Source organism: Pristis pectinata, chromosome 2 (genome assembly GCF_009764475.1).
Source record: "Pristis pectinata isolate sPriPec2 chromosome 2, sPriPec2.1.pri, whole genome shotgun sequence".
Taxonomy (NCBI): domain Eukaryota; kingdom Metazoa; phylum Chordata; class Chondrichthyes; order Rhinopristiformes; family Pristidae; genus Pristis; species Pristis pectinata.
Window position 1 is genome coordinate 16460629 of NC_067406.1, and position 72089 is coordinate 16532717.

The window sequence follows — 72089 nt, forward strand, 5'->3', positions numbered from 1 at the left end:
TCCTCTCCACTTGAGAGATGAGTACACTACTATTGGCATTTCTGTTATACCAGGTAACAGGACAGTAGGGATATGAATGCATTGTAGTTTTATTACAAGACTATAAGCAGAGGTTTGGACCGTTAAACTGGAATTATGAGCTGGAAGTTGGAGAACTGAAATCCAAAGTAATTAAATCGACTGGAATATAAAGCTGGTCTCAGGAAATGGGAACACCACTGAGCAGCAGTGAAAAAAGACAATCAGCTCACCAGTGTCCTGCTGTGAGGAAACCTGCCATCCTTATTTGGCCTGGTTTATATGTGACTCCAGACTTAGCAAGGTGGCTGATACTTTACTGCTCTCTGTGTTGGCATGGCAAACCCAGTGGCTTGGCTTGGGATACACAATAACTGATTCTTCTACCCCAGAGGTAAATAAAATCTGGGACGCGGTGATTATGACAATGTCCAGGTATTATCTGACTTATTTATCAGCCAATCATTTCAACCATCTCCTCCTCTACCCCAAACCCTTCATCAACAATACTGAGGAGTGGGTAACGTTGTGGGTATGTTGATGGATAAGTATTCCAGAGGGCTGGAGAAATGATCTGCTGCCATAAGCCCAAAGCCCATGGTGCCTGGGAGCTTAAATACACTTAACTCCATAATGTTGAAATTAAAAAGAAGTTGTGTAAAGAATGATGAATAAAACCTGCCTCATTGACATCCTCTAACAAAGGAAATCAACTGTCCTTGCAGGCTTCAGTCTATAGGTGGCTCCAGACCCACATCAATGTGATTGACATGGATCAAGAATCCAAGAACCCTGTTGCCTCCCTCAGTTGATAAATCAGAATGAAATCACACTATGCACCATTGGAAGAATCAATAAGGGAACTGGGCATGCAGTGCACAGGGTCGGGAACCTTGATCACTGTTGCTAAGGGTACTTTGGCAGGTAGAAATAGATAGTATTGGTATTGGTTTATTATTGTCACTTGTACTGAGGTACAGTGAAAAACTTGTCTTGCATACCGTTCGTACAGGTCAATTCATAACACAGTGCATTGAGGTAGTACAAGGTAAAGACAATAACAGAATACAGAGTAGAGTGTCACAGCTACAGGGAAGTGCATTGCAGGTAGTCAAGTTTTTCACTGTACGTCAGTACAATTTACAATAATAAACCAATACCAATACCAATATATATTTGGATATCAAGAGAATCAAGGGATATAGGGTTAGTGCAAGAAAGTCGAGCTGAGATATAAGCTCAGCCATGATCTTACTGAGTGGGAGAGTAGGCACAAGAGGCTGAATGGCCTCATCCTGCTTCTACTTCTCATGTTCTTCTGTTCCTTCAGCTTGCCTGAATACATGCAGCTAATGTCAAAGTCCAACATCCAACAGGACAGACCCATTTTAAACATTCACTTGAGTGAGTGAGTTCCACCTACAGGATGTACAGTAGCAACTCACCAAGGTTTCTGTGGAAGCACCTCCCAAACACACACCTTTAACATCAAAGAATGTATGTGGGAACCCTGTCTCCAACTGGTTCCCTTCCAAGGGGCACGCCATTGTGACTTGGAAATATGTTCCTGTTCCTTCATCATTGCTGCTTCCATGCTCGATTTCCTTCTCCAGTGTCGTGGTGGGGTACAATCACCAAGTAGCATGCAGCAGTTCATAAGTATGATTCAACACCACTTCCTCAAGTGCAGTTATGGACTGGCTTTAAATGGTGCCTTTTCCAGTAGTATGTTGAATAAAGAAGTTACAAATGCCCTGAGCCTGGACTGGATTGATCACCTCTTACTCTGAACTAACAGGATAGATGGAATGTTCTCCCTCTACCCCTCCCCTTTCCAAGGGTCAGGGATTTGATCCCATTAAAGATTGAGATGGGATTAGTTTAAATTAGCATCATGGTTGGCACAGACGTCGTGGGCTGAAGGGCCTGTTCCTTTACTCTACTGTTCTAAGTTCTATATTGGGCTCCTTCCTACCCCTTGGACTGAGATCACTCAACATTGAATATCAGCCCATGGTCAGTGATTGGATCTATCCCAACAACCTGCTTCTGAACTTTCCCTGCATGACTGCAAGCCCTTTGGGATGAATTTTAAACTAGGAATCTGTCAAAGCCAAAAGAATGCAGAGCCTGCATGGACTTACAGTTCTTTACATTTCCCATTTGAAACTTTTGCCCCTGGCCATTGTAAGCTGCCTTGTATGGCTTGACAGTAGCGGTTAGTGTAATGCTTCACAGTGCCAGCGACCCGGGTTCAATTCCAGCTGCTGTCTGTAAGGAGTTTGTACATTCTCCCTGTGTCTGCGTGGGTTTCCTCCAGGTGCTCGAGTCTCCTCTCACATTCCAAAAAAGACGTACGGGTTAGGAAATTGTGGGCATGCTATGTTGGTGCCGGAAGCATGGTGACACTTGCGGGCTGCTCCCAGAACACTCTGCGCAAAAGATGCATTTCACTGTGTGTTTCGATGTACATGTGACTAATAAAGAAATCTTAATCTTAACAAGTTAGAAAAAATACCACACATTTGTCCACCCCATGAAATTAGAATAAGGGATTGTTCTGGTATAACTCCATCATTTCCATGCACCTGGATAATTATGGGATGTAATGATTAAATTCATAATTTAATGTAAAATTAATAAGCACAGAAATTAAACAGCACAGACCCCCTTGGCCCATCATGTCCATGCTGACCGTCAAGTATCATTAATCCGATTTAGCAGCGCTTAGTCCATAGCCTTCCAGGCCTTGGCAATTAAAGTGCTCATCCAAATGCTCATTGTGAGACAATCTGCCTCCATCACCTTCTCAGACAGTGCCTTCCAGATTGCAAATGCCCTCTGGGTGAAAAAATATTTTCCAAGATCCCTTTTTACTCCACACCTTAAACCTCTTCCCTCTGGCTTTAGATGTCTCCATTATGGGGAAAAGTTTCTCACAATCCGCCCTGTCTGTGCCTCTTTAAAAATAATCCATTCCAATCAGCATGAAGTTGTTCATCTTCTGACTCTGTTTGATAAGGGTTGAAGAAGTGAGCAGTTGGATAAGAAAAAGGAATTAAATGGATGTGACAGTGATGGATTTTCAGAATGTAGCTCAAGAGTTTTCCCATAAGATGTCTGAAGCTTGTTGGTATAATTAGCCATGTGGTATTAAAAAATTGTCACTGTTGAAAATAAAACTGGTTGACATACAGGAACAAGCAGTGCATAAACGGGTGTTACTCTGGAGTAGGGTCAGAAGTGACAACAAGTCAGGGCTGGAAACACTTGCTTGTTGTTACATACAGAGCATAAGCTCAGGATCCCAGAGCAGGGGGTTTATTATAGAATCAGAGAGTCTGTGTGCAGACCTCAGTATTGAAGGAGGATATCCTGGAAGTCTTCTCAAACAGGGCCATGTGGGTAGAGATTAGAAAGAAAAAGGGTGTTGTCACTTTGCTGGGGTGTATTATAGACCTCCCAACAGTCAATAGGAGATAGAGGAACAGATATGTAGGCAGATATCAGAAAGATGCAATAAAAATAGGGATATTGTACTGGAGGATTTCAATTTCCCAAATATTAACTGGGATTTCCTCAATGTTTAAAGCTCAGAGGAGGTGGAATTTTTGAGGTGCGTTCAGGAGAGATTTTTGGTGCAGCATGAAGGTACATAGATCAATAAGGGAAGGAGCATTACTGGACTTTATCTTGGGGAAAGCTGTGGTCGAGCAGAGGGAGTGTCAGTGGGGGAACATTTTGGAGAAAGTGATCATCTCCACATTGGAGTCGTGGGCATGCTATGTTGGCACCGGAAGCGTGGCAATACTTGCAGGCTGCCCCCAGAACACTCTACGCAAAAGATGCATTTCATCGTGTGTTTCGATGTACATGTGACTAATAAAGATATCTTATCTTATCTTCTCTGTAAATGTTAAAGTGGTTATAGAAAAGGATAGGGATGGACCAGTAATTGAGGTCTCTGGGGGAAGGCCAATTTCATTAACATAAGGGAGGGTCTGGCAAAGGTAGATTGCAAGCATCTACTTGCAGTAAGTCTACATCTGCACAAAGGAGAAATAGCAAGAGTTCAAGGCCAACAAGTTTCTATTATGGTAAAAGCCAAGGGTAATAAGTATAAGGAACTCTGGATGTCAAGGGATGTCAAGGCTTAGATAAAGAGAAAGAAGAAAAAATATGACAGGTATAGGGAACTAATGATGGGGAAGGCCTGTTAAAAGTTTTAAAATGTAGGAAGACTCTTGAAAAGCAAATTAGGAAGGCAAAGAGGGGTTATGAGAAATCACTGGTAGACAGGATTAAGGTAAATCAGAAAGCATTCTATAAGTATATAAAGGGGAAATAACTAACCAGGGCAAAAGTAGGGCCCAAAACAGGGGCAATCTGCACCTGGAGAAAGAAGATCTAGGTGAGGGTCTGAATGAATACTTTTCATCGGTATTCACAAAGGAAGCAGACTTTGCAGAATTAGTGGTAAAGGTAGGTGAAAGTCTAGTGCAGGTCTCCATAAATAAAGGAGAAAAACGTACTGCTTTGTCAGGCTTAAAAATGAGTGAATCTCCAGGATCAGATGGGATTTATCCCAGGCTGCTGTAGGAAGCAAGGGAAAAGATTGCAGGGGACTGAGATTTTTGAATCCTTGCTGGACACAAGTGAGGTACCAGATAATTGGAGCAAACATGGTCACCCTTTTCAAGAAGGGCAGCAGGGAAACCCCAGCTGTAGACCTGTGGCTAACATCAGTGGTAGGGAAGGTACTGGAAAATATACACGAGTGGCATTGGTGCTCTGTTTTTTTATTTATAAAAAGATAACTCTATTGATGGATCCATACACGAATGTAAAGGTTTGCACTGTTTTATCGTTGTACATAGTTTGTTTTTTATGATGAATAAAGTTTATTTTGGTAAAAAAAATTAATGATCTCTAGGAAAGGCAGGGACTACTCAGAGACAGCCAACATGGTTTGGGCACATGGGATCCAGAGCAAGTTGGCAAATTGGATCCAAAATTGGCTTGGCAATAAGAGATGGAGGGTGATGGTAGAGGGTTGTTTTTGCGATTGGATGGCTGTGACTGGTGGTGTCCCACTAGGATTGGCACTGATACCCTTGTTGATTAACTTGGACGTGGATGTGGATGTGGGAGGCAAGATCAGTCAGTTCACAGATGACACAAAGATTCTTGGAGTTGTTGATAGTGTGGAATTTGGTCTTAGGCTGAAGAGAGATATTGATGTGTTGGTGAAACAGGCTGAAAAATGGCAGATGGAATTTAATCCTGACAAGTTGCATGGTGATGCATTTCAGGAGCACTAATGAGACTAGGGAATACATCATGAATGGTAGGGTCTTAGGGAGAATTGAGGAATAGGAGAACCTCAGAGTAAAAGTCCATATATCATTGAAGGTGGCAATGCAAGTGGACATTGTGGTTAGGAAGGCATGTGGTGTACTGGCCTTCTTTAGTTGGGGCACTGAATACCGAAATAAGGAGTTTAGGCTTCAATCTTGGTCAGACCTCAGCTGGAGTACTGCTTGCATTTTTGGTCACCAAAGCATAGGAAGTTTGTGATAGCATTGGAGAGGGGATTCACCAGGCTGTTGCCTGGGATGCAGCAGTTCAGTTATGAGGAGAGACTGGAGAAGCTGGATCTGTTCTTTCTGGAGCAGAGGAGACTAAGAGGGGACATGATTGAGGTATGTAAAATTATGAGGGGTATAGTTAGGGTAGGCTGCAGGAAACTTTTCCCATCTTAACAACACCAACAATAGGTCAACAGCAGATGTGATATAGATATAGAGGCAGGTTCAAGAACAGCTACTTCCCTTCGGTTCTTGAATCAACCCCTACAACCCTAATCACTACAGTTTAGCAACACTATGACCACATTGATCATTTTGAACGAAAATGGACTTTTTTTGTTCTGATTGTGTTCTTTCTCATAAAAATTGTGTATAATTTATGTTTAATTTATGTTTTTCTTGTGAATGCTGCTTATCTGATGCTATGTGCCTGTGATGCTGCTGCAAGTAAGCTTTTCATTGCACCTGTGCATTCATGTGCTTGATGTACATGTGACTGATAAATAAACATCTTAAACTCAACTTTGACATATCAGGGATAGATAAAACTGGAAGACATAGATTTAAGGTAAAGAGGATGAGATTCAGATATGACGGGGACCTTCTTCACTCAGAGAAATGAGTACCTGGAATGCACTGCCTGAGAGAGTGGTTGAAGGTAGGTCACTGACAGCATTAAAAAAGTGTCAAGATGAACACTTGAATTATTTAGGAATAGAGGGCTATGGACCATGTTGGGTAATGGGATTAATAGGAAAGGGTGCCCACAGTCGGCATGGATGAGTTGGGTTTAACAGCCCTTTCCATACTGTACAATTCTATTAAGAAGGAGGACCTTGGCCCATTGAGTCCGTGTTGAGTTTTCCTCAGTCCCATTTCCTGCTTTTTCACTGTCGCTCTGAAAATGATTTTCCCTACAGTGTCTGTCCAATTTCTGCTTGCAAGCCCAGATTTCTTGTTTCTAACATCTGTATAGGCAGTGAGTTCTAGATCTTAATTCCCTCTCTGCATAAAATGTTTTTTTTCGCACAACCTCCTGTATCATTATCCCATCACTTTAAATCTGTCATTGAACCATTCACTGATGGGAATATCATATTTCTACTTATCCTATGTAAAACAGTCATGACCTTTTTTCCAACCTTCTTTGCTCCAAGGAGAATAATCCCAATTCAGTCATGCAGCTGGAATCCCATCTCTGGAATGAGTGGAAATATGAGAGCTCATACACTTTAGGGGACAAAATGATATGAATTTGAATATAAACTCAAAGGCAAGACTTTGAAGAATATGTATGAAGAAATAGATCTGAGAGTTCAAACAGAAGAGTGAGCAGAGAGCTACATGTACTTTGAGTTATTTAAGTAGGTTCTTGGGAGTACAAGTGTAAGGTATTTGATGACAATTTATACCTAGACCCTGTTTATCCTTTCATGCAGAGGTAAAAGAACCTAGAGGAGAGAAGGGGAGTGAGAACTGAAGTCCTGGCCAGCATTGCCAAATAAAGGCATTATCAAATTACTGTTTGTGACAACACATAGGCAAATTGGTGAGCATGTTTCTTACATTACATTATAAAGTGATTTCATTGTCTGTGAAGCTCTTTGGAATAATCTTGGGGCATAAATCATGTGAATACAAAGCATTCTTTCTTTGGTGATGATTTCATACATAAGGATGGCTGGGTCAAAAGAGGAGGATGATCTGGAGTTTTGATGGAAGAGTGATGAAAGACAAAGGGTGTATATAGTGTTGATTCATCAGGAAAGTGTCAGGGATAGGAAACTTTAATTAGCTCTAAAGCACCAGACTATGTCCACTTGAGTGGAAATAGCTACAAGGATATTTTATGGAAGCTTTTGACAGAGCAAGACTCATTGGGGAATCAGTATTGGTATTGGTATTGGTTTATTATTGTCACTTGTACCGAGGTACAGTGAAAAACTCGTCTTACAAACCGATCTTACATGTCAATTCATTACACAGTGCAGTTACATCAAGTTAGTACAGAGTGCATTGATCTAGTACAGGTAAAAAAGAAACAATAACAGTACAGAGTAAAGTGTCACAGCTACAGAGAAAGTGCAGTGCAATAAGGTGCAAGGTAACAACAAAGTAGATCGTGAGGATGGATTTTAAGGTGAGGAAGAAAGTGGGAAGAAACTATTTTTGTGCCGTGAGTTTATAGAGGACAAGAAAGCTTTTAAGAGGAAAAAAATGGAAGAAATTGTGGTGTGATGGGTGATGGGCAGAGAGTGGGGTAGTGACTTTAATTTCAGGTTGCTCAGCTATTGAGCTGGAGCAGATGCAGTCTGGGTAGTTTTAATCTACACTCCAGACAGAAACCCTAATGAGAAGCTGGTATAACATCATGTCCAATATTACAGTCTGCTGACTTCAATTGAAAGTTTAACCAACATTGTCTAGAGGCAACACTACATTTGATTTTGTCCATTTCCATAGAGACCGTTAAGTTAAAATTGCATTAAGTTGCCCAAAGGCTACCTATGATTCTATGAGCTTCCATAGTTCTATGGTTCAAGTTGATGGTAAATTTGAACAAAATATTAATGACGCTAGAAATAAAACAAGCGAAGACTGGAAACACTTAGCAGGTCACATGACACTTGTGAAGAGAGAAATGAGTATGTTTTAAGTTGATGAATTTCCATCCAAATTGTTGAAAGGTTCTGATGAAAGGTCATCAGCCTGAAACATTAAGTCTGTCTCTCTCTCTCCATAGAGTTTGCCAGCCAACTGAGTACTTCCATAGTTCACTGTTTTATTTCAGATTTCAAGCTTCTGCAGTTTTTGGTTTTTCAGTTGATGAGACCAGACCCGAGTTTTGCATCTACTCTTTCGTGTCAGTTGCTTCCTTTTTGATCAGTGTCCCATGGACTAATTGAATTGTTTCCTGATAATACCATGCTGCCTTCAAGCTGGTTGTGCCGTGAGAATGGGACACTATTGAATGAGGTATATCATGCAATTCTTGGTTGCCTATAGCACAGCAAGACCCAGCACGGATGCCCCTCAATTCTCTCCTTTTGGTTTGTCTTCCCAACCTCTGAAGGGCCTATCTTTCTGAAACAACCTAACTTCCAGGAAGACCTGATAGTATGAATTGGATAGAACTGCCCTTGATGCTGTTCTGAATGCAATTGACAATTTGCGCTGAGTTACTGCCATTTTATTAAGCTGTGATCTATTGCACTTTTGCAGCTCATGATGGCTAGAAACTGCGATGTGACTTCACATCGGAGTCTTAAAGAGGACAGAAGGAGGAAGCATTTCCATTTGAGTTTCGGTCAGAATTTAAGCTGGATTCCACCAATGAAAAGGCAGATGATTCCAACCAAGTGCTTTGACTGACTGCTTGTCAAATCATATTCGGTTCACTGTCAGATGTTCTGAGATTCTACCCTGAGAATGTCAAGTCCTTGTTGGGACTGACAATTAGTCAAGATTGATTTCAGACGTTAAAGTTGTTTCCATGGTGATGTGGAAACAAATGTATAGTGTGGATCGACAGTGTCAGTGCCAACTCATACATTGGGAACAAAGTTGAAGAAGCAATCAAAAGACTCACAGTTTTAATAATAAGGAAGCAGCCTTCCCTGCACATTCCTGGCTCAGCTCCTTGTGCTAATTGTTTCAATACAGCATTCCATTTGGAAAGAAAACTGACTCGGAGAGTTTCTAAGATGTTGAGAGTTTCATGCATTCCAGGCTCACTTATGTCCAAAAATTAGTTCACCCACTAATTGGAACCAGTTTACAGAAGATTTATTGGAAAAAATATGTGAAATGGGCAGATTGAGACCTTCAGCATTGAGGTTTGTATGTGCTGGAAGTTAGAAGAGAGAGTGGGACAATTGAAGCATACAAATCCCAAGGAGTCCTGATAGGATGAAAGATCTTTGGAGTGTTTTTTGACTATACTATGTCTCCTTGATGCCAAATGATATCAAGGGCTGCCAGCTCTGAAATTCAGCTCTTTTGTCCATCTTTGAACCAAATCTACTAATAACATCCAGAGACATTTGGCCCTAGTGGATGCCAAATGAACTTAAAAAGCAGATAATTGATGAGTAAGTGAAGCTTGTTAACACTGTCGATGACACCTTCTGTTGTGTTGCTGACGAATGATGGCAGACTGAGCAGTGATTGGCTGGGCTGGAAGTTTACTCCTTTTGTGGATAGGACATACCTGAGTGATTGTCCAAAATGTCTGTACCTGGCACATGAGCACAGGATCTGGTGCACCTTTCTGGGGATGTCACAGGAGACCTGGCAAGATCTTCTTAAAATTATAAGAATTTTGAAAAAAAAAACAAAAGACTGACCAATGATGTTCTGCAAGGATCAGTGCCGGGATCTCTGTTGTTTGTGATATATATAAATTATTTGGATGAAAATGAAGATAAGATAAGATATCTTTATTAGTCACATTTACATCGAAACATACAGTGAAATGCATCTTTTGTGTGAAGTGTTCTGGGGGCAGCCCACAAGTGTCACTACTCTTCTGGCACCAACATAGCATGACCATGACTTCCTAACCCGTATGTCTTTGGAATGTGGGAGGAAACCGGAGCACCTGGAGGAAACCCATGCAGTCATGGGGAGAATGTACAAACTCCTTACAGACAGCGGCAGGAATTGAACCCAGGTCGCTGGCGCTGTAATAGTGTTACACTAACTGCTACACTATCATGCCTGCCCTGAAGGTGGGTTTATTAGTAAGTCTCCAGACAACACAAAAATTGGTGGAGTTGTGGATTATGAGGAAGGTTGTCCAAGAATTCAACCGGATATGGACCAGTTGGTAATGTGGGCAGAGAAATGGTAGATGGAGTTTAATACAGACAAGTGTGAGGTGTTGCACTTTGGGAGGTCAAAAGCAAAGGTAAGTATGTAGTTAATGGCAGGACCTTTAGGAATATTGATGTACGGAGGAATCTTGGGGTGCAAGTTCATAGCTCCCTGAAAGTGGCCACACAAGTAGATAGGCTGGTAAAGAAGGCATGTGGCAAACTTACCTTCATCAGTTGGAGCATTGAGGATAAAGGTTAGGAAGCCATGTTGCAGTTGTATCAAAACTTTGGTTGGGTGACATCGTGTTCATTCTGGTTACTTCATTACAGGAAGGATGTGGAGGCTTTGGAGAAGGTGCAGAAGCGGTTCAGCAGGATGTTGCTTGGATTATACGGTATAAGTTACAAGGAGAGGTTGGGCAAACTTGGATTGATTTCCCTAGAGCGTCAGAGGCTGAAGGGCAACCCTTCAAAGGCTGAAGTATATAAAATTATGAGAGGCATGGATAGGGTAGATAGTCAAAGTCTATTTCCCAGTGTTGAAATATCAAATACTATTGAGCATAGCTTTAAGGTGAGAGGGGGAAAGTTTTTTTTAAGAGATGTACGAGACAAGCTTTTTTGATTACACAGAGAGTGGTGGATGCCTGGGATGTGCTGCCAGGGGTAGTGATGGAATCAGATACAATAGCAACGTTTTAGAGGCATTTAGTCAGGCACATAAACAGGTTGGGATTGGAGGGATATAGACCATGTACAGGCAGATGGGATTAGTTAAAATTGGCATCATGGTCGGCGCCGACATCGTGGGCTGAAGGGCCTGCTTCCGTGATGTACTGTTCTATGTTCTGTGTAACAAAGTATTTTCTTGTCTGGGGAGCTTGTTACAGTTAGTCAGCAATGTCACATTATGACCAAAGATGAGTATGAGGGAGATTAAGACAAACAATATAATAGCAATGGATTTCCTCTGTGTTGTAAACTTCTTTGTTTCATCGCAGACTTTTGACCAAGATGGGATTAATGCAGCATTTGGTAGGTACAGGAGAAAAAAATGGTCTCATTAGTCTAGAAAGTATGAAAACACGTGCAAGCAACATATTAGTACATATTGTTCCTTTGTTCCTGGCCAGAGGTTTCCAGCTGTCTGACACTGCACTCTACCTGCTGGCCAACTGTCACTTCCCTTACTGAAAATCTCCTGCTGAAGACCCACCACTCCAAGTCTCTCACGCCCCGCACTTGCCCATCTGATTCCCACTTAAATTATTGGCACTTCATGTTCAGCATTAGACATTTGGTGCAGAGTAAAGCCCTTTTTACAAGTTTCTAAGAAAGCCCCTCAACTCAAGCTTCACAAAAGGACCCCTTGTCTCACAATAATAACACTTGGCCATTTCTCACATGAGTGCCTGCTGTGGTCTGAGGGTCCACATGGGCAAGATAGTGCTATTAGGTGTCCACCAGGGACTAGACTACACATGAACACTCTATATAGCAATAACAGAGAGAAGAGGCTTGATCTTGAGACTGACATAGTGAGGAAATTAGGTTTTGCCTATTCACTCATCTTGTCCATATCCCCTTTACATTCTCCTCCCTACTCACTATCCCACCCAGTTTTTTTTAAGTTTAAATTTTAAACTTTATTTACAGCGTGGTAACAGGCCCTTCCGGCCCAACGAGTCCGCGCCGCCCATTTTAAACCCAAATTAACCTACCTGTACGTCTTTTGCAATGCGGGAGGAAACCGGAGCATCCAGAGGAAGCCCACACAGACATGGGAGAACATACAAACTCCTTACAGACAACGACGGGAATCAAACCCCAATCGCTGGTGCTGTAATAGCATCGCGCTAACCGCTACGCTACCGTGCCACCAAATTTTATCATTGGGAAATTAGGAAACATGGTATGTGGTCATCTCATTTAAATTATTGATATAAATTGTGGATAGCTTTGACCCAAGCATTGAACCCTGTGTTACCCCATTAGTCATAGCCTGCCATACAATCCACTCTTTGCTTCCTGTACATTAACTAATTCGCAATCCATGCTAGTACAGTATCCTTAATACAATGTGCTCCAAACTTGTTGACCAACATCCTTATTCAAAGCCTTCTGAATATCTAAATACACCACATCACTGGTTCTCCCTTATCTAATTCTACTAGTGTCACCCTCAAGCGACTCCAACAGATTAGTCAAACCTGACCTCTCTTCATGCTGAATCTGCTCAGTCGTATTATTTTGTTCCAGTTTTTCTATTTTTATATTCCTCATTATAAAATCCAGCATTTTCTTTTATATTGATGCTGGATTAATGAGTCAAATGTAGCTACCTCCCCTCTCCTTTCTTTCTTTAGTAGAGTTACATTTGCCACCTTCCAATTTGAAGGAACCTATTCAGAATCCATGGAATTTTGAAAAATGATGATTCATCCATAACCTCCTTTGCCAAATCTTTCAAAATTTCTGGAATGTAGATCCTTGAGATTTATCAGCTTTCATTCTCACCAACATCTTGCAGACTTTTTTTTCCATTAATACTAATTTACTTTAGTTCCTCATTCTCCCATGTGTCTCTCGAACTCCTGGCAGATTTTTTGCAGCTTCTTCTGCACACACCATTTGTTTAATTTATCAGCCACTTCATTATTCCCCCATCTGTCTGTACGGAACCTATATTTTCCTTCACTAGTCTTTTCTTTTAGATGTATCTTTTGAAGTTGTTACAGCCCATCTTTTATGCTTTTTACTCTCATAAGCTATTTTACCTTTCTTTATCAAGATCTTGGTTCTTCTTTGCTGAGCTCTAAAAGGCTCCCAATCCTCAGGCCTGCTGCTAGAATGGTCAAGATTGTAAGATTCCACCAAAGTTGGAGAAAGTTATATTTTCTTATATTTTCATGTTCTGCTCCTAGGGATGATTATAACTGGAGTCGTTAGCCTATCATCCTTCTGCCAATAATCAAAGCAGATTTTAAAGGCATTTGTTTGATGGTTTGTCAAAAACTCTCCTTGCTGATAATAATTATATGAATTATTTATTTTCTTCTGCAATAAGGAGACCTCCTGAACTATTCAATGTCAGTCAAATGATACTGATGCAGGATGAATAAAGATCAGATCGAGTCTCTCCTGCAGCTGTTTCCCCTCACTGCTCTCATGCCCTTGTGACATTTACAGAAATTGGATTTGAAACAAAAGAAAAAAAGCTATTCTCACAACAGTGATCAACAAAATTACTCAAAGGACAACCTCTCTTGTTTGGATAATTACAGTAGCTTCGAATCATCTGGGATCTTTGCCCAGTGTTGTAGCATGCAACAGCAGTGACCCTGAGTATTTATAAAAATAACAAATCCACCACAATAACAAATCTACCATTAAGATAATGTGCTTCTATGTTGTATTTTGTAAGTTACTTCAGAGCCAAACATTTGTGCTTCTGACAGGACAGAGGCGACATTTATTAAAACTGTGTTAATGATGACGGTAAGGTCCTAAGATAGACCTCAGCTTGGATTTACCTTTAGTTTTATTTGTGATTCTCACTCATGGTCATGGGTGATCTATACTTCTGGTGCTCATATTTCATACTTCAGTATAACAACCAAAAGGATACACAGTTGAACTTGAGCTTATTCTTAATTACATGCTGCAACCCACTGCTACCAACTAACCAATGCAGCCCTCACTCCTCTCATCAATGTAATGTTATGTTAAAGATGGATGGAGACAGTTCACCTGAAGTCATACATAAAACTGACATTGGCTTCTTTGGAACCCTATAAATAACCTTAAGAATAAAAGCATTCCTGCACATAACTGCTGGTGCTGCCCACCCTCCTATCTCGTTCCTTCTTCCAAAGCCAGTCTATACGATAAAAGCACAATGAACTTTTAACATGTAATTCATTTATGCTGCTGCAAGGTGGCACAAGTGGACTTTCACAAATAGGAACATTTTCTACAATTCTCAAGATCAACCCAACTCTTTAAATTCAAAGAGTATTGAATGTCAACAAAGCAATGTGTTTCTGAGAAACTGCATGCTAAGACTGCATTGAATGTTTGCCCCTATTTTAGAAAACATTTTTACAACAATGTTCTGTGAAATGAACATTTTCAGACCTGTTTCCACTGATGAATGCATCAATATGAAAATCCTCATTGCTTGCTCAACATAACTCACTGCTTTGATTTCCATTTTCTAAGCACAGATATTTCCAGGGAAGCTTTGCATTGTTAACCTTATCTTTAGAACTGTAATGAATTTCTTCTGACACACTTTTGCTGAATTTTCAATGTATTTTTGTATTACCAGAAGGACTACATCATTTTCAGCACTCACGCACTGAGTTCAATTTCTGTCATTTTGCGATGAACATAGGGCATTCCTTACCCAAGTGGGGTAAAAAGATGGAACCCTCATCCAAATCCAAATCTCAGCAAGTGGGTGAGGTGACCACTATTGAATGACCGCTTGTATGATAAGGTAGGTTCTTGACCTCACAGTCGACCTCATTATGGCCTTGCACCTTATTGCCTGCCTGCACTGCATTATCTCTGTAACTGTAACACTATATCCTGCTTTCTGTTGTGGCTTTTCCCTTGTACTGCCTCGATGTACTGATGTGATGTGATGAAATTACCTGTATGGATGGCATGCAAAACAAAGTTTTTCACTGTACCTGTGACAATAATAAACCAATTTACCAATTTAGCACAAATCTCAGGGAAGGCAAATGAACAAGTCAGATAAGAATAGAGGTTACTGCCATGGAAAAGCTAAATGCAAATTAGAACAACACCTCATATTCTGCTTAGGTAGTCCACAGCCCAATAGTATGAACATTAAATTTTCCAGTTTCAGGTAACCCAGACCCCTTGTGTTCCTTTCCCGCTCCTACTGGTCCACCGAGGTCACCGAGGTCCTCTCTCCCTTTGTTTACATTTCCATCACCTCCCCCTGCCCCCTGTTACTTTGATCCATGATCCTCCCCCACCTGGTTCCATCTGCCCGTCACCCACACACCCATCCACCTGTTTTTTTTTCCCTTGGCCTCCCTTTCCTATCCCCTCCCTCATCTGGTCCATCATCCCTCCCTTATCTGGTTCCACTTATCACCTTCCATCCTCTAGCTCTATCTTCCCTGTCTTTCCCCCCTACCCAGCTCCATCTGCCCACTTTTTTTTGCCTTATCTGCTTCCACCTATCACCCACCAGCCTCTGTCCCTAAATTCCATCCCACCCTAGCCATCTGCCTATCCTTCGCCTCCTCACCTGGTTCCAACATTCATCTACCAGTCTCTGCCTGACCCTTATCCATCTTACCTCTTTATACTGGCTACCTTGCCTCTGCACGCTCAGTCCTGATGCAGGGTCTCAACCCAAAACATCAACTATCCCTTTGCTTCGACAGATGCTGCTCGGTCGGCTGAGTTCCTCCAGTATTTTGTTGTTTGCTCTAGATTCCAGTATCTGCAGTGCCGTGTGTCTCCACAGTAGAAGTTCCTTTTTGTGGGGTTGGATGAAAGAGGGAACAGTGGAAGCTGCCGTTGTGTATGAACTCTGGCAAGAATCAGGTGGCCTGAATGGCGTATTTCTGTGCTGTGAATACTGTCATACTACAAAATTCTGTAACATCCTTTCCTGCCTTTCTTCACAGTATCAGTCATATTTGGTCATTGATCATCTTCTTATGTATCCTCGGGCACCAGACATAACATCCTGCTCGATCTTTCTCCTCTGTGTTCACTTTCTGGTGATCCATTGAGTCTAAATTAAAATAGAAAAAGACTGGAGATGCTGGAAAACTGAAATATAAACAGAAAATGCCAGAAACACTCAGCAGCTCAAGCAATATCATTGGAAAGAGAAAGAGAGTTTAATGTTTCAGGTCTGAGACCTTTCATTAGAGCAAAAAATAATGCATGCTTGGCATTTTCCAGAATGTTTTTCTGACTGGCTGCTGTAGCTTTCATGAAGGATTGATATGGGAATCCAGCACTGATGCATTTGCATTTTCTTACAGTCTCCTTTTTCTTTGCTATGAGCAGTTCTACAAAGGTGCTGTCCCAATATATATTCCTTCTTTTCCCTTTTCCAGCAGCCCTTCTTTCCTGATTGTCTCTTGAATTTTGTTTTTCTTTGTATTTGAGCTGCTCTTGTAGTCATACCCTTTAGATAACCAGTCCAATTAAGGTTCTGGCCAGTGATGACCCCTAGGATGTTGGTGGGGAAAATTTAATGAGAATAATGCCATTAAATATCAAAGGTAGATGCTTCTACCTTTTGGAGATAGTCATTGTCAGGCAGTCACATGGTGCAAGTGCTACTTGTCACTTACTAGCCCAAAAATGAATGTTTTCAGGTCTTTCAAAAGGCAGCCATAGCCCGTCTCAATAGTTAAGGACTTACAAATGGCACTGAACCCTGTGCAAGTATTAACATTCACATCATTTTGATTCTAGAGTTGTTGGACAGGACAAGGCTTGCTCTGGAGCAAGGATCTTGAGCACAATATCCTGGAAATTGCTTCAAGAAATTCTTATTATTTGCTTTTATATACTATATTAATTTGTTCTCATTGTTTTCTTTATGTTTTTTGTTCTCTTTTGCTGGATTTATTCTTTAGGTCTTTCATCACCTTTTACCTCCTAATGCATTTCTTATTTTACCTTACCTTAATCCCCCCCTCCTTCACTTCCTTGGTTAGCCATTGATTCATCTCTCCCTTCGTCTCCCTCCACCTCATTGGGATATATTTTTGCTGATTATGTTCATAGAGTCATAGAGCATGGAAACAGGCCTTTCAGCCCAGCTTGTCCATGCCAACCAAGATGTCTATCTGACCTTGTCCCATTTGCCTGCATTTGGCTCATATCCCTCTGAACCTTTCCTATTCATGTGTCCGTCTAAATGCCCGTTAAACGTTGTAATTGTACCTGCTTCCTCAGCTTCCTCTGGCAACTTGTACCATATACTCACCACCCTCTGTGTGAAAAATGGTCCCTTTTTAACCTTTCCTCTCTCACCTTAAACCTATGTCCTCTAGTTTTTGACTCTCCTGCCTTGGGACCTTGGGAAAAATGCTGGCCATCTACCTTATCTACACCTTTCATGATTTTATGTACTTCTAAAAGGTCACCCCTTAAGCCTCCTATGCTCAGGGAAAGAAGTCCCAACCTATCAAGCTTCTCCTTATAACTCAAGCCTCACCAGTCTCGGCGATATCCTTAGGAAACTTTCCTGCACCCTTTCCGGCGACCAGAACTACACATAACACTAAGTGTGTTCTCACCAACAACATGACATCTCAATTCCTGTACTCAATACCCTGATTGATGAAGACAAGCAAGTCAAACACCTTCTTCACCATCCTGTCTACCTGTGTCCCCACTTTCAGGGAATTATGTACCAGTACTCCTCGGTTTATCTGTTCTACAACAATTTTCAGGGCCCTACCATTTACTGTGTAAGTCCTGGCCTGGATTATTTGACAAAAATGCAACAACTCACACTTGTTTAAGTTAAAATCCATTTTCATTCCTTGGCCCACTTCCGCAGTTCATCGAGATCCTGTTGTAATCTTAGATAATCTTCACTGTCCACCACACCACCAATTTTGGTGTCATCCGCAAACTTACTAACCATATTAACAACATTGTCATCCAAATCATTAATATAGATGACAAACAACAGTGGACCCAGCACCGATCCTCATGGCACATCATTGGTCACAGATCTCTAATATGAATAACAACCCTCCACCGCCACCCTGTCTCCTCCCACCAGGCCAATTTTGTATCCAATTGGCTAGTCACCCTGGATACCATGTGATATAACCTTCCGGACCAGCCTACCGTGTGGGACTTTGTCAAGGGCCTTGCTAAAGTTGATGCAGACAATGTCTTGGATAACATCTTCTGCTCTGCTTCTTCTCCTTGTTAATCCTCTTGGTTACTTCTTCAAAAAAAAATCAAATTTATGAGGCACTATTTCCCATGCACATGCTGACTATCCCTTATCAGTCCTTTATTATCATGAATTGTCTCCACAAACACCTGTCACTGCTTGTCTACTATCTAATCCTCTATTCTCATTCCATTGTGGTTCCCCTTATTGAAGTTAAACAGTTTTTTCTTATGCAAGTTTCTCGCCCTCACATTGAATACAGAATTCTATTATATGATCATTACTTTCTAAGGTGTTTTTTTACTCTGAGATCAATTATTAAACCTACTACATTCTTCATTACCAGATGCAAGATAGCCTGTTCCCTGGATGGCTCCATCACTTACTGCTCTAGGAAACAATCCTAAATGTACTCTATGAATTAATTCTCAGGACTTTCCAACTTGATCTACATGAAGATTAAATCCTCCCATAATATTGTATTGTTCTTTATTCATGCCCCGATTGTTAACTGATTTATACCCTTTCCTACAATGTGACTACTGTAATCATCAATTAATTATAATCCTGTTAGAATGTTGGGACATGCTTCAAAATATTATGAACCATAAAATTGGATCTAATTATCTTATTTTAAAAGGGCAAGCAGTTGAAATCCCTGAAACACATTCCATTCCTTAACTCGGCATTTTGGAGAAAGCCAATTGTGAAAAGATGATTTTTCATACATTTTCTGTGGAAAATTAATTTTAAAATTAAAGTTGTTCCAGGAAGTTGGTCCAGAGAGTCCTGATCATTTCATAAGGAATGTAGACCTCTAGTGACCATTCCTGAAATCAATGTCTTTGAAACAAGCATAAAGACATAAGAATTTGCATGTATTTCCTTTCATGACATACCTGCTAGTAGGACTTTAGCTCACAACCTCCTGATGGAGAGGTGAAAGTGAGCCAAATGTTGGCAGATGGACAGAGCTCCTGACTTGCAATACTTAGAATTAAGATCTAGATTGGCTCAATGTACCTGGTTCTCTACTGTCATGAGATACCTGATCCACTGTGAGATGAATCAGAAAATGCAGAGGAGCATCTCAGCGGTTTTCTTGATGCCCACTCATAGTAGCATCCTGGTGGAGGAGGACAGAAGATTAAACTAGAGTTTTCAAGTGAATCTGAGCTTTTCCAGAATGTCACTAAGCTGAAATCACAGGAGAACATGGGAGAGGAATTGAAGTGTAACATGTTCCGGTCCAATTCTTCAATTATTCCACTCAATCCTGCAGTCTAATTTATATACAATTACACACAACAAGAGTCAACAGATGACACAGAACTCAATCACAAACAATGTTTTCGCTTGTCTTCTATGTACTTACATATCAAAAAGATCTTAGTTAATTTGTGGGCTGGCCACAATAATGTTAATGACTTGCTTCTGATGACCACTTTATTCACACTCCTCCGTGAAAATTCTAAGCTACTTTGTTTTATTTTATACCAATTTATAGTGGCACTTCTTTATAGGGGTATCATGCTAGAACACCATTTGAGTAATCAAATTTGCATCCAACAAATTAGCTCACTGAATTGAGTGTTAGCCAGCTGCACTGGCAGCTTGTTATTCACTGAAACTAGCCAATCTGACTTTGTGCTGCATGTTGTATGATAATTGCAATTTCCTGTCCTAGATTTTGTTTGCAATTGGGAGAAAAACAAAGGAGTGGAGAAAGGGTAACATTTCAAACATTCCCCATTTTTAATCATCTTGAAGTATAATAGTGGCAAAAATCACTGTTGGCAATAACAGAAGATGAATTCTCATTGCATTCTCCTGTCTCAAATCCTAACAGGAGGCGATGACCTACCTTAAATAAATAGATCAATATTTTGAATGAAGGAAATACGTTATTGCATTAAGCAAGCAACCACCAGCAAGTAACAAATTTTAACTTAATTTGCTCTATTGATCCCTTCAAAATGGTATATTTTCTTGTAGTGTAAAAAGGCACGATTGCATGCTTCAGTCATACATAAAAGAAAACATAGAAGTGTGTGAAACATGATTTGATTTAACAGTTTCAGAGAACTGACAATTGGATACTCAGGTGGAACTGACTGATTCTCTGCACTCTGTCATACTCTGCTTATTATGTTCATTCCTTAGAACTGGAATACCCTCACTTGGATACTGCTTCACAGCTATTTTGGTTATTGCAAAGGCAGTAGAGGGACATAAAAATGTGAAAATGGTTTTGAAAGTTGCAGAACACAACTGTGTTCTGGTTCCTCAGTGAGGGGATTCAGTTGTCCAAACCTCAGGTAAAAAGGAGAGGATTGAAATAAAGTGTATTTCACCATGACCTGAAGTGATTAGAGCCAATGGGGTACATTTAAGGCAACACAGCAGCCAACTTGCAATATACAAGCTTACAGAAACATGACTGTGATGGTGGCCAAATTGTGTGTTGATTAAGATACAAATATCTGTAAGGATACTGGAGATAGCTATCCTGTTTTATTTCAAAGCAACATCAAGGAGTCTTTAATGACTACCTCAGAGAGCAGATGGGGCTGGTGTTAGTATCTCATTCAAGACACAGCAGCTCTGATAGAACAACATCCTTTCTGCATTGCACACTCCAGTCTCTGGTGGGATTGGAAAGCCCATCTTCTAACACAGTGACAGGAGTTTAACTGAACTAGAGCTGACACATTGACTGGCTAAAATTTTGAGCATCCAGCATGTAATATTCAGAGCAGTGAAACTCATCTGGGCTGTATTTTGTTTTCATATTTTGAATTTGCTGTATCTGGATCATGTACGTGCAGTAAAACTATAAGGTGAATGGTAACAGTCTTTTCCCCTCCCTAGGGGAGTCCAAAACTAGGGAGCATAGGTTCAGGGTGAGAAGGGAAAAGTTTAAAAGGGACCTGAAGGGAAACTTTATCATGCAGAGGGTGGTAAGTACATGGAATGAGCTGCCAGAGGAAGTGGTTGAGGCAGGTACAATAGCATAATCTAAGAAGCACTTGGATAGGTACATGGTGGGGTGGGGCCTGGAGGGATATGGGCCAGAAGCAGGAATTGGGACTAGCTGGGTGGGCACCGTGGTTGGCATGGACCGGTTGGGCTGAAGAGCCTGTATCCACGCTGTATTGCTCTATGACACTATGACTCTGAAAGTCTAGTTATCCTTCACATGCCAAATTTAACACTTGCTGGTTAATCATATATTTTGGTTATTCAGGAATGGGTCTGGAAGCTCCCTTGGTGCTCCCTCTCCATGGCCCAGCAACTCCCTTTGGTTGTCCACTGTCACCTCAGCCATCCCCTTGGTGCTGCCCCAGCCGCTCCCACTGAAGTCCCTATAGCATACCATTTTGCAGGGATCAATGAAGAAAATTAAGTTAAAATATAAAGTTGCTGGCTGGCGGTTGGTTGATAATGCATTCTTAAAATATTTCCTTTGTTCAAAATATTGACCTATTTATTTTTAGTGGATCATCACATGCCGTTAAGTTACTAGACAGGAGAATGCATTAAAAATTCATCTTCTATGGCACACAGGATTGTAAAACGCCATGTAACAAAGCAATTACACTACCAGGAATGACCATCTCCAACAACAGGGGGACAATCTGCAAACGTTTGGCAAGCTCCTGACCTCAATATCCTGGGGGCCTGTACTGGCAATTACACTACCAGGAATGACCATCTCCAACAACAGGGGGACAATCTGCAAACGTTTGGCAAGCTCCTGACCTCAATATCCTGGGGGCCTGTACTGGCAATTACACTACCAGGAATGACCATCTCCAACAACAGGGGGACAATCTGCAAACGTTTGGCAAGCTTCTGACCTCAGTATCCTGGGGGCCTGTACTGAGCAGAAGCTTAAATGAACAATGACACAAATATCGAGGCTGGGTATACTGTGGCAAGTAGATCACTCTGTGTAAAAGGCACAAATCAGGAATATGCTGGACATGGCTGAGTGCAGCTCCAGTAACACTCAAAAATCTCAACACCATCCAGGAGAAAGGAACCTTCAGCTTTCACTCCATTTATCACGAGAGCACCATGGCTACAAAGAGTCCCATCTACCAAACAACTTGCCAAGGATCGTTCATCTCCCAAGCCAACCATCTCTACCACCTAAGTGGGCACATGGAAATACCACTCCCTGGGCGGTCATCCAAGTCACATATCACCCTGACTTGGAAAGAAATTGCTGCTCCTTCATCGTCACTGGGTTTAAACCTTGCAGCTCCCTATCCATCAACTTTGTGGGAGTATCTTCACCAGATAGACTGTAGTAGTTCCAGAAGATGATCCACTATATCCTTCTCTCGTGCTTTAAAGAACAGGCAATAAATTTTAACATCACTATAGAACATAAAGTTTAGAACAATCTTGCAGAGGAAAAGGACCTTCAGCCCATCATGTCTGCACTGACTGTGATGCCAATTTAAACTAATTCCATCTGCCTGCACATGGTCTGTATCGCTCTATTCCCTGCTTAAATGCCTCTTAAATATTGCTATAATACCTGCTACCATCATCTCTCCTGGTAATGCGCTCCAGGTACCTACCACTTTCCGTGTGAAAAAACTTGCCTTGAAAATCTCTTTCAAACTTTCCTCCTCTCACTTTAAACCAATGCCCTCTAATATATGACAGGGTCACAGTGGGAAAAAAGCTCTGATTATCTCCCCTACCTAGGCTGATCATAATTTTATATTCCTCTATTGGATTTCCCCCTCAACCTCCGATACTCCGGAGAAAATTATCCAAGTTTGTCTAACCTCTTCTTATAGCTAATACACTCCAATCCTGGCAGCATCCTGGTAATCCTCTTTTGCACCCTCTCCACATCCTTCCCGTAACATGGCGACCAGAACTGCACACAGTACTCCAGATGTGGCCCAACCAAAGTGTTATATCATGGCTTCCCAGCTTTTATACTCAATGCCCCAACCAAGCATACCATACACCTTCTTTACCACCCTATTCACTTCTGTTACCACTTCCAGGGTGCCATGGATTTGCACCCAAGATCCCTCTGCACATTAATGCTTCGAAGGGTTCTGCCATTACTGTATGTTTTTCTCTTGTATTTGACTTCCCAAATTCAGTTTATCACACTTATCCAGATTAAACCCCATCTGCCATTTCTCTGTCCAAATTTCCAACTGATCTGTATCCTGTTGTATCCTTTGACAACCGTCCATGCTGTCCACCGCTCCACCAATGTTTGTGTTATCTGCAAACTTACTTATCAGACCACCAATTAATTGATAACGAAAGGGGAAATGGAAAAACGCAAGTATCTACTGTGAACTAAAAATATAGAGCCCTGTAAATTAATCATAGAAAAGTCTCGTCAATAGAATTGTAAAAGGCACAAGTTAGGAATGTGTTGGATGTGGTTGAGTGCAACTTAACAACACTCAAAAATCTCATCACCATCCAGGAGAAAGGAACCTTAAACATGTGAACCTGAAAACAGTTCATGAAAATAAACTTTCACCATACACAAAAGCTGCCCATAATTCAGAAAGTGCCTTTTCAAAAGTTAAATTTCGTGCTATCAAGCAACTTGAAAAAATGTTTTAAAAAAAGCAATAGTAAGTTAATTGCAGTTTTAATTCCACTGTTAAACAATAGAAGACTAAGGTTTCTTCTGTTAGAGAAAACAGAACACCTCTCACTTTCTCTCTTCTCTCCCTCTCATTTTCCCTTCCTCACTTTTTTCTCCAAAGTTCTTGCCTAGTAACCATCAGCAAAGGTTAATGTGAGTCCCGTGCAGACTCAGAAAGATAGAAATTATATTGACAAAAAGGAGATGGCAAAGAAATTAAGCAAATTTTCACAGAAGAAGACACAGAAAACCTTCTGGGATTAGTGGAGAACAATAAGTCCAGAGTGAATAGAAACTGACAGAAATTAGTATGGGGGGAAAAGTATTAAAATTCTTATTGGAATTGAAAGGTAATAAATCCCTGGGACCTGATGACCTGCAGCTCTTCAACCTCCACTCAGCTCAACGGACTTGCAAATCCTATACCAAGTCTACCTGACACAGGAATTAAGAGCAGATTCTTCACTAGTGTCTGTGGGGGGAAATCTGTTCTATCACTGAACTCAACATCAAACAACCTGCTGGAGGATCTCAATGGGTTGAGCAGCATCTGTGGGAGGGAAAGGAATTGTTGATGTTTTGGGTCGAAACCCTGCATCAGGACTGAGAGTGGAGAGGTGAAATGGCCAGTATAAAGAGGCGAAGGGGAGTGGTGAGAAAGGAGTCCGAAGTGATTGATTGCCCACCAGCATTTAAAAAGCATTCGGACAGGCACATGGATATGAAGGGAATAGAAGGATATGGGCCAAATGCAGGAAAATGGGATTCATGTACATGAGCACTTTGGATGGGGTAAAGGGCCTGTTTCTATGTTGTGTGATTCTATAGAAAGAGAAACAAAGGACTGCAGATGCTGGAATCTAGATGAAAAACACTATGTTGCTGGAGGAACTCAGCAAGCCAGGCAGCATCTGTGGAGAAAGATGAAAAACACAGGATTCTGTGACCCTAACCAATTAGAATGATATGGCACGTAGGATCCAACAGCATGGAAAGAGTACATTTGGCCCTCCTACTTAACTGGCTCTTTGACCCAGTTTGATCTCTCATTTCAGCATTCTCTACATAATTCTGAAAATTACCACCTTGGTGTCAAATGCACCTCTGCAGGAACCCAAGGAAACTGATTCCACTGTACTGGAGAGTGACAGATGTGGAACACTGCATGACATAGGGTATTTTTTCCTATATATATATTTCTGAAGCAGTTAGAAGTTTATGTCCTGACAACCCGATTCCTGGTAATTTTGCACTGATTTCAACTTCTAGATTTGTTAAACCTGAATTTAAATTCTTAGACTGCATGGTTGGAATTGGAATTGACAAGGCTGGCTGAAAACCTAGTCTGAAATACTGTTGGTATCGGCTTGTGACAACATTCAGTGAGAGTAAACAAGAAGCTGTTGTGATTAATCACCCAGGAAAACTCATTAAACTCTCATTTAATTTGCTGCTGAAGATAAATTTGAGACATTCACAACTTTCTTTTTTATCAGAAACAAATCAGTTGTTCAGAAAATTAACAAGAATTGAAGCAGCCTGGAATCTGATGGATTTAAGACAACAAATACATTTATAGTAACAATATAACTCCAGTCCAAAGACTTTAATTTTCAGTGTGGATGCTTCTTGCTAAAATCTTTCAGGCGTCTAAACAAGGTGTGCCAGACATTCATGGAAAATGATGACAAATAATTTTAACTGGAATTGGGGAAGTCAGAAAATTGTAAGGAAATGAGGTGATGTGAGGGGACAAGGTGTTACATTCTAGTCTAGATGTTGTGGTGCCTCAAGGTCACTGGTGTTAATATGACAGGGAGAGGGGAAATTTGCCTATTTCCTTGCCTGCATAAGGCACTCCAATGATTATGGATATTTCTCAGCCATCCTTGATTGCTGATTGCGCCTTTGGCAGTCTTAGACCAAAATGTGAGAATTCTTACCAAGCCCTTGAGCTCCCTTTCTCTCCTTTAAAATTCATAGAAAATATCTAAGCCAAGATTTTTCTTCTATCTCCTCATCATGGACTCATTTGACTCTCACCAACTTTTATGGATGCACCATAGAAGGCATCCTATCTGGATGTATCATGGCTTGGTACGGCAACTGCTCTGCCCAGGACCGTGAGAAACTGCAGAGAGTTGTGGACACAGCCCAGTGCATCATGGACACCAGCCTCCCCTCCTTGGACTCTGTCTTTACCTCTCATTGTCTTGGTGAAGCAGCCAGCATAATCAAAGACCCCACCTGTCCGGGACATTCTCTCTTCTCTCCTCTTCCATCGGGTAGAAGATACAGGAGCCTGAGGGCATGTACCACCAGACTTAAGGACAGCTTCTACCCCACTGTGATAAGACTATTGCATTGTTCCCTTATACGATGAGATGGACTATGACCTCACAATCTACCTTGTTGTGACCTTGCACCTTATTGCACTGCACTTTCTCTGTAGCTGTGTCACTTTACTCTGTACTGTTATTGTTTTTACCTGTACTACCTCAATGCACTCTGTACTAACTCAATGTAACCACACTGTATAATGAATTGACGTGTATGATTGATTTGTAAGACAAGCTTTTCACTGTACCTCGGTGCAAGTGGCAATAATAAATCAATACCAATACCAATACCAATACCACAGAATCATAGAATAGTTACAACACAAAAGGAGGCCGTTTGGCTTGTCATCTCTACGGCTGGTAGAGCAGCCCCATCAGTCCCATTCTCCCTTTCTTTCCCCATTGCTCTGCAAGTTATTTTACTCCAAATGTTCATATAATTTCCCTTTGAAAATCCCTGATCGATTCTGCTTCCATCATCCTGAGGGAAGTGAGTTCCAGTTGATAACCACTCTGTAAGTGAAAAAGCTTCTTCTCATATCCCCTTTGTATCTCCTGCACCATAATTTAAATCTGTGCTTGTGGTTCTTGAACCATCTGCTAATACTGATTCCCTCTATTTACCCTATCCAAAGGAAATTAAAACAGAATATGCAGGAACACTCAGCAGGTCAGGCAACATCAGTGGAAAGAGAAACAGTTAACATTGTAGGTTGAAGACACTTCAACAGAACTCAGACCTTTCAACCTTCCCTCCCCCAAACAAGATCACACGATCACAAGACAAAGGAGCAGATGTAGGCTATTTGGCCCATCGAGTCTGCTCTGCTACCTCACCATGAGCTAAACTTTTCCCATCGAGCCCCAATTCCCGGCCTTTTCCCCATATCCCTTGATACCTTGACTAATTAGATACCTATCAATCTCCTCCTTAAACACCTCCAATGATTGGGCCTCCACAGCTGTATGTGGCAATAAATTTCATAAATCCACAACCCTCTGGCTAAAGAAATTTCTCCTCATTCCTGTCCTAAATGGGTACCCTCTAATTCTAAGACTGTGCCCTCTAGTCCTGGGCTCACCCACCAAGGGAAACAGCTTAGCCACATCTACTCTGTCCAGTCCTTTCAACATTCGAAATGTTTCTATGGGGTCCCCTCTCATTCTTCTGTACTCCAGTGAGTACAGTCCAAGAGCCAACAAACGCTCATCGTATGTAAGCCCTTTCATTCTGGGAAACATCCTTGTAAATCTTCTTTGAACCCTTTCCAACATCAGTACATCCTTCCTAAAGTAAGGGGCCCAAAACTGCACAAGGTATTCCAAATGAGGTCTCACTAGTGCCCCGCAGAGCCTCATCAACACTTCCTTACTTTTATATGTTATACTTCTCGAAATGAATGCCAACATAGCATTCGCTTTTCTTAACGCCAATCCAACCTGATGGTTAACCTTTAGGGTATCCTGCACGAGGACCCCCCCCCCCAAGTCCCTTTGCAGTTCTGTACTTTGAATTTTCTCCCCATCTAGATAATAATTTGCCCATTTATTTCTTCTTCCAAAACTTACCTTCTCCAGTCTAGCTTTATAGTTGAAATGCTTTGTCCTTGGAACTGTTCTCATGAATCTTCTCTGCAATTCCCCTAGGTCCTTCACATCTTTCCTAAAGTGCAGTGACCAGAACAGGACTCAATACTCCTTAATTGGTGTTATCTGGTCCAATGTCAAACCTTATCCAATAATCTATAGTGGGAAGGGTAAGCAACTTCAAGTTCCTCGGTGCCAACATCTCAGAGGATCTATCCTGGGCCCAGCACATAGATGTAATTATGAAGAGGGCAAGCCAGTGTCTCTACTTCCTTTAGAGGTTTAAGGAGATTCAGCATATCATTGAGACCTGGATAAATTTTTAAGGATTTTCAGTTGTAAATATTCTGGCTGGTTACATCATTGCCTGGTATGGAAACTCCAATACACAGGAATGCAAGAAGCTATGGAGAGTGGTGAGCTCAGCCAGTTGTATCATGGCTCGAGGACATCTACAAGAGGTGATGTCTCAGGAAGGCAACATCCACCATGAAGGACCCCCACCATCCAGGCCATGCCCTCTTCTCCATGTTGCCATCAGGCAGGAGGTACAGGACCCTGAAGACCCACACCTCAAGGTTCAACAACAGCTTCTTCCCCACTGCCATCAGGTTCCTGAACAGACCTGAACAACCCTAATTCAACCTCAGACTGTATTTCCCTCAACTTGCACTAATGTCGTGATGTTTGTTTTTTTTGTTTTGTTGTGTAAGTTATGAATAATTTATCTTAATTTAAGTTTATGCAGTTTATGTTTGTCATGTTGTAATGTACTGTGCTGATGCTGCAAAAAGCTAATTTTCATGGCATTTATACCTAGAGTATGTATACCCATGACAATAAAATTGAATTTGAACTAGTTGTCCTATGAATTGCCTTGGGTAACCTGTAAACACAAGTTGTCATTAATCCATTGAGTTCTGCAGAAAATTGTTTAATTTGCTTTGTGCCCAGACTCTTCAGATTTCAACTGGTTGCTGGAATGAGAAGTTCATCATGACTGTAGTTGGATTGAAATATTTGGAATGGCACAGCTGGTGAAGAAGGTGGGCCTGGCATGAAACAAGGTATAAGTTCAGTTGATGATTATGTTTTGGAACAAACTTTGCTGAGTTGATCCACAATGGAAGTGCGCCATGGATCAATAGAAAAATTATGTTATTAGGTCATTGTGATCCTACAAGTGATTTATCATCCAACAAGGAAAATAAAATGGCCTTAAACAGAATCTGACACTGTTATCTGGACTCTCTTCATTTTATCCAGACACTCAATGTGGTACTGACATGTACATTTAAGGCATGCTTCTTCACATCTTTGAAGTACTATTTTTGCACCTCAACCCTGCACTAAAATAAGTACAAAAACTGGCATGAAGATTTCTGCAATAGATAAAAATAGCAAGGAAAAAAACATACCAAAAAGATGCACTGTAGAAACATGAAGAGGGGAGAAACAAGTCAGGAGCCACACAAGTCATACAACTTAGGGTGAAAGCTCAGGCTTATTGAAATGAATCTATTATGTACACAGCCATTTCTGGGTTGACCGAGATAACAAAAAACATTTCTAATGTTGCCAGTGAGACTTATAATTACAGAATCATTCTGCTGGGCTCTGCTCAGCTTGGTGCACTTTTCTGGAGAGGGTTAAGAGGGGAATTCAGAGCTTATGCCCCAGGCAGGCACGGTAGTGTAGCTGTTAGCATAACGCTATTAAGTGCAGTGCCAGTGACCCGGGTTCAATTCCGGCCGCTGTCTGTAAGGAGTTTGTACATTCTCCCTGTGTCTGTGTGGGTTTCCTCTGGGTGCTCCAGTTTCCTCCCAAATTCCAAAGACATACAGGTAAGGAAGTTGTGGGCATGCTATGTTGGCACCAGAAGCGTGGCGACACTTGCGGGCTGCCCCCAGATGCGTTTCACTGTGTGTTTCGATGTACATGTGATGAATAAATAAATCTTATCTTACCTGTGATGGGCTGAAGAAAATCAGGAACACGCAAGACACCAGAAATGGAAGAATGGAAGTGATTCATCTGCTCTGTTTATTGCATTACAAAATGTCTGCACAACTTTGGTACCACTGTGTGAGTGCAGTTACACTTTAAGACTGAATGGTTTGGGTTAAATCTAAGTTACTTGAATGAAGAGCTGTGGATGTCTACATGGATTTTAGCAAGGCATTTGACAAGGTTCCTCATGGGAGGCTCATCCAGAAGATTAAAATGCATGGGATCCATGGTAATTTGGCTGTTTGGATTCAGAATTGGTTTGCCCATAGAAGATAAAGGGTACTGGTCAGAGGGTAGGGACTTATCCTGGCTGGAGGTCTGTGACTGGTGGTGTTCCACAGGGATTGGTACTGGAACCTCTGCTGTTTCTGACACAGTGACCTGGATGAAAATATGGATGGGTGGGTTAGTAAGTTCACTGATAATACAAAGATTGGTGGTGCTGTGGATAGTGTAGAAGATTGCCAAAGGATACAGTGGGATATAGATCAGTTGCAGAAATGTGTGGAAAAATGGCAGAAGGAGTTTAATCCAGCCAAATATGTGTTGAACTTTAGGAGATCAAATATAAAGGGACAGTACACTGTTAATAGCAAGACCCTAACCATGTAGATGTACAGAGGGATCTTGGGGCCCAATTCCATAGCTCCCTGTAAGTGGTTATACAGGTTGATAGGGTGGTAAAGAATGCACATGGCATGCTTGTCTTTATTAGTCGAAACATTGAGTTCAGGAGTCGGGAAGTTATGTTGCAGTTTTTTAAAACTCTAGTTAGGCTGCATCTGGAGTATTGCATTCAGTTCTGGTCACCCCATTATTGGAAGGATGTGGAGGCTTTGGAGAGAGCGCAAAAGAGGTTTACCAGAATGCTGCCTGAATTAGAGTGCATGTGCTATGAGGAGAAGTTAGACGAACTTTAGTTGTTTTCTCTGGAGCAGCAAAGCCTGAGGGGAGACTTGATAGAGGTTTATAAGATTAGGATAGGCATAGATAGAGTAGACAGCAGGTATCTTTTTCCCAGGGTTGAAATGTCTAATACCAGAGTGCATGCAGTTAAGGTGAGGAGGGTAAGTTCAAAGGAGATGTGTTGGGCAAGTTTTTTTACACAGAGAGTGGTGGGTACCTGGAATGCGCTGCCTGGGGTGGTGGTGGAGACAAATACGATAGAGGCATTCAAGATGCTCTTAGGCACATGAATGTGCAGGAAATGGAGGGATATGGAGATTATGTAGGCAAAAGGGATTAGTTTAGTTGGGCATTTAATTACTGATTTAATTAGTTCGGCATAACATCATGGGCTGAAGGGCCTGTTCCAGAGCTGTACTGTTCTATGTTCTATATATACAACAAAAAATGACAGTAAGCCAGTGTACTCCAAACCTCACACGATGGTGAATGGAGTATCAAACCATTTTCTCTCTTTCCATACTCCACCGCCCCCTCTTTGCCCTCATTACCACCCCACCACTCCTCTCTTACCCCTAACTCTACAACTGCACCACCCAGCAATGTAAGGTTCAGCAAGGTGCACAACATTAGGGATGGACAATAAGTGTTGGCATTGTCACTGACATCCACATCCCGTGAAGGAATCAAATAAAAACAGAGATGAAGAAGATGAGTAGTTAAGGAGAGCAACTGGGAAGGAAGCATCAAGGAAAGCAGAAAGTGTCGGTGGGTTTATGCTAACACAGATTGATCTGGTGATGCCTGCGTAACTTTATTAGTCATAAAATGGAAAACTGGAACAGTGAACTGCATGGTGCAAATACCAGTACAGTTCCATGCTTTCATTTTGATGTTGTGTCAGTTTAACTCCTCCACTTTGATCTTAACCATCAGGCTCTGGAACAACATATCCTCTGTTCAAAGCTGCCACTTGATAACCATGGGCCACATGAGAATAAGTACCCATTTAACAGGCAGTTCACCAAATAACTGTTCTTTTTAATATCCAGTGCCTCCTTACTTGATCAAATAAACAAGGCCTTAGAGAATTTTTAACTAATGTGTTACCTTAGAGCACCCTTGCTTTTTTTAATGTTGGTACATTGATGTATTTTCATTGGAAATATTGACAACTTTCATTTATATGGCACCTTTAATATAATCCCAACGTTTAATATATCAAACATCCCAAGGTACTTCACATTGTATTAAGGAGGAGAGAAGCGAGACTTTCTTTACCTTTTGCAACAGAGAGCATGCCTCATGGTGAAATTGGACTGCGGTTGCTGAAAGCAGATGATAGCATCAATGGACTGCTATATATTTTTCAATGATTTTATTCAGGCGAGCTCTGCAAGACGTTGTTGATTCTTTCTCACCTGTTAAACATTTTCCACCTAATACCGACTGACTGAATGCAAAGGTGAGGGGAAAGGCCTGGAGACCTGTAACACATGCCTTTGCTTTACGTCCCTGGAGAACTTGTCCACATAATAGTCTATTGACCTCATCCACAACCTTCAAGGAGGAGAAACTGACAGAATTCCACTGCTTTGTGTTAAAAAAAGTTCTTTGTAACTCTCCATCTAACTAGCTCTAATTTTAAGATTGTGGCCCTTTGTTCCAGATGATCAACTTTGATTTTCAGGTATCTGATTCAATCCCTTAATCAAATTAGATGCACTAGTTATATCAGCCCTGAACCTTCTACAATCAAGAGAATATAAGCTAAGTTTATGCAACTTATTCTCATAAGTAAACCTTCAAGTTTTGGTATAATTCTGGTAATTTTGCATTTTGGTTCCTCTAAGGTTAAGATGTCTTTCATGAGCTGTAGTGTCCAAATCTGAATGAAATAATTTAAATCGGGACCATCTGACTCGGTCATTAAACACACTTTTGTATCCCAGTCCACCTCTGATTAAGCTCAACCATTTACACGTGGCAGACTTGATGCGCAAGATGACTATTTCCCGCTGTCACTGCATGGTCACACTTTCTTATGTATTCCTTTTTATTAATTTTGGTAACTGTGCATAGCTTATGGCAATTGGCACACACAGACATCAAAATCCCTCGGATGCTCTACGATTTCCGATCATTAAACTTGTATTCAAACTTCCACTTCTGAAATTTGAAGAGGATAACTTCACCCTTTGAACTTTATCTGTCACTATACTTAAGTCCCTCTGTGTATCATAGAAATGAATCATGGAGGTCAGACTCATACAACACAGGAATCACGGCTTCAGTGCACCATGTCCTTAAACACTATCAAGTACCCATTTACCAGCAATTGGTCTTTGCCATCTATATGCCTTGGTGATTCAAGTACTCGTCCAGATAATTACTAAATGTTGTGAGAGTACCTGTCTCCACCACCTTCTCAGGCAGTGCATTGCAGATTGCAACCACCCTCTGGATGAAAAAAAGTTCTTCCTGAGATCCTTTCTCACCCTCTTACTCCTCAACTTAAACCCGGTTTTACATGTCTCCGATATGGGAAAAAGTCTTTCGCAATCTATCCTATCTGTGCCTCTCATAATTTTGTACGCCTCTATCAGGTCTCCCCTCAGCCTCTTCTGCTCCAAGAAAAACAAACCCTGTCTGTCCAGTTTAGTGGAGCCGACTTTCTTCACCTTTTGCAACAGAGAGTGTTCCTCTGATAGTGAAATTGGACTGTGGAATCTAGTTAAGGAAAACAAACCCTGTCTATCTCCTTATTTCCGAAAGACTCAATTCCATATCCTGGTGAATCTTCTCTGCACCCTCTTCAGTGCAATCTCTTCTTTCTTACTGTGTTGTGACCAGACTGCATACAATATTCTGGCTGTGGCCTCAACCAATGTTTTATAAAGTTGTATCATGACCTTCATGTTCTTATATTCTATGCTCTGCTGAATGAAGGTCAGTATCCCATTTACATTCTTTAGCACCTATGCTGCCATCTTTAGGGATTTATGGGCGTACACTAAAGTCCTTCTGATCCTCAGTACTCTCTGGAGCCCTTCCATTCATGGTCTATGAACTACCCCTATTGTACCCAAAATACAACATCTTGCACTTATCAGAATTAAATTCCATCTCCAGTGCTCTGCCCAACTTTGCCCAACAGGCTGATCAATATTGTTCTATAAGCTACATCTACCTTCCTCACTATCAACAACACCACTAATTGATGTGTCATCTGCAAACTTACAAGTCACTAATGTATATGATAAATGGCAAGGTCCCCGCATCAATCCCTGTGGTCCACCACTGGTCATAGGTTTCTAATCAAAGAAACAACCTCCACTATTTCCAAGCCAGTTTTGGATCTAATTTGCCAAATTACATTGGATTCCATGGTTGCTGACCTTCATGGATCAACACAATGAACGTGATTTCTTTGAGTGCAATAGGAATGGCAAATGAATGGCTTACTCGGCCATTTCAGAGAGCATATTTTTAAGTGCATCTGGGTCACATATAGGTCAGACCGGGTAAGGATGGTAGATATTAATGAATCAGATGGGTTTTTATACAATCCACAAGTTATTCTGGTCATTATTTCTAAGTTTTATTGTCGCAAATTCAAGATTATTAACTGAATTCAAATTCAACTGCTGCTGAGCTGGGAATTGAACTGAGTTTTCTGGATTGTTAGTCCGAACCTCTGGAATGCTGGTCTGGTAACTCACCCACTGTACCACAACCATAGCCAGTGTGTGGCGACATGTATGTTGAAAAGTGGAGTCCCCAGTACAGATTCTGGAGAAATGCCAATCAGAGAGCATTTCATTTATCCCTGATATTTGAAACAACCATCCAACAAGATGCCAACACATTTTTATAAGGGTTCCTCAAATTCCTTGAGCTTTCACATTTTTCTAATTATGTCTAATGTGAAACCTGAAGAAAGATCATCTTACATGATGTGTTAAGATCATTATAAATGCATGTGGAGAGTGAAGACATTTCTGGGATTTTAACTTAAAGTACAGACAATGGAAACATCTCATTGAAATGACTACAGTTGTTGAATAACAGTGAAAAGATATGTCTCATAATATGTGCCAAACATGCACAGAAAACAATAGGTTGAAGCTTGTCTACGTACAACTGCTTTTTATTTATGGATAGGTTTAGAACAGAGGGGCGTTGGTGAGCAAGTCCAAAGGTCCTTCAAGGTGGCAGTGCAGGCAGATGATGTCGAGGCATTGAATACAAAATCAGGGAGGTTATGTTCCAACCTTATAAAACCTTAGTCAGATCTCAGATGGAGAACTGGGTGCAGTTCTGGTCACCACGTCAGAGGAAAGATATGATTGTGCTGGAGACAATGGTGAGGACATAGATTTAGGGGAAGGGGTAAGAGATTTGACAGGGACCTATTTTACAGAGAGTGGTGGGGAATTTTTTTTCCCTCTTTAAATCTTGCACTCATGTTGTTATGTTTATTTTGCACACGTGTAAGTTATGTATAATTGGTGCTAATTTAAGTTTACGTTAACATGTTTGTCCTCGTCTTGTAATGTACTGTGCTGCTGCTGCAAAAAGCTAATTTTCATGCTATTTATACCCTGTGTACATATGCCTATGACAACAATAAACTTGAACTTGAATATGTGCAATATGTTGCTTGAGAAAGTGGTGGAAGCAGAGTGGCTGACAGCATTTAAGTATCCAGATGAACACCTGAATTGTCAAGGTATAGGAAGCAATGAGCCAAGTGCTGGAAGATGGGGATTCACTAAGGATGGATCCCCATTGGTTGGAGAGGACAAGGTGGGCCAAATGGCCTGTTTCCATGCTGCATGACTCCATGACTCTATGACTCAATTTGCCCAGGCCCTTTGTTCCATTTATGTTCATGATAAGCTCATTAATAAAGTAGCACACTCAGAATTATATGCAAAGAATATCTGAATCCTCATTCTCACATCACTTCCACATTGTTTCCCACACCATCAGTTCCATACCCACTTCACCCTAGATTTTGGCAAAAGGACCTGTTGAATGGGTACAAACCAACTGGTCGTCTGACAAAATGCTCTGGATTTGGATCCTTCTTGCAATTATTCCCACCAGATTTACCTGGATATTTAATTTGTGGTGATTTGTCAGCTTTCTAAATTTTCCTTACATTTATCAAAAAATATGTGGCACCATTAGAATATTCTGAGAAGTGGTGGGTGATTGTTCTCTCGGTCTACCTGTAACTTCAACTGAAGATCAGCCGCAATCTCATTCATGCCTCCATCTGGGGTTTGCGCCAATCTTCCACCAAAGTTATTTTATCCAATTAGGAAAAGTCTCAATGAAATTTTTGATGGTAAAACAAAGCACCGACTGAGATAACCTCTTGAGACAAAACAATTCACTGCGTAGCAAATCAAGTTGAAAACCATTGAAAATAATAGTTAAAAATATTAAAAATCTAAAAATGTCGATTAAAAGATATTTAAAACACATGAAACTCTTTAAACTTGATGCTTAAATGAAGCTAAATTCAAATGAAATCCATCATTAAGGACCCTCACCACCTGGGACATGCCCTCTTCATGTTACTACCATCCAGAGGAGGTACAGGAGCCTGAAGACCCACACTCAACATTTCAGGAACAGCTTCTTCCCCTCTGCTATCAGGTTTCTGAACAGTCCATGAACCCATGAACACTACCTCGTTATTCCTCTTTTGAACTATTTATTTATTTGTGTAACTTATAGTAATTTTTACGTCTTTATGTCCTGTACTGTAGTGTTGCCACAAAACAACAAATTGCACGACATATGTCAGTGACAATAAAACTGATTCTGCTTCTGATTCTGATGAATGGGTCCACATAAAATGTACCAGTTATGGCTGGCATTAAGGTAAGTGGCCAGGTATGAAGTGTATCCATTTCCTTGCCTCGGCAACTTATAGAATGGACCAACACTCAATTGCAAGTCCAGGGCAGAGTAAGATGTCAGGTGTTCATGCATCTTACCTCCAGCATATTATCAACATCAGTGCTGCAGTCCTTTGGGATTGTAAATAGGTTTGCAAATATAAGATTTCTTTATTAGTCACATGCACTGTACATTGAAACACACAGTGAAATGCATCTTTGCGTAAAATGTTCTGGGGGCAGCCTGCAAGTGTTGCCATGCTTCCGGCGCCAACATAGCATGACCACAACTTTCTAACCCGTATGTCTTTGGAATGTGGGAGGAAACCGGAGCACCTGGAGGAAACCCACACAGTCATGGGGAGAACGTACAAACTCCTTACAGACAGTGACGGGAATTGAACCCAGGTCACTGGTGATGTAATAGCATTACGCTATCTGCTACACTACCGTGCCATTACCACCCATGCTTATACACCCTTTTTCTGAAATATAATGAATGAAACACACTGATAGTTAGCCAACAAGCCTGCAGAGAACCTCCAGTGAACTGCAGGGGCAAAGGCTTGCCCTATTTACAGTGAAAGCATTAAGAATCAGCCATATGATTAGAATATGTCTATGGCACATTCGTAAACCCATTCACAAAAACCAAAGGACAAAACTGACAACAAGCAAATAGTTTCTCTATCATTTTCAGATGTCATCCCACAGTCCACCAGAGCTCAATTCTATGACAGGGACTGTGAATTCACATTCTTTGCATTGCCAGTCAAGTGGCAGATGCACCAGGTTGCCATACCCAACAAATGTCAGTTTATAGCTACAAGCTGCTCTTCTTTCTGTAGAATTGCATCTGAATGATTAATGTATTTTTGTGAATTATCATAACTTATAGTTTTGACAGATGCATTATAATAAATAGATTAACTGCCTCCATTAAGCAGCAAACTAAATATTTGATCCATACCGTTGCACTGCCGTTGATCATTCTTGGTGTTTCCTTAAGCTTTGATAATATTGACCTTAAACAGTAAGATGAAGACACTATGTAGTTGTCCTTGAGAAATCATGCTGGATATTAGAACATAGAACACAGAACATAGAACACTACAGCACAGTACAGGCCCTTCGGCCCACAATGTTGTGCTGACATTTTATCCTGCTCTAAGATCTATCTAACCCTTCCCTCCCACACAGCTCTCCATTTCTCTATCATTCATGTGTCTGTCTAAGAGTCTCTTAAATATCCCTAATGTATCTGCCCCCACAACCTCTGCCAGAAGTACGTTCCATGCGCCCACCACTCTCTGTGTAAAAAACTTACCCCTGACATCCCCCTTATACCTTCCTCCAATCATCTTAAAATTATACCCCCTCATGTTAGCCATTTTTGCCATGGGAAGAAGTCTCTGACTGTCTACTCGATCTATGCCTCATCATCTTGTACACCTCTAGCAAGTCACCACTCATCCTCCTCTCCAAAGAGAAAAGCCCCAGCTCACTCAACCTATCCTTATATGACATGCTCTCCAATCCAGGCAGCATCCTGGTAAATCTCCTCTGCACTCTCTCTAAAGCTTCCACATTCTTCACATAATGAGGCGACCAGAACCGAACACAATACTCCAAGTGTGGTCTAACCAGAGTTTTATAGAGCTCTAACATTACATCGCGGGTCTTGAATTCAATACCCTGACTAATGAAGGCCAACACATCATATGCTTTCTTAACAACCCTCTCGACCCGTGCGGCAACCTTGAGGGATCTATGGACCTGGACTTCAACATCCATCTGGTCCTCCACACTGCTAAAAGTCCTGTTATTAACCTTGTATTCTGCCTTCAAATTCAATCTTCCGAAATGTATCATTTCACACTTTACCGGGTTGCACATATTCCATTCAATGTTTTATATATATAGTGTATATATTCTGCAACCTTTATTGGAAATATATAAAATAAAACTGCCGATTGCTTGGATATTGAAACCCAAGTTTGCTGGATGGCCTGTTGTATGCAACATGCCATCTTTGACTCAGTAATAGCTCTCCAAAACTCAGCCTTAATCCACTGGAAAAGCAGGCACATTGTGTGCAGTTCTGGTTGCCCCACTACAGGAAGGGTGTGGAGGCTTTGGACAGGGTGCAGAAGAGGTTCACAGAATGATGCCTGGATTAGAGAGTATGAGCTATAAGGAGAGGTTGAACAGACTTAGATTGTTTACTCTGGAACATCAGAGGCTGTGGGGAGACCTGACAGAAGTTTATAAAGTTGTGAGGCATAGCCAGGGCAGATAGTTAGAGTCTTTTTCCAAGGGTAGAAATATCAAATATTAGAGGGCGTAGCTTTAATGTGAAAGGGGGAACATTTAAAGAAGACGTGCAGGGCAAATTTTTACACAAAGAGTGGTTGGTGCCTTGAACGCACTGCCAGGGGTGATCGTGGAAGGAGACATAATATGCAAAGGTACTGAAGGAAAATGGTATGGCTAACTGTGACAAAGACCAAAGACTAGTCAACAAGGATGAAATGAGGCAGATTATCCTAGAGAATTTGATTTGACAGACTCCTGTGAGGCGAATGGTCACAAAATTGATAGGGTATATCCATGAAAGGAATTCAAGCAGAGGGCGACATTGAAGGTGGCCTGTTTGTTGGCAAGAATGGAGAGGTAAAGATTTGAAAAAAGTTGTCTCTCCTAATATTTATCTAGAATAAGAAATAGAAGCAGGAGCAGGCCATTCAGCCCCTTGTATCAGTTCTGCTATTCAATGTGTTCATAGCTAATCTTTTACCTCAGCACTACATATGTCCTGAAACAGTCACTCTGTTCCAAGCTCCATCAAAGCACATTTCCAGGTCAAGACAAGGGTGTTCTCAAAATCTCCCTGACAAATGTAGCATCCTTACTGATTTCTGGAAGTCCCTGGCATATGATGTATTAAAATAGGAAAAGAATATTCCAGGACAGGACTGAGCACCTCGAGTTCTATAGGTATATTTGGTGAAATTAACTGAATCCCAGGGAAACAGTTTATCCTGCATAATTGCCACTCACTCTCAAACAAATACAGCAAAATTGAGAATAAAATCCCTATGTATTGCCAGCACTAATGGTTAAAACCCTGTGGTGACAAAACATGAATAAAACAGAAGAATTTTCATTACAATGTGCATCATGTCCTTGGCATTTAGCAAGTTGACCACAGGGGGCCATATTAGGTTTGCTCTGCTCGATAAATGTCATAACTCCCTGCATTACATTTTTGCCTCAGTGTTGCTGCCACAATTCTAATTCTTGTAATCACATTTACTGAATCAGATTGGTTTAAGTTGCAGGTCAGTTATAGTGTATTTGCCTGTTATCTCGTTGACCTTTGGTATGCCACGTACAGAATAAGCAGTGAGATGGAGAACATTCAGTTCAATTATTGCTTACGTTTATATGCTGCTTCACCCATATTGTTAAGAACCATAATGTTCTTGGAAACTTTGAACTGCAACCTGATGATTATTCATGTAAAGCACTCTTCACTGTGCTCTGACTGAAGATTTTTAAAGGTTGAGGTGTCATTTAAGAAAATAATAAAGAACAATAACATACATTGCTTGAAGCAGAATTTGACTCTATTCAGTCATGTTGTGGAAGTTCTGACATAGGTTTGAAAAAAGGTTAAAATAAGATAAGTTTACCTGTGCTCATTTCTGTCATGGCTTGTTTTACTCACCATAGAGTCATAGAGTCATAGAGCTATACAGCATGGAAAATGGCCCTTTGGCCCAACTGGTCCAAAGTTAGGGACATGTTTGGCACAACTTTGTGGGCCGAAGGGCCTGAATTGTACTGTAGGTTTTCTATGTTTCTATGCTGACCAAGGTGCCTACCTAAGCTAGACCCGTTTGCCTGTGTTTGGGCTAGATCCCTATAAGACTTTCTGTAAATCCATATCCTTATATTCCTATCCATGTACATTGTAATTGTACCTGCCTCTATCACTTCCTCTGGCAGCTCATTTTTATATACCCACCAACCTCTGTGTGAAAAACTTGCCCCACTGGTCGCCTTTAAATCTTTCCCTTCTCACGTTAAATCTATATCCTCAAATTTTGACTCCACTAACCTGGAAAAATGGCTGTGACCATCTATTTTATAAATATCTATTGGGTCACCCCATAGTATCCTTCACTCCTGGGAAAACAGTCCCAGTCTATCCAGTCTCTCTTTATAACTCCAGCCCTCCAGTCCCGGCAACATCCTTGTGAATCTTTTCTGCACCCTCTCTAGCTTAATCATACCCCTCCTACAGCAATGGCGACCAGAACTGCACACAATACTCCAAATGTGGTCTCACCAACGTCTTGTACATTTGTAACATGACATCCCAACTCCTATAGTCAATGTCACGACCAATGAAAGGAAGCATGCCACATGCCTTCTTCACCATTCTACCTGTGTCACCACTTTCAAGAAAATATGTCCTTGTATCCCTGGGTTGCTCTGTTCAACAACACTCCCCAGGACCCTGCGATTCACAGTGTATGTCCTGCTCTGGTTTAACTTCCCAAAATGCTTCACTTTGCACTCATCTGAGTTAAATTCCATCTGCCATTCCTCTGCCAACTTTCCCAGTTGATCAAGATGCTGTTGCAATCTTAGACAGCGTTCTTCACTGTCCACGATATCATCAATTTTGTTGTCATCCACAAACTTAATAATCATGTCACCTACATTCTCATCCAAAGCATTAATATATATGACAATACTAGATTTATTTTTTGTCACTTAAATCTGATTTATTATACAGAGTCAAAGGTTCAAAATCTAAAACCTCATTCAATAGTTTAAAATACTGTTATTGTATCTTTGCTGGTTCACTGTCAAGGTTACAAGTTGACATCAAGAAAATTACTTTGGGTAATTCATCTGGGGAAACAAAAACAGTTTTTGCGATCTGTGGTAAAATAAAAAAAACTCAAAAGTCTCCTGTATAGTATTTATCGGTGTTTGTGAGATATACTTTGTGTAAAATGATTGCCACCATCCATACACTTCAGTGGAGATGAGACCATAATAAAAACATTTGATTGGCTGGAAAATGTTTTTGAATATCACAAAGTTCTGAAAGGTGCTAAAGAAATGCATGGAAATAACTCAACAGGCAAGGAGAGAGAAGTGGAGCTAATGTTTGATCAGATTTATTTCAAAATTTCAGCATTGACAGTGTTTAGTTTTACTTTTAGCCAAAGAACTGCATGTTTTTTCATTATACTACAACAAAGCGAAGAATGACTATGGCTTCCAGGGATCATGACCATCTGGCCATTTAGAGTAACAAAGGAGTACAATGGGACTCTGGCAATTACATGACATCAAATTATTTTGGTATTATTTCTTTTCCCAACATGTAACTGAGGAAACACGCAGACATCTATCAGCATCATATTGGTACAAAATAATTGAAGTACAATCAACTGTTTAAGGTCTGTTTAAAAGTACAGCAAATAGTCCTAAACTGAGTAACACTTCCTGTTTGAAGTGACCTGTAAGTAGCGCCAGCACAATGGATTCCAGTAATGGCCACTTCTTACTGTGTTGTTATGTGTTATTATGTAGTTATAATAAAGAACTACAGTTCCCAGTAGGCAATGCAAGGGGTCACATGGGGGAACAGGAGGTGGCTGGAAAGAGCAGGCAGGAAAAGCCAGCCAGCCTGGTGTTGTAAGTCTGTGCAGTCTGTTATTGTTTTGTTGTTTTTCAATAAATGTTCAGATGTTAAACCCACACCAAGTTTGTCTCGTGATGAAGAACAAACATAACACTTACCAGGGTCCTGTTGAAGGGTCATCAACCTGAAGGATTGACTGTGTTTCTCCCTGTACAAGTGGTGCTTAATCTGCTGAGAATTTCCAGCATTTTCTGTTTTTACTATGAATTTGTTCACTGCTTCCTTTTGGTTGACATTTTTGGCAGCACTCCCCAACCAGAGCTTTCACTTCCAGAACTGACAAAACTTCTTTTAACAACAGCCAAGTTATGAAATAGGCCTTAGGATTTGATATGGTGATGTTGGTAATGTATGGAATATGCTGCCATCTAGTGCCATAAGTACTGATTCAGCTAATGAAACACTAACCGACTGGTCAAATTCCTAATTCAGGAGATTTGGGTAGGGGTGGGAAGAAGGATAAAATTGATGCCACTGTGTGCTGAGGGAAGGCATGATAGATTAAGATGAATTGGATAAGCAGGTGTTAAACAGCTTATTTTGTCACATTCTAACTGCAGCATAAACTTCTAAGGCAGACAAATAGGACATAGTTTGCCCTATATTGTCTAGGGAGCAAATACTCATCAACACAAGCAATCAAGTTCATATAATGACACTTAGAGCCTATCTAAGTTCAGTTCTGGTCACCTCATTATAGGAAGGATGTGGAAGCTTTAGAAAGGGTGCAGAGGAGATTTACCTGGATGGTCCCTGGATTGGAGAGCATGTCTTATGAGGATAGGTTGAGTGAGCTAGGGCTTTGCTCTTTGGAGAGAAGGAGGATGAGAGGTGACTTGATAGAGGTGTACAAGATGATAAGAGGCATAGATCAAGTGGACAGTCAGAGACTTTTTCCCAAGGTGAAAATGGAGGAAGATATAAGGGGGATGTCAGAGATTGGTGGGTGCGTGGAACACACTGCTGGCAGAGGTTGTGGGGGCAGATGCATTAGGGACATTTAAGAGACTTTTAGATAGCCACAGGAATGAAAGAGAAATGGAGGGCTATGTGGGACTGAAGGGTTAGATAGATCTTAGAGCAGGATAAAATGTTGGCACAACATTGTGGGCCAAAGGGCCTGTACTGTGCTGTAATGTTCTATGTTCTATCAGCTGTGCAAATAGAAGGTAATTGTATGACAAGGTACATCAGAGTGGAAATGGAGTGTAGATGGGTTGCCAATACAGTTGATGTACAACTTGCCCTGCCTGAAAGGTGACCTCAGTCACACTCTAAGCTCAGTCATAATGACGGTCAATGGCAGCACTGTCATTCCTTTGGTACAGTTTCCATGGAGCACAAAGGTCTACCCACAGATTAATTCCGTAATGATGCAGGGCTGTTGGATTTCTCAATGTTTATCAAATGTGTTATTTTCATTTTAACATCCAGTGCTTAAATAATCAGTTCCATTTGTCATTGCCATTTGTGGAATACAAAACCAGTCCTAAAGCTAATGAGCAAAGTAAGTAAATTAAGTGTGTTCCACTTTCACTAAATGGTTGGCAGAGTTGTTTGAATGCGTTCAGTACAGTTATACACATCATCTGCCTTCTGAAGAAATATTATTCAGAAAAACAACTGAAAAATTCTGAAAGTACAGAGGTTATGAGCTTCTTAAAATTCCTTTCAAGTCTTTTTTCTCAATAAACAATTTGATCCAACTTAATATAGTGCTTCTCCTAGAGGCATACTTCTCACACACAGAAAACAACTTATTTTCAAGCAGTTCTGTACCCATATTAGGGTGTAACCGCCCAAGTGATTGCAATAATTAATGTAAAAATGTGATAGCAGATGAAGTTGAAGGGTGTCTCACATTGCAAATCACAAAATTTGGAAGATTTTACGTTACATGTTCTCAAAAATTGGTAAGAGGCAGTGTTCAAAAAGATATTTTCCAATTATCGGCTGCTGAGGACAGTGAGAACAGCAAAGAATCTCTTTGAATAATTAGAACTTTCGATCAAGCATCTTTGATTTATTCATAGTTGGAATTTTCTCTGAAGAAACAGAACATCATTTTTCACTCAGTCATTGGAAGGAGATGATGTAAAAGATGTGTACATTTTCAGCAGAGTGGGAACAGATGATAAGAGAAGTGTTAGTATAAAGGATTTCCTCTGATACTTTCACAGGTTCAAACTATAGACATCTTGGCCAACCGAGAATAAAAGAACAGTTGGTTTGTTCTGGATATGTCCCACAAGAATACTTAATCGTTCAAGTGGTAGGAAATAAACTCAGCTAAATATCTCTCTTTATGTTACCAATTATATCTCCAGGTCTTTGCATACTTACCTGCCAGTGTCCAGGTGTAACTGGTTCTGCAAACTCAAGATGAACAATGAGTTATAGGTAGAACCTTGCCATGTGCTCCAAGAATAGCTGAAGCCAACCTGTACAGCAGATACTAAACTTAGAAGAGACCTCAATGGCTGTTGTTTACACATCCAGCATTTTTTTTTGATTATGCCATCAGAAATACATGTGCATATCGGTGAATTTACACAATTTAATGTACAGAATTTATGGTGTATTGTAATCCATGACCTTAGATTTATATTATGCAATATACATCTTAGTCAATGTTATTTTCAGTCAGAGCTGATAGTGCACAGGAATGCAAGGTGAATCTGGTATGTCACCAAAGACTCTTACAAATTTCTATGGATGTATGGTGGAGAGCATTCTGACTGTTGCATCACAGCCTGGTAGGTAGCCTCCAATGCACAGGATCGTAAGAGGCTGCAGCGGGTTAGACTCAGCCAGCTCCATCACGGGCACAACCCTCCCCACCTTTGAGGACATCTTGAAGAGGCAGTGCCTCAAGGAGGGAGCATCCATCATTAAGGACCCTCACCATCCAGGGCATGCCCTCTTCCTGTTACTACCATCAGGGAGGAGGTACAGGAGCCTGAAGACCCACACTCAACAATTCAGGAACAGCTTCTTCCCCTCCGCCATCAGATTTCTGAACAATCCATGAACCCATGAACTCTACTTCGTTATTCCTTTTTTCCTTGCACTATTTATTTAATTTTATAATTTATAGATTGTTATGTCTTGCACTGTACTGCTGCCGCAAAACAACAAATTTCATGTCATATGTCAGTGACAATAAACCTGATTCTGATTCTGAATCTAGTGTGTCTTCTGGTCATTGGATGATAGACAACAATCCTGGTAGCAGACCCACGGGTGACTTTGGGAAAATAACCTAAAAGGTGGAAATCTATGGTAACCTCAGGCTCAAGTTTATCAGTTCCTCTCAAACGTGTCACGGTTATCATTGATTATCTGGTGATTATGGAACAATTGATTGTCATGCCATCTATATCAAAACAATGACCGATAGAGCTATACAAAATGATGAGGGGGATAGATAAGGTTGATAGCAGGAATCATTTCTCATAGTAGGGGTGTCTAAGACAAGTGAGCATTGGTTTAATATGAGAGGTGGGAGGTTTAAAGGTGATCTGAGGGGGAGCTTTTCAACCAAGCGTGGCTGAAGTCTGGAGTGCACTGTCTGAAGAGGTAGTGGAGGCAGAGACTCTCACAACATTTAAGGAGGGCAGGCATGGTAGTGTAGCAGTTAGCGTGATGCTATTACAGTGCCAGCGACCTGGGTTCAATTCTGACCACTGTCTGTAAGGAGTTTGTACGTTCTCCTCGTGTCTGTGTGGGTTTCCTCCGGGTGCTCCGGTTTCTTCCCACATTCCAAAGACGTATGGGTTAGGAAGTTAGGGAGTTGTAGGCATGCCATGTTGGCACAGGAAACGTGGCGACACTTGCGGGCTGCCCCCAGAACACTCTACGCAAAAGATGTATTTCACAGTGTGTTTCGATGTACATGTGACTAATAAAGATATCAAGGTTTTAGACAAGTACCTGTGTTGACCAGGTATAGAAGGCTACAGTACGTACCTAATGCAGGTAATTGGGATTAGTGTAGGTAGGTACAAAAGGAGACATGGATATCATGGGATGAAGTACCTGTTTCTGTGCTGTATGACTCTATGACCCTATGCCTCTATGACTAAAAACGTCATGAAAAGCACCATGCAAATGCAAGACATTATTTCTATATCTTTATTTTTCAAATCTACATTTAAATATGACTGCAAGGCACTATTTCCATGCTTTGGTACATATAACATTACTCATAACTTGTCGTCTACATATGTGGAAGGTTGCAGTCTGTACAATACTTATGAGGCTGTGTGAATGAGTGGAGACCAATGAGAATAAGTGGAGACCAATATGTGGATAAGGTGGCTCTGATTCTGCATTTGGGAAGGCTTGTTTTATTTTTCCTTAATCTCTCCCTGCTCTTATTTGCCAGGATGTCTGGAGTGGTTTCCAAATGGTTCAGGAACTGGTGTGTTTTGAATGTTTCTCCAGGTTGAGCTGCCCATAGTACACGTGAGGTCAACCCTTGAAGGTCAGTGTCACAGAGACTGACATTTACACAGCCAGCAGTCCAACTATTTTATTGGTCAAGTCCTCATGTATCACGAACTCTTGGTTGTGTAGCCATTACTTCATGTGAAATTTCCTTTGAGGATATGAACATTGCAAAATTAATAAATACACCTTGCATTTCACATGACTGTGAATGGGGTAAAAATAAAATAATCCTGCCATTGTATAAATTAAATCAAGTTAAGTGAAAAGAAATTAATGGAATGGATGTTTTGCTGTATGCTTCATTAGAACAGTTTATAATTGTCAGATCAAGTCCTGAGATTAGTGCTTTAGAATCAGCTATACTCCTCAGGGCCTCCAGGGAGTCAAGGGATGAGTAGCTAAATGGAAGTGAGATTACCCATGATCTAACTGAATGGAAAGCATACAGGAGATGATGAATAATCTCCTCCTGTTGCTATATTCCACACTTCATTAGGCCTGGTCCTGAAATTTCTAGTCAACAAGAATAGAATCATGGAATTCAGAAGGAAGCCACTCAGCCCATTGAATCCATGATGGCTCTCCGTAGCCATCCTGCCAGTGTCATTCTTTCATTCTTTCAGTCCTTCAAATTATTTTTCTTCAGTGGCTACCTGATTCCCTATCTGACTATCTTAGATTCTGTTTCTGTTTCTACCAAACTTAAAGGCAGTGAGTTCCATTTCACAGCCAGTTTTTGTGTAAAAAACTTTGCCTTCAGTCCCCCTTGTAAGCTTTGCCCTTCTCCTTGCCAATCCTTGTCTGTATCCCTTGATCCTTGATCTATCTGCTATTGTGAACAGCTTTGCTCCACTTACTCTACCCAAAATTTAAATGACCTGGTACATGCCTATGTAGTATGAAAGGCCAGGGATCAGATGACAGTGACAACACTACTGACCCCCATGGTCGGATGATAGCATTGCCTATCAGGTCGGAAGCTATACCACTGTCAATCAGGGGTCCGGCTCTGCCCCATTAGGTAAACACCTTTGTCTTGCTGGACCACTTGGATTGGTCTGTGCAAGCACCTTTGTTTCTGGGCACATCTACTATTGGCCCGTTTAAAACACCTTTGTCCTTGCTGGGCCACCCAGCCCCCCAGCAGCATAAAAGTGCTGCATGTTTGGTTTTTCTTTCTCTTTTTCTGTCTCTGAGGATGTTGAGGTAAGCTGTGCACTACTTCAGGGCAGTTAGTTAAGGACTCCCGAGACCAAAGAGCCAATATTTGTCCAGATTCAGGGTGTCCAAACATTGTATTGTTTATTCCTTGATCATTTGTACCCAGTTATTGCGTGTGTGTGTGTGTGTGTGTGCGCGCGCGCGCACCTCACCCTCTGTAGCGATTTTCCTCCACATTCGTGATCTCCTGCCTGAGAGTGTGTGAGTGTGCATCTGTTCCCATTCATTCTGTCCCCACGTTTGTCTTTGTTAATAAACCATTTTTAAATTACAAAGACTGTGTCCAGACCTTTATCTTTAAGATACCAAAAGAACCTTTCTCACAACAGTCTATCAAATCGTTTCTCAACTTTCTTTGCTCCAGCTTCTCTAAGCTAAGCCTGCAATTGAATTCTCTGCTCCCAGAAACTATTTCTCAGCCATCTCTCAGGCCTTTATTTCCTTCCTGAAGTGTGTTGGCCCCAGAATTGGATGCAATATTTTGTGTCAAGTTGTGCTTTGTAAAGGTTCAGCATAACCTCCCACTTTTATACTCTGAAGCCCAGATACCACATGCATTACTTGCTCTCTCAGTGCTCTTAGAAATTCCTTTTAGCTATTCTAAACTGCCATTGTGAGGCAAGATAAAGCTATTTGCAGATGAGCCCTTTGGAGCATTATCATCAAGTAAAAACATTAAATAGAGTTATCAGGATTTTAGTTGCATCAGCTTGCTGTTTCAAATTTCGCACACATGATTGAACTGATCCACTTCAATATTGTGCCGCGTCTTGCTGTGTACCTGTCATCTGGGGAGTCAGCACCTGAAGGGACACATGCACCACATAAGCAGCAGTGCTGTGACATGCGCAGGTTGGTGTTGGGTGAAGAATGGTAGCGGCAGTGCTGGGAGAGAGGAGAGACCAGGCTCCAAAATTTGCTGGGAGTCACATGGAACAGATAACCTACAGGAGAAATGTACTGGGTGCAGGAGGGGCTGCAAAGGCACTCCATGGCTGTCACCAGCCATTCCTAGCAGGAAGCTGCTTCTGAAACCTCTGCTAGGAGTGAAATTCCCACATTTGCATCATCATTTATGAGTGCCTGCTTTATGGGGAGGCCAGGAATTAGGTAAATCCTTGTGCCCAATCTGCCCAATCTTGTGGCAGAAGGATGAACATTTTGTCTCCTCACCTAGAGCTTGGGTCACATAGTCAGAGAGTCATACGGCATGGAAACAGGCCTTTCGATCAACTCACGAGCCCTGCCTGAGATAAATGCATCAGCTTTAGCGACAGGTGAGGTGGCGAATGACTGGAGGGTGCTAATGTGCCTTTATTTAAGGAGGGTTGCAAAGAAAAACCTGGGAACAATAGACCAATAATGTTTATCTCTGTGATAGGTAGGTTGCTGAGGCAATTCTAAGGGATAAGATACACACAAATTTGGAAAAACAGGGGTTGATCAGGGATAAGGTGACCTCACAAACCCAGCAGTGAGCTACAGATTGTGAAATGTGGATCAGTAGTAGCTGCCTGCAAGGATCTTGAGGCTCAGAAATCGAGGGTGGCAGTGGCACTGACTTCCACTCTGTGAAGGGGCCTGAGATATGTGTGAACCTGAATCTGAGATTGCATGAGGTCTCTGATCTCAATGGAGGCTGTCTCGTTGAAGTATGACCTGTGTAGACATTACTCCAAAGGGAAGTGAAGGTAAGAGCTGTAAATCCTGATGGATAAAGACTTGTTAATGAGCCCTCCATTTCTCCTTCCACTTGGTTGTCATGGCTGCCTGTGATGCTGCTGAGGCTTATATAACATAGAACAGTACAGCACAGAACAGACCCTTCAGCCCACAATGTTGTGCCGACATAGCTATTCCCTCCTACTTACAGAATGCCCATATCCCTCTATTTTCTTCTCATTTATGTGCCCATCCAAGTCCCTCTTAAAAGCCCCCAATGAATTTGCCTCCACCACCCTATCAGCCAACACATTCTAGGCATCCACCACTCTCTCAGTAAAAAACGTACTCCTCACATCTGTTCTGAACCTACCCCCTCTCACCTTAAATGCATGCCCTCTGGTATTGGATCTCTCAATAATGGGAAAAAGATATTGCTTGTCCACCCTACCTATGACCCTCATAATTTTATACACTTCTAACAGATCACTCCTCAGCCTCCGCCGCTCCAGAGAAAAGAGCCCAAGTTTGTCCAGCCTTTCCTGATAGCACATGTCCTCTAATCCAGGCAGCATCCTAGTAAACCTCCTCTGCACCCTCTCTAATACCTCGACATCCTTCCTATAGTTTTGTGCTTCATTTCCATGTCATCCACAGAAGGAAGTTAGGTGTTAACAAATATTCATTGGAAGTAAATCTAACATATGATTGAAGGTATGGGAAAGACTCAGTATTTAGTTTGGGCAGGGTGTGAAGTAAATGGCGAGATGCAAAGTGCGGGAAAAGTGCTGGCATTCTGGCAAAGTACACAGTTTGAGTGTGATTGACCCTTTAAGCAGTATCATTCCGGGGGAAACAGAGTAACTAAACACCAGGTGTTCTAGCGATGTACAAAGAGTATTGTTTTTTTGAACCAATGAGCAAGGCAAGATAGGTCCTAGCCAACATGGTTTTGTGAAGGGAAGATCCTGCATGACCAACCTATTGGAGTTTTTTGAAGAAATCACAGGTAGGGTGGATAAGGGAGAGGCTGTAGATGTTGTGTATTTAGACTTTCAAAAGACCTTCGACAAGGTGCCTCATAAGAGACTGATTAATAAGATGAGAGGTCATGGAATTACAGGTAGGATAACAGAATGGATGGAGCATTGGCTGGTTGGCAGGAAGCAAAGGGTGGAAATAAAAGGATCTTGTTCTGGTTGGCTACCGGTTACTAGTGGTGTTCCGCAAGGGTTGGTGTTGGGGCTGGTCCTTTTTACCTTGTACATTAATGATTTGGATGATGGAGTAAATGGTTTTGTGGCTAAGTGCAGATGACACCAAGATGGGTGGAGGAGTAGGGAGTATTGAGGAGACAGGAAGTTTGCAGAGAGACCTGGATAGTTCAGGAGAATGGGCAGTGAAATGGCAGATGAGATTCAATGTTGAGAAATGTGCAGTTTTACACTTTGGAAACAGAAATAAAAGGGCAGATTATTATCTAAAAGGACAGAAAATTCAAAGTACACAAGTACAAAGGGACTTGGGGGTACTCATGCAGGATACCTTAAAGGTTAACCACCAGGTCGGATCGGTGGTAAAGAATGCGAATGCTACATTGGCATTCATTTCGAGAGGTATAGTGTATAAAAGTAAGGAAGTGTTGATGAGGCTCTATAGGGCACTAGTGAGGCCTCATTTGGAATACTGTGCACAGTTTTGGGCCCCATGTCTTAGGAAGGATGTGCTGATGTTGGAGAGGGTTCAGAGGAGATTTACGAGGATGATTCCAGGAATGAAAGGGCTTACGTATGATGAGCGTTTGTCAGCTCTTGGACTGTACTCACTGGAGTACAGAAGAATGAAAGGGGACCTCATAGAGACATTTAAAATGTTGAAAGGAGTGGACAGAATAGATGTGGCTAGGCTGTTTCCCTTGGTGGCTGAGTCCAGGACCAGAGGGCACAATCTTAGAATTAGAGGGTACAGTTTCAAAACAGAGATGAGGAAAAATTTCTTTAGCCAGGGGTGGTTAAATTGTGGAATTCCTTGCCAGGTACAGCAGTGGAGGCCAGATCAGTGGGGGTGTTCAAGGAAGAGATAGATAGATATCTAAATAGTTGGGGCATCAAGGGATATGGGAATACGGCCGGAAATTGGGATTAGAATAGTTTTTCCCCCCTCCCATTTCTCATTTCTCATTTTTTCCCTTTTCCTTGGAGCAGACTCGATGGGCCGAATGGCCTGCTTCTACTCCCTTGTCTTGTGATCTTGTGAAAATCAAGCTAGAAGGCTAAACCCAGGTGCTACATTATTACTGACATCAAGGGACATGTTTCATGCCAAATCTGTGTTTCCAATACTCATGAAAATTCTGATGCAAAGTCACCGGGTCAACTATACTGAGTGGTACTAAGAGGATTGGAAATGGTTACAGTTTTGATCCATTCCAAGTTAAGTCAATTTTCAACAGCACAGCACTGATTTCTTTCGGTGCTACGATCACAAATATCGAGGTCAACATATCCTGAAAGATGCATATACATATGCACCCTCTGCTTCTGTAAAAACTTCAGAAATGTGCTACTTAGTCTATTCTGTTTCACCTCATTCTTTCAGCCAAAATCTGTCATGTCTCACTTCTCTTAATTAAATTTCATCTGTCACTTGTCTGCCCGTTGAACTGGCCTATACATGGTCTCTTACAATCTGTACCTACCTTCTTCACTCTTCACTACACTTTAAAGTTTGGTGTCTGATTGACAGGCTGGACATAGTAAACTGAGAGGGGAAACGAAGAGGAAAATAAGTGAGGCATAGAGAGGCTGATGTTGTTCTTCCTGGATCAGAAAAGGTTAAAAGGATGACTTCTACAGCTGTTGAAAATGGTGAAGATTTTCAATAGTATGAAGAGCTCTAAAAGGTGATGAGGAGATTCAGTAATAATTTTCAAAAGGCAATTGGACTGTTAGTAAAGGGAGAAATGGACAATATTATTGAGAAAGAACAGGGGAGCAGGATTAGTTGGAATGTCCTTCCAAAAATCCAGCCCAGGTGCGATGGATCAAGTTGGTATTGGTGCTGATTTATTAATGGACTAATTTTCAGCCATACCAGCCTACAATTTTACAACAAGGAAAACCTGAGGGCCGTTTTAAGTGAAAATTTATATTTTTTCAAATGGAACATATTTTTCCTAAGATGGAAATGTCAAGTACTAGAGGACTTGCATTTAAGGTGAGAGGTGGAAGGTTTGAAGGAGATGTGTGGGGCAAGATTTTTTAAACAGAGTGTGGTGGGTGCCTGGAACTGGCCGCCAGGGGTAGTGGTGGAAGCAGATACGATAGTGGTGTTTAATAGGCTGTTAGACAGATGAATATGCAGGGAATAGAGGGATATGGATCATGTGCAGGCAGAAGAGATTTAGTTTAATTTGCTATCATGTTTGGCACAGACATTGTGAGCTGAAGGACCTGTTCCTGTGCTGTTCTATGTTCTAGGTATTAAAATCTTTCTATGTTTTTATAACTCCATTAACCTTTCAATCTATGTAGCTATCTAAATGTCTTTTAAATGTTGTAATTTTACCCACCTCTACAGCTTCCTCTGACAGCTCATTCCATATACCCATCACCCTCTGTGTAAAAAACCTGTCCCTCAGATCCCCTATAAATCTCCCCCCCCCCCCCGCCCCCCCGATCTTAAATTTATGCCCTCCAGTTTTAGACTCCCCTACCCTGGGAAAAAGGCCTTATCTATCCCCCTCATGATTTTATACACTTCTATAAGATTATCCCTCAGCCTTGTATGCTCCTGGTAAAAACAGTCCCGGCCTATCCATTCTCTCCTTATAACTCAAACCTTCCAGTCCCAGTAATATCTTGGTGAATCTTTTCTGCACTCTCTCCAGCTTAATGACATCCTTCCTACAGCTGGGCAACTAGAACTGCGCACAATGCCTCTAGTGGTCTCACCAGTGACCTGTACAGTTGTAACATGACTTCCCAACCTCTGATGAAGGCAAGGTCCCTGACTTGAACCCACAAATGCCTGAATCAGTGAAGGATATTTCACTGAAATATGGCTGACATCTAATAATTCTTGGGGTTGAGATGACAATTATAAACATTTTAAGTGAAACTCCACTGGAATAGAAGGTAATGGGAAAGGATGAGAATGAGAAATGTTTTTTTATTCGATCCAATTCATACCACTAATACAATTCCCTATTTTGTACTGGGATTATTGTAACTCCAGCCAATTCACGCTGAATATTTTACGTCTATCTCATCCCTCTAACCCATGTAACCTGGTGCCAATCAATTTTGCTTTGGAAGATTTACAGATTGTTTACCATATTTGGCAATCGATTGCTTGACACATTTAGAGCCTGTAAGGGTAAGATTCAGTTCACAGAACCTGTGTCAATAGCAATGGCAGTTACCAAGGTAATTTATAACAGTACAATGCACAAAGTCAGTGATTTGCCAACATGAAGCAGAGTTTGGAGCTACCATTTGAGTGCAGAAGATGTTTACCAGGTGTTTCCCCTTCCCCACAACACCCCCTCCCCCCCACCATTCTTCCCTTCTTCCCTTTCCTAGCCTATCTCTTTTTTCTACCCCTTTTTTTGCCTTTCTCCTCTTACTTTTGACACATTCCCCGGTGGATCTGCTCTCCCCTTCCCCCGCACCTGCCTATCATGATCTCTTAATTGCATCTACCTATCACCACTTTGTGCCCACCCCGCCTCCCCTCTATTGTCCTGTTGCTGCTCTGCTTTTCCCTCCTATATATAGGGCCTCCCCTTTTCCTATCTTCAGTCCTGAACAAGGGTCCTGACCTGAAATATTCACTGCCTGCTTTCCTCCACGGATGCTGCCTGGCCTGCTGAGTTCCTCCAGCATCAGTGTGTTTTACATCTAGGTTCCAGCATCTGCAGTCCTTTGTTCCTCTATGTTTACCAGATGCTGGGTATGTCTGGAGATCATGGTCAATATTTATTGCTCAAGCAAATATCAATAAAAACTGACTCACTGCCATTCTGTGCCCAAATTGGCTGTCCCTTCACATTCTTTGGAAGTACTGAATTGGATTGAAAGCACTTTCAGAAGCACTTTCAACCCATATACATTTGAGATCTTTAGCTTTCCATGTGTTCATATTAAACTTAAATTATGTTATTTATTTATCTATCCATTTAATGGATGTGATTTGATCTGGCAAAACCAAACTTTATTATCCATCTTTAATTTCTCTTGTAAAGGTGGAGGTTAGCTGCCTCCTTGAACCCACAGTCCTTCTCATGAATGTTTTCCCAAAGCTACAAGCAAGCTGCTGGAGGAACTCAGTGGTTCTCTCTTCTTTCCTCTTCCATCAGATAGAAGATATAGGAACCTGAGGGCACGTACCACCAGGCTTAAGGACAGCTTCTACCCCACTGTGATAAGACTATTGAACGGTTCCCTTATACGATGAGATGGACTCTGACCCCACGATCTCCCTTGTTGTGACCTTGCACCTTATTGCACTGCACTTTCTCTGTAGCTGTGACACTTTACTCCGTACTGTTTTTGTTTTTTACCTGTACTACATCAATGCACTCTGTACTAACCCAATGTAATTGCACTGTGTAATGAATTGAGCTGTACGAACAGTATGCAAGACAAGCTTTTCACTGTACCTCGGTACAAGTGACGATAATAAACCAATAGCAATACCAATACCAATCTGTGGGAGGAAAGGAAGCGTCAACATTTCAGGTTATGGGACGAAGATGGGTGAGTGGGCCTCGTTCCCCCTTCCCCTCCTGGTTTCATCTACCCACCACACGCACAGTTGATGCACAGGTCCCCCGCTTCCCCCAACCCCATAGGGTTCTGGCTCCGTCTTCCATTCACCTCTCCCTTAATGATTCCCATTCTCACCTCCTTTAGTTATCAGAGTCCAGCACTGGTAGCCCTTTGTGTTCCTGCTTATCTCCCCCCAGCAGTTGTCTCCAACCTTCACAGTCCCCTCCCCCCAACATTCTCCATCTGCCTCTCCATATATATTTTCTCCCTCGCTCTCTCTGTCTGCCTCCATCTACCATTCACCTGCCACTGTCTCCCAGCTCCACCCCTGCTACCCTCCCCTACCTGCCTGTCATCTTACACCCCTCCTCAGTCCACCAATCACCTCGGACCCCTGTCTCACCAGCCCCCTTCCCCTCTTTATACTGCCCATCTCACCTCTCCACTCTCAGTCCTGATGCAAGGTTTCAACCCGAGACGTTGACAATGCCTTTCCTCCCACAGATGCTGCTCGACCCACTGAGTTCCTCCAGTAGATTGTTTGTTGGTCAAGCTTCCAGCATCTGCAGTCTCCTGTGTCTTCATTTTCCCAGAGCCGAAAGGTCATTGATATGAAACATTCATTTCTTCTCTCCATAAATACTGCCTGACCTGCTGAGTATTTTCAGCACTTTCTGTTTTTGCTTCATTAACCTAGCTCGCTGGGCAACATGGACGAGTTGGGCCAAAGGGCCTGTTTCCACACTGTATGACTCTGTGATTCAATGACCTCCTCCATTTAAATAATTTTCTGCTTGTTCTGTTCTTCTTACCAAATTGAACAACTTCATACAAGTGGTTCTTTAATGTTTGTTGACCTAAATACTGCCATGCTGCTCTATTTGGCAAATCAATACTAGGGACATTTAAACGTAGCAGTTTTTAAAAAAATATATCAAATGGGGTGAAGTATATGATGGAAAATCTCAACAAAACCAGTGAAAGGAATTTTGACTGGCATTTCAATTACGAAAACCTAATTTTTCTGTATAATTGAGCAAGCTTTTTCCACAGACGTAAAGCTACAAGGCATTTCTTTCCTCCTGCAGTCCTTATTGCTCAGAGAGATGACAGTGGCGGAAATTTAACATGACTATTCTTTGGAGCTTGTTGACGGAAGAACCTTTCGGTATGCCTCAAATATAGAATGTTGAAAGGCAACATTTCAGTACCTCTGCATTTAACTAGTGTCACTCTAAGTAAGTTCTTTTAGTCCTACCTTAGTCAAATCAAACCCAGAACAGCTAAGTCCACTCGGTCTGGAGTTAGGAGGAAGAGGTAGGAAGAGAAAGTGGAAAATGAGAAGGGTGTACAAGAGGAAGGAACCAAATGCAGAGACATTTAGCCTAACTCTCCCATGTTCTGCATGAATCTTCATCTTAGTACAGTCTTTCTTCCCTCAAGTATTTGTCTAGTTTTACCTTAAAGAGATCTGTGCCGTTCACCTGAATTACTCCCATGTGGGTCCTCTCAGGTCATAGACTCCCTACTTGAAAATGGCCCATTTATTCCTACTGACTGCTGTCATCATTTTCAGGCAACTCATTCCTCATGGCTTCATAGTTTGCTTTATTCATATTTAAGACCCTGATTTCAAAATGAACTTATTTATTTTCAGTGGGGATGTATTATCAAGGAAGTTTGGACAAGTTTTCACAAGAAGTGACTTGATCGAAATACAGTATGTAAAATCCTGACAGGGTAGATGTGGATAGGATGTTTCCATTTGTAGGTGAATCTAGAAATAGAGGTCACTGTCAGAAAATAAGGGGCTGTCCATTTAAGACAAATTTGAGATAAGATTGTTTTCTCACAGATGGTTGTGAATCTTTGGAACTCTCTTCCTCAAGGGTCGTGGGATCAAAGTCCTTTAAGGAAGGAATGTAAACATACAATATACATATTAGGAGCAGGAATAGACCAGTCAGCTGCTCTACCCTTTAATAGGATCATGGTTGATCAGATAGTAATCTCAGCTCTGCATTCCCACCTACCTGTGATAACCTTTCACTTCCTTGTGCATCAAGAATCTATCTTCATCTACCATAAAAATTTCAGAAGAAGTCTGCTTCCACTACCCTTTGAGAAACTGAATAAAGGAATCTCACAACCTGGTGAAAATAAAATTGTTGTTTTTATACAGTGATTCCTTGTTCGAGAATCTCCTGCAATCATCCTCTCCGCATTCACCCTATCAACATCCCTCTCGCTCTTCCAAGCTCCAACAAAGTCCAACCTTTCTTCATAAGAGAACTACTTCCACTGCAATTATATCCTTCCTTAAAGAAGTAGGCCAACGTGACACAATACTCCGGGTGTGGACAATGCCCTATAAGGCTGAAGTATAACTTCCCTCATTTGATATTCAATCCTCCTAGCAACAAACAAAAACATTTTGTTAGCTTCCCTAATTGTCCATTGTGGTAGTATTTGATCTAAGAGGTGTGACTGCCTCTTATGTCCAAATAAATTTATCCCTCCCTGATCCATCACAGTGTCTGATCTGGCAAAGTTTCTTGAGCTGCAGATACATCTTGCAGGTGTGGTTTTTGCAGATCCCAATGATTTCCAGCAAATCTTCTATGTAACAGATGCAAAACGTTACCTATCCTGCCTTAAAAGAGTTATTTAATTTACAATTGCCACTGAAGTCTGAATCTCACAAAAACTTTTACTCGTTGATGTCAAATAATAACCTAACATTTCTACATTTATTCATTTTTTAAGGATCTGGGTTTCATTAGCAAGACCTGCATTTATTGACTATCCATATTGCCCTTGTATTGAATGGCTTCTGAGGCCATTTACAAGTTTGGTTGGTCTGGAGTCACAAAGAGACGAGACCCAGTAAGGATGCCAGGTTTCTTCCTTTACAGACATTAGTGAACCAGGTGGATTTCATAATAAGTATTTTTGTGGCCATTATTTTTAATTTTTTTTTAAATTCTGGATTATTAATCAAATTTAAATTCCATGGCTGCCATACGACTATATTTTCCCTCAACATGCACTAATGTCATTATGTTATCTTTTGTTTATTGTGTTGCGTAAATTATGTATAATTTATGTTATTTTTAAGTTTATTTAATTTATGTTTGTTAAGTTTGTAATGTATTGTGTTGTTGCTGCAAAAAAGTAATTTTCATGGCATTTATATACCCTGGGTGTGTATGCCCAGGACAATAAATTTGAACCTGGATTTGAATTTAAGTATCTAGATTGTTAACCAGAGCCTCTGAATTACTAATCCAGTAAGTGAATTGCTGCACAACCACCACACGTACCCTTCCCCGATCCCCTGCCATCCACCCCTCATGCCTGATCCTTCTTGCCTTCCCACCACTCCAGTGATTATTCTCTACTTTTCTTCCACACCTTTGTTATCTGTGATGATGGAGCTGGCAGAGCAAAGGTCCATGAGTGTGTTTACCTGTGCAAGGACTGTTCTGTTGTGGAGGACATCTTGTACCTTGAGCATATGTGTGTAACAGAATTCTGGTAATCTCCCTATACGACCCACCTCCCCACCTTTCCTCTACTAATTTAATGCACCTTATGAGATGCAGAAGAATTTCTCGTCTATAAACAAACATAAATAAGCTAATTAACTAAGTTGAATCAAAACATGAAGAGGAAATTAATTTCAAATTATTTACTTTATTTCAAGAACTAAGCTGTTATGTGTTGATCTGACTCCAAAGTTTGAGACACTCATTTGGAATTGTTCATTAACCCCAAATGCAAGAAATATTATTGATTAACTCATTGTACCAACTGATTAATGGCATTGTGTTTTCTGGAGCTACATGGAGTTGGCCAAGTTGGAAGCTAATAATGAATTCACACTGCTTCTGTGTATTGTTTTTTGAGGCTCATTAACCGGTTACTAGTGGTGTTCCGCAGGGGTCGGTGTTGGTGCTGCTTCTTTTTACCTTGTACATTAACGATTCGGATGATGGAGTAAATGGTTTTGTGGCTAAGTTTGCGGATGGCACCGAGATAGCTGGAGGAGTAGAGAGTATTGAGGAGACAGGAAGGTTGCAGAGAGACCTAGATAGTTTAGGAGAATGGGCAAGGAAATGGCAGATGAGATTCAATGTTGAGAAATGTGCATTTGTACACTTTGGAAACAGAAATAAACGGGCAGATTATTATCTAGAAAGAGAGAAAATTCAAAGTACAGAAATACAAAGGGACTTGGGGGTACTCATGCAGGATACCTTAAAGGTTAACCACCAGGTCGGATCGGTGGTAAAGAAAGCGAATGCTATGTTGGCATTCATTTCTAGAGGTATAGTGTATAAAAGTAAGGAAGTGTTGTTGAGGCTCTACTGGGCACTAGTGAGGCCTCATTTGGAATACTGTGCACAGTTTTGGGCCCTATATCTTAGGAAAGATGTGCTAATGTTGGAGAGGGTTCAGAGGAAATTTAAGAGGATGATTCCTGGAATGAAAGGGCTTACGTATGATGAGCGTTTGTCAGCTCTTGGACTGTACTCACTGGAGTACAGAAGAATGAGAGGGGACTTCATAGAGACATTTAAAATATTGAAAGGACTGGACAGAGTAGATGTGGTCAAGCTGTTTCCCTTGGTGGGTGAGTCCAGGACCAGAGGGCACAATCTTAGCATTAAAGGGTTCAGGTTTAAAACAGAGATGAGGAGAAATTTCTTTAGCCAGTGGGTGGTGAATTTGTGGAATTCCTTGCCACATACAGCAGTGGAGGCCAGATCATTGGAGATGTTTAAGGAAGAGATAGATAAATATTTAAATAGTCGGAGTATCAAGGGATATGGGGATAAGGCCAGAAATTGGGTTTAGAATAGTGTGTTTTTTTTTGCCTCCCCCCACACAATTTCTCATTTCTTTTTCTTTTTTCCCTTTTCTTTGGAGCAGACTCGATGGGCCGAATGGCCTACTTCTGCTCCCTTGTCTTGTGATCTTGTGAACTCGAACTCTGTTTTTAGTTGGGAAGGGATATTTCCTGAAATCCAAATACTTGAGCACCATCCTGAACTAAAGTTCTGAGATGCAACAGAAAGAATTGCTCTATGATCTTGAATACCACCTTTCACTCCACAAATCACACTTCTCCTTCATTATCCCTTCATTTTCTCCCAGAAGAGATAATACCAGAATATTCTCTTTCCTTCATCATTTTTATTCTTTTCCCTATTCTGTACTTTTCAATTTTTCTTTCAATATCTGTTATCCAAGCACATTCTTTATCTCTACATTCATCCTTCTCTTATATATTCTGTCTTTCATTATTTTGCCAGTTTCACTTATTTGCTTCTCTCCCATATTCAATGTTTTGTTTATTCTATTCATCCTCTCTCATGTCTTTCTTCCACTTCTCCTTTTCTCCTGCCATCCCTCTGCCTTATCTCTTCTGTCTCTATTCCTGATAAGTTTTCTCTTCTTCCATTTCCAGAAGAAACTGTAAATTTAAAGTGAGATGCAAAGAGATGAAGATGGGGGGAATAGGTCAGAAACAGCCAGATAGAATCTGTTATCAATAAATATGAAGTCATGCATTTCAGTGGGAAAATTGCAGGAAACTTTTACTTTGAGAGTCAATTCAGTGCTGTGGAAAAGTGGGAATGCAAACTTACAGACCATAAAGGCAGTCCTCACATCAACACAGTGGAATTGGAACTCCCTCAATCTTTCATCACCAATAAACTTCACATTCTGAAAATCTGAGATTGATGTAGCCACTGTTCTTTGGACCTCTGTTGCTGTTTCTTGCTGTTACTCTAAAACACATGGTAGCAACCATTGCTAAATCAAACAAGATTATGGTCAAAAGAATCAATCGTGCTGGCAATGCTCACAATATGGCAATGAAGCTGCAGACCCAACATCACATTGAGGCATCCTTATGATGCAAGGCGGCTAAAAGTCAAGTAAAGCTGCAGCTAAATTCATAATGTCCATGAGAGTGCGGTAAGTTTTAAGAGCCAGAGCTCAACATCCTGGGTTTATTAAGACATCAGGATCAGGGATCATTGCCTCTATTTGTGGCCACTGTGCTTCTCACTGAGGGCTCTGATGAAGATCATGGAACATTAACTCTGTTCCTCCTTTCACAGGACTTGCTTGAGCATATCCAGATTTTCATTATTAATTCAGCATCTACATATTTGACTTTTTTGGTCATCACTTATGCCATCATAACCTTGCATATTGATTAATTCCTGCATGTAGTCAACTTGAAACGTGTCAGTAGTGCACAACTTTCATCATCCACACCATGAGGCCATTCTTACTATTTGACAAATATGTTACGATAAAGAATAGATTGCAAATGAATAATAAATTGCAGAGTTACAACTCAATTACAAATCTTTTACTTGAAGGAATAATGAAGTAATTAAACATATTTAAAAGTTAACATGCTTTCAATTTTATTCAAATTCTGCTCTATTCTAAATGGTAATTGCAAATTACAGTTTTACAATGTATTACAAGAAGGAAAAAAACACATTTCATTTATTGAATTTTTTTTGCCCTGTCCTGCTGATTGGTAATGTGTAATGCTGAGTTCACACCTTCCATTCACAAGAAATACAATTGGCTTCAAACTCAAGGAATTGAGTGAAAAAGGTCAAGAGACCCATTATGAGAAACTGTAGTTGACTTTTTAACTGCAGCTTGGTAAAAATTGGGATTGCTTTGCCAGTAGGGTGTTCATAATATCATAGGAAATCAGGCATTAAACTAAAATGAAATTTAATAACATCAAAGTGACCCTTTAGTACTAGTAATTGGAAATTGGTTTATTATTGTCACATGCATCGAGATGCAGTGAAAAACTTTGTTTTGCATGCCATCCAGACAGATCATTCCATGCATAAGTACATCAAGGTAGTACAAATTGAAAAACAATAATAGAATACAGAATATAGTGTTACAGTTATAGTTATAGAGAAAGTGCAGTGCAGGCAGACAATAAGGTACAAGGGCTATGGCGAGCTATACTGAGAGATCAAGAATTCATCTTTATGATACAATAAATCCATTCAAAAGTTACATGATCACTGGATTCTGCATCGCACAGTTCCAACACCGTTTGTTCTTCTCTCTTATGCTCTCATTCATATCTGTATATTTTCACTTCCGCCAGACAGATCAGCCATGAACTACAAGCAGTCACCACCCTCCCTTAAATAGCACCAACAACATTTGTGTCACCCAGATTCAGTTGGTCTCCATCCCATCACAGGCATTCCCAGTGTTTTCTCCACCTCTCCCCATTCTCTGCAACTTAAAACACACTTATTTTTCACACCCTAACTTCTGGTGACTATCCACTCTGTTCCCCCAGCCCCCTTTTGTTCTCCCTTATCCCACCAGCTCCATCACCCCCTCTCTTTCCCCTCCCCTGCCCTCTCGATCTGCCCATCAGCCACACATTCCTCCCTCCAGTGTCCCTCCTCACCTCCTTACCTCTTTTCCATGGTCCACTGTCCACTCCCATCAGATTTCATCTTCTTCAGCCCTTGGACACTTCCACCTATCACCTCCAAGCTTCTTAAATCATGCCTGCTCTCTCCCTCCCCCACTTGCCTATCTTCCCCTGCTCACCTGGATCCACCTATCGCCTGCCAGCTCTTGCTCCGCCCCTTCCCTCCACCCTTTTATACCGGCTATCTCCCCTCTTTCTTTCCAGTCCTGGTGAAGGGTCTTGACCCAAAACGTTGACTGTTCATTTCCCTCCACAGATGCTGCCTGACCCATTGAGTTCCTCCAGCATTTTGTTTAAAACAGAAGTTCAAGTTCAAGTATATTGTCATAGGCACACATGAAAAGGGTATAAATGTCATGAAAATTAGCATTTTTGCAGCAGCATCACAGTACATTACAAATATGACTAACATAATTTAACATAAACAAATTAACATAAATTATATATAATTTACATGACAAAATAAACACAATGACATTAGTGCAAGTTGAGAGAAAGAAAAAGAAATATAGTCCGAGAATAAGCTTGAATTTATTGCTCCACTTGGAGCCAGAATAGATGTGATTGGTTTGAACGGCCTCCTTCTGTGTCACAACAATTCTATGTTTCCACTCTGCCATAGTAGCAAAATGTCTCTTATCACAGAATCATAGAAAGTACAGCAAAATACAGGCTCTTCGGCCCACAATGTTGTGCCGACCTTTAAACCTCACCTAAGACTATCTAAACCCTTCCTCCCACATATCCCTCTATTTTAAATTCCTCCATATGCTTATCTAGCAATCTTTTGAATTTGACCAATGTACCCACCTCCACCACTGCCCCAGGCAGCACATTCCATGCCCCAACCACTCTCTGGGTTAAAAACCTCCCTCTGATATCTCCCTTGAACTTCCCACCCATTAGTTTGAAGCCATGCCCTCTTGTATTCAGCATTAGTTCCCTGGGAAAGAGGTGCTGGCTGTGCACTCTATCTATTCCTCAATGATTTGTATACCTCCATCATGCCTCCTCTCATCCTCCTCCTCTCCAAAGAGTAAAGCCCTAGCTCCCTTAGTCTCTCCTCATAATCCATACTCTCCAAACCCGGCAGCATCCTGGTAAATCTTCTTTGCACCCTTTCCAATGCTTCCACACCCTTCTTATAATGAGGCAACCAGATCTGGACACAGTACTCCAAGTGTGGTCTAACCAGATTTTTGTAGAGCTGCATCATTACTTTGCGGCTCTTAAACTCAATCCGACGACTTATGAAATCTAACATCCCATAAGCTTTCTTAACTACCCTGTGAGGCAACATTCAGGGATCTGTGGATATGAAACCCCAGATCCGTCTGCTCCTCCACACTACCCAGAATCCTGCCATTAACTTTGTACTCGGCCTTGGAGTTTGTCCTTCCAAAGTGTACCACCTCACACTTCTCCGGATTGAACTCCATCTGCCACTTATAAAGTCACAGATAACAGCCCACCTGACAATGATACCTGCATAGTTTCAGCATTTGCAGCCTTTGGTGTGGTTGACCACACCTTTTTCCTCTGATGTATCTCCTGTTTTGTCTAGCAAAATAAGACAAGATTTGCTGGTTGTCTTCTTATTGATGGAGTCATAATCAGAAAACAATCTGCAACGTATTGATTGGCACCTGCTTATTACAAAGGTTAAGATGGGGCAGAGTTTATTAAGTGTGTCCAGGACGGATCCCTGTCATGGTATTTTGACAGGCCGACTAGAGGGAATGCCATATTAGATCTAGCTTTAGGTAATGAACCGGGTCAGGTGACATATCTCTTGGTGGGTGAGCATTTGGGGGGCAGTGACCACCACTCCCTAACCTTTAGCATTGTCCTGGACGAGGATAGGAGCAGAGAGGACAGGAAGATATTGAATTGGGGAAGGGCAAATTATGAAGCTAGTAGGCTAGAACTTGCGAGATTAAATTGGGATGACATTTTTGAAGGGAAATGTACTATGGGGATGTGGTCGTTGTTCAGGGATCTCTTGCAGGATGTTGGGGATAAATTTGTCCCGGTGAGGCAGAGAAAGAATGGCAGGGTGAAGCAACTATAGGTGACAAGAGAGGTGGAACAACTAGTTAGGAGGAAGAAGGCAGCATACATAAGGTGTAGGCAACAAGGATCAGATAGGGCTCATGAGGAATATAGGGGAGCAAGGAAGGAACTTAAGAAAGGGCTGAGGAGAGCAAGAAGGGGACATGAAAAGGCCTTGGTGAGTAGGGTTAAGGAAAATCCGAAGTCTTTTCTCACTTATGTGAAGAACAGAAGGATGACTAGAGTAAAGGTAGGATCGATTAGAGACAAAGGTGGGAAGATGTGCCTGGAAGCTGTGGAAGTGGGTGAGATTCTCAAGAAATACTCCTCTTCAGCATTCACCAAGGAGTGGGCTAGAGCATGTAGATATCAAGAGAGAGGATGTGTTGGAGCTGTTAGAAAATATTAGGACAGATAAGTCCCCAGGGCCTGACGGAATATTCCCCAGGCTGCTCCGTGACGCAAGGGAGGAGATTGCTGAACCATTGGCTAGGATCTTTGAGTCCTCGTTTGTCCATAGGAATGGTACTGGAGGACTGGAGGGTGGCAAATGTTTTCCCCTTATTCAAAAAAGTTAGTACGGATAGTCCAGGGAATTACAGACCAGTGAGCCTTACGTCTGTGGTGGGCAAGCTGTTGGAAAGGATTCTTAGAGATAGGATCTATGAGCATTTAGAGAATCATGGACTGATTAGGGACAGCCAGCATGGCTTTGTGAAGGGAAGATCATGTCTCACAAGCCTGATAGGATTCTTTGAGGAGGTGACCAGGCAGATTGATGAGGGTAGTGCAGTAGATGTGGTCTACATGGATTTTAGTAAGGTGTTTGACAAGGTTCCGCATGGTAGGGTTTTTCAGAAAGTCAGAGGGCATGGGATCCAGGGAGGCTTGGCCATGTGGATTCAGAATTGGCTTTCACGTAGAAAGCAGAGGGTTGTGGTGGAGGGACAGCATTCAGGTTGGAGGGCTGTGACTAGCGGTGTCCCACAACGATCGGTTCTGGGACCTCTACTTTTTGTGATATTTATTAATGACTTGGATAAAGGGGTAGAAGAATGTGTTAGCAAGTTTGGAGACAACACAAAGGTTGGTGGTGTTGTGGATAGTGTGGAGGGCTGTCGGAGCTTACAGAGGGATATTGATAGGATGCAGAGCTGGGCTGAGAAGTGACAGATGGAGTTCAATCCAGAGAAGTGTGAAGTGGTACACTTTGGAAGGACAAACCCCAAGGTGGAGTACAAAGTTAATGGCAGTATTCTGGGAAGTGTGGAGGAGAAGAGTGATCCGGGGGTTCATATCCACAGATCACTGAAAGTTTCCCCACAGGTGGATAGGGTAGTTAAGAAAGCTTATGGGATGTTAGCTTTCATAAGTCGTGGGATCGAGTTTAAGAGCCGCGAGGTAATGATGCAGCTCTACAAAACTCTGGTTAGACCACACTTGGAGTACTGTGTCCAGTTCTGGTCACCTCTTAATAGGAAGGATTTGGAAGCGTTGGAAAGGGTGCAGAGGAGACTTACCAGGATGCTGCCGGGTTTGGAGAGTATGGATTATGAGGAGAGACTAAGGGAGCTAGGGCTTTACTCTTTGGAGAGGAGGCATGATGGAGGTATACAAAATATTGAGGAATAGATAGAGTGGACAGCCAGAACCTCTTTCCCAGGGCACCAATGCTCAATACAAGAGGGCATGGCTTTAAAGTAATGGGTGGGAAGTTCAAGGGAGATCGGAGGGAGGTTTTTTACCCAGAAAGTGGTTGGGGCATGGAATGAGCTGCCTGGGGTGGTGGTGGAGGCAGATATGTTGGTCAAGATCAAAAGATTGTTAGATAAGCATGTGGAGGAATTTAAAGTAGGGGGATATGTGGGAGGAAGGGGTTAGATAGCCTTAGGCGTGGTTTAAAGGTCGGCACAACATGGTGGGCTGAAGGGCCTTATTGTGCTGTATTGTTCTATGGTTCTATGGTATTATCTTCCCACTTTCACATCATGAAAGGGAAGAAAGTAGATTCAATACACATGTTCAGCTGTGTCCATATTGAATGGCAGAATTGGCTGGTGGGGCCATGGGTTCTTATGTTTAACAATATTTAAGTCCAGGTGCCTATGTGAAAATCCTGTGTCAAATCATTACACTTTTAACATGCTTTTTTTTAAATAAACCCATTCAGGGAATTGGAATTGGTTTTTTTTATGACTTGTACTGAGGTACAGTGAAAAACTTGTCTTGCATACCGTCCATACAGATCAATTCATTACACAGTGCATTAAGGTAGTACAAGGTAAAGCAGAGTAAAGTGTCACAGCTACAGAGAAAGTGAAGTGCAGGAAGACAAGACTCTGGCCACGCAGTCATGAGTGTCTCGGGAGTCAAGTAGGGGGCTGATGACGCAGCCTTGTGGGGCACCATTGCTGAGAATAATCGAGCCAGAGATGTTGCTGCCTATCCTCACTGATTGTAGTCTGCTGGTCAGGAAATCAAGGATCCAGTTGCAAAGGGAGATGTTGAGTCCCAGGTCTCGGAGTTTGGCGATGAGTTTGCTTGGAATTATTGTATTGAAGACGGAGCTGTAGTCAATAAAGACTTTGCCAAAATGAATCAAAATGACTACTTTTCGAATGCTACCACTTAGAGAAGCTTAGAGAATAATAACATAAACATAACAAGCATACTAAGATAATTCTGAATAAATCGGTTTTGCCATGACCTATTTGGCCTCAGAGTTTCTGACATTATGACAGGTGATAGAGTTTGGAATAATTCATTAGCTGTAAACCACCTTGGAATGCCTTGAGATTTTAAAGTGGAGTATAAAGTCATTTCTATCTATACTATGTACGGTCATTCAGTGACACAGAATCTCATTGCAGCAAAACATAACAAAAAGACTTCTGTAATTAACTGAACTTAAATTTTCCAATTGTTATGGTTGTATCTGAGCTTCTTGGCTCCAGATCATCACTCCCAGTCTCTGGACCAACAGTCCAGGAACATAACCACTGTGCTACTGAACCCCATGTGGTGTTTAGTCTGTTTATTCTTTTTTCTGTCTTATGTGACATCTGTTAACAAATCATTGCATTTCAGTAGCCTTCAATCCTGAACTAATTAAATAAACTAATTTTGTTATTTAAACTGAACTTCCAAACTGGCATGATTTATTAATGGTAAATATACTGGCCTTAAAAACATGCACTGTAAATATTAGCACAAAGATTACACTGCAGAATGGGAAAGAAAGGTTTGAATCAAAAGGTTGAAACCCATGAATAAGAATACTTACACAGCATAATCACAAAATCATTAGACTCTCCTCCACTTGGCACTTCAAGAGAGCAAAGCATTTCAATGGCAGTTTATATAAAGCACTTAGCTGTGATCCTTGAAGTTCTGGAAATTTGACAAGACCTTTATGCTGGCCTTCAACTTTCATAAATAGCTGCCTTACTGTTGCTTATATCCTGAGTTATTACTTTCACTTTATTGATGGAATGTTTGAACTGTCAATTAAACTTTTGATCAATGCGACTGGAGTTGGGGGGATGTTGGGGGACAGTCAGGAGATGCTGATGGAAGCTTTAGTGCTGAGAACTTTTTATCTTGGCTTCCCCGCAAGCAGCAGACTGGGTGAGAAAACCTGCACCTCCAGGTGGAGGAGGAAGGGATCATAGATTGGGAAGGAAGCAGGGTTGGTAGTGGGAGGGAGACAGTGGTGACATGCAGGGACAATTGCAGGGGTGAGTAGAATGTGATTATGAGGACTGACCAGGAGAACAGAGGAAGTTAAAGAGGAGATCAGGAGTTTGGGAGAAAATATTGTGGGACCATTAAGGAGCTAAACAGAGAAAATAGGAGAAGGAATAGGCTATTCAACATCTTGAACCTTCTCTGCCATTCAGTGTGATCATGGCTGATCACTAACTTCTTACCTGTTCTTACCTGCTCCTCATATCTTTCGTCCATTTAACATTAGGAAATATACCTACATCCTCCTTGAATTTATTTAATGACTTAGTCTCTGCTGCCTTCTGTGGTGAAGTATTCCATGGGTTCATACTCTCTGGGTAAAAAGATTTCTCCTGATAACACTTCTAGATTGCATCTCTCATATCCTGAGGCTGTGACCCCTGATTCTTGACTTACCAGCCATTGAGAATATCCTCCCTGCATCTATTCTGTCAGGTTTCTACAGGATCCTTTCTCATTCTTCTAAACTCCAGTGAATATCGGCCTACTCAACTCAATCTCTCCTCCTGTATCAATCCTGACATCCTCCAGAGTCAGTCCAGTAACTGTTACACTCCCTCTTTGGTAATAATATCCTTCCTCACACGACAAGACTAAAACTGCGAACAAAACTGTAGATAGAATCTTACTAAGGCCCTATAAGGTTGTAGCAATCCATCCTTGCTCTAACTGTCAGACACTTTCGCAGTGAAGACCAACATACCATTTACTTTTCTAAGTACTTACTGCACCTGATTAGAAAACTGAAAGGTCCAACAAGACCTTGCTATCCTTGTACACCACAACAATGATACTCAGGTCTTGTTGCACCTTCCAGTTTTCTAATCTATCACCATTCAGATTATAATCTGTCTTTCTGTTTTTGGAACTACATTACTCCATTTATTCTGCATTTGCCATTTCCTCTCACTCATGTAACTTGTCCAAATCACATTGGCACTACTTTGCATCCTCTTCATGCTCACATCTCCTTCCAGTTTTGTGTCAGGGCTAATGTGGAATTGGGAGATGGGGGGGGGGGGGATGAGGGCCAACAAGTAGACATGGGGGTGTCTTGAAAGAGATGGGAGGCCAAAGGAGAAGAGTGGGGTGGGATGATGGTTAGTGAAGATTGAGGCGGGAGTATGGGGAAAGAGAAATAAATAGGGGACTTGATATCTACAAGAGAATCATTGACACATCACAGGAAGTGGAGATGGGAGGCAATGGATCACAGGAAAGAGGGCTCCAATCACATGGAAAGGACGGCTTGAATAGCTTGAGGAACAGTGTTGACATATCGTTAGGATTGAAAGAGGCATGGGATGATTTGGCTCTGGGGAAAATTGCTCCCCATGAGGGCCATGACTCACTCAGGAGTGGGGTTGAAGAGTCATGGGGAAGAAGCAATTTACTTTTGGGATTGGGCAACAACTTCCCTACTCCTTCCTATAGCGGTGGTCAACTCAGCCATTGAGCTGCTGCCTTTCCTAAAAACTTTGGCAGAGCACATTGAAAATAATATTGTTCAGGCACCCAGCCTGATTAAAATATTTTAATGTTTTTTCTAATTCATTTTTCAATATGTCCTTTTAATGTTAAATGTAGTCAGGAAAGTTAATTAATATTAAATTTAAAACACATTCATTTTATATTTTGTCCTGTTGGAGAATGTGCTGGTCAAAGGTCACATATCTGAATCTCCAAGGATAATGAAACAAAGCTTTTGATAGCTTAAACGTAAAACATTCATCAATCCTACATGTAACTTGTAAATCACCACTGCAATTAACCCAGGTTAGTAGAATAACAAAGATAGCTTCCAGGTCACAACTGGAGCTGAGATTAGCATAATGAGTTGACAGACTCTGATGTGTTTTATTTTAACATGTATCTGATTCTCTCCCTTTAGCTGATTTGAGTAATATTATTACAACTTTGTAATACAGTCCTTGACACTGTGTATGTAAAACCAGTGGGACAAGGCGATAAAGGAGATCACCGCTGTGTGTTACTATGTGACCATGTTAAAGGAGACCTTGCATTCAAAGTGCACATAGAAGTATAGAAAATAGGAGCAGGAGTAGGGCACTTGGCCTCTTGAGCCTGCTCCATCATTCAATAAGATCATGATCATCCAAATTCAGAACCCTGTTCCAGCTTTCCCCCCATTTTCCCTGGATCCGTCTAACCCTCAGAAAAATATCTGACACCTTTTTGATTATTATTAATAATTTGGTTTCCTCTACACTCTGTAATAGAGAATTCCACAAGTTCACCACTCTGGGAGAAGATATTTCTCCTCATCTCAGTCTTAAATGGCTTACCCCTTATCCTTAGACTGTGACCCCCTAGTCTTGGACTCCCTAGCCATTGGGAACATCTTTTCTGTATCTAATCTGTCCAAGTCCTGTTCGAATTTATAGATTTCAAGGAGATCCCCTCTCAGTCTTGTGAATATCAGCCCAATTGATCCTGTCTCTCTTTACACATCAATCCTGCCATCCCACGAATCAGTTTGGTGAACTTTTTCTGAACTCCCACTATATTAGAACATAGAACATAGAACACTACAGCAATGTTTTGGACCTTCGGCCCACAATGTTGTGCCGACGTTTTATCCTGCTCTATCTAACCCTTCCCTCCCACATAGTCCCCTATTTTTCCATCATTCATGTGTCTAAGAGTCTCTTAAATGTCCCTAATGTATCTGCCCCCCTAACCTCTGCCGGCAGTGCGTTCCATGCGCCCACCACTCTCTGTGTAAAAAACTTACCTCTGACATCTATCTTATACCTTCCTCCAATCACCTTAAAATTATGTCCCCTCATGATTAGCATTGTCGCCCTGGGAAAAAGTCTCTAACTGTCCACTCGAACTATGCCTCTTATCATCTTGTACACCTCTATCAAGTCACCTCTCATCCTCCTTCTCTTCAAAGAGAAAAGCCCTAGATCGCTCAACTTATCCTCATAAGACATGCTCTCCAATCCAGGCAACATCCTGGTAAATCTCCTCTGCACCCTCTCTAAAGCTTCCACATTCTTCCTATAATAAGGCGACCAGAACTGAACACAATACTCCAAGTATGGCCTGACCGGAGTTCTACAGAGCTGCAACATCACCTCACGGCTCTTGAACTCAATTCCCCGATTAATGAAGGCCAACACTCAATACGCCTTCTTAACAACCCTATCGACCTGCATGGCAACCTTAAGGGAT